The sequence below is a fragment of the Armigeres subalbatus genome, chromosome 2 (assembly GCF_024139115.2).
Source record: "Armigeres subalbatus isolate Guangzhou_Male chromosome 2, GZ_Asu_2, whole genome shotgun sequence".
Lineage (NCBI taxonomy): Eukaryota > Metazoa > Arthropoda > Insecta > Diptera > Culicidae > Armigeres > Armigeres subalbatus.
In genome coordinates, this window is record NC_085140.1 from 42,564,180 (window position 1) to 42,616,641 (window position 52,462).

The following is a 52,462-nucleotide window of genomic DNA, read 5'->3' on the forward strand; positions in this document are numbered from 1 at the left end:
ATACTTTTATGCCCATGGAAATCGAGACAATTTCCAATCCGGAAATTGCCTAGACCGGCACCGGAAATCGAACCCAGCCACCCTCAGCATGGTCTTGCTTTGTAGCCGCGCGTCTTACCGCACGGCTAAAGAGGGCCCCGCCATTGTATGAGTATGAATTTTGTGGGGCAAGTACAATGAATACACTATGCCCAGGGTGTCGTGAAAATTTCCAATCCGAAAACATCCTAGACCGGACCGATAATCGAACTCGCCATTTCTGATTGGCAATCCTACGCCTTTGTTTGCTTTGTTTCTGGAGTTGCGTAGCGTTGTAACGGAGTATTTCGTAGATTGCATACTGAAAGCTATATTTAATATCTAATATATATATATATATAGCTAATATTTTTTTACCTTTCTTACCCCAACTGCTTAAAGATCACTTTTTGGGGGTCCAAAATAATAAAACAAGAAAGTTACCATTGTCGGCCACGCCCATCTTCTTCGATACTAGGGAAAGGAAGGAAATGATTATATGACATCTACTTAACCTAAGCCAGCGACTCACCGACGCCCTCATGAGGGTTTGAATCCAAAGGAGAGAAAATCTCTCACTTGTCATGTTTGTATACACTCTTGATAGGTAGCATACCGTAGCATTTCGTTACGTTTTTCGGTAGCTGCTACGATAATGAACTGATTCGGGGGGCTACAACCCATGATAAATTTCTTTTAATGCGGGGGCACCGGTTCTGATGATGCATTTCAACTTGTTTTACATAGCTGTGCGAAAAAAATATGATCCCCAACATGAAATGAGCGAGAACAAAGCGTTTCATCAAAACCCATCGGTGGGGGCCGCCTATCCGAGTCAGTCAGGGACGAGTTATTAGACTTGCCCTGGCTAATGAGCCTAGGTTTAAGCGCCATTGCTCGCTCTCTGGAACAAGATAAGAAGAATAATAGTTAAATCCCACCCCACATGTGTTAATGTTAATATGTTTGGCACGGCAAATGCTGGGTAAAGCGTACCATTGGTACTTCACGTACCTGAAGGAATGAAATAGACCCCATCTTGCGGTCCTTAGCCTCTTACCCAGCAACTCCTATCCCTACCTCCCCGTGGTGCTGGCCGGGATACGAGCAACCTTAGGGAAGATCGGGTAACCAACCCCGGCGGGAACTATGGTCGTATGCTGACAGGGAAGGGGGGTTTGCTCCTCTCCGGAGGTGCTGAGCGTCTGTTCTCTATGTCAGGATCGGCTCACAACAGCGTCTGTTCTCCAAGTTAGGGACGGCTGATCATCGTCCGAGTTTCAGCGAGGGACTCTAAGTGAAACCACAGATAAACAGACGTCTCACTTAGAACAAAATGCAATCAAAATCATCGTCATGAAAACATTATCGCCCAATGCTAAATACCCTGTGTGTGGTCAAGCGGCAACCAGATGGCGGTAGTGAGCCAACGTCAAACACAAACAAAACCGATGGAAGCGCCATTGGTGGCCGATCGACCACCTACAGAAAATTGAATCCACCGTTAAAAAGCTGAACGATGGAACATGTGTTGAGTGAGACGTCTGTTTCTCTGTGGTGAAACTGTGCAGCATGGTCCACCGGAAATAAGGAGGAATGGTCCTCCGGAAATTTAGGGGGTTTAGTGTCAGGCCCTGCAAGCCAGTCTTTAAAAAAACATAAGCAACGAACAATCAACAAGATAGTACGGACCGGAACCATCGGCGAAGACCACTGCGACGAGAAGGGACTAGCGATTGGAAACTCGGTTCGTGGAGCTGCAAATCTCTCAACTTCTTCAAGCACACGCATACTCGCCGATGTGCCTCAAGAACCGTGGATTCGGCATCGTAGCGCTGCAGGAGGTTTGTTGGAAGGGATCAATGGTGCGAACGTTTAGAAGTAATCATACCATCTACCAGAGCTGCGGCAACACACTCGAGCTGGGAACAGCTTTCATAGTGATGGGCGATATGCAAAGGCGCGTGATCGGGTGGTGGCCGATCAATGAAAGAATGTGCAGGTTGAGGATCAAAGGCCGGTTCTTCAACTTCAGCATAATCAACGTCCATAGCCCACACTCCGGAAGCACTGATGATGATAAGGACGCATTCTACGCGCAGCTGGATCGTGAGTACGACAGCTGCCCAAGCCACGACGTCAAAATCATCATAGGAGATTTGAACGCTCAGGTTGGCCAAGAGGAGGAGTTTAGACCGACTATTGGGAAGTTCAGCGCTCACCGGCTGACGAACGAAAATGGCCTACGACTAATTGATTTCGCCGCCTCCAAGAATATGGCCATTCGCAGCACCTACTTCCAACACAGCCTTCCGTATCGGTACACTTGGAGATCACCACTGCAGACAGAATCACAAATCGACCACGTTCTGATTGATGGACGGCACTTCTCCGACATTATCGACGTCAGGACATATCGTGGCGCTAACATCGACTCTGACCACTATCTGGTGATGGTTAAACTGCGTTCAAAACTATCCATCATCAACAATGTTCGGTACCGACGACCGCCGCGGTACGACCTAGAGCGACTGAAGCAACCTGATGCCGGAAGAGGTTGAGCTCGATGGGGCCCCCCTTGAGGACTGCTGGAATACAGTCAAAGCAGCCATTAACGACGCAGCGGAGAACAACGTCGGGTAGATGGGTCGAAGTCGACGGAACGATTGGAACGACGAAGAGTGCAGGCAGATTATGGAGGAGAAGGACGCAGCGCGGGCGTTCGCGCTGCAGCAAGGTACCCGGCAGAACGTGGAACGTTATACACGGAAGCGGAGACAACAGACTTGCCTTTTCCAGGAGAAGAAACGCCGCCTGGAAGAAGCGGGGTGCGAAGTGCGAGGAGATGGAACAGCTGTGCCGTTCTCAAGAAACACGCAAGTTTTATCAGAAGCTCAACGCATCCCGCAAAGGCTTCGTTCCGCGAGCCGAAATGTGCCGGGATAAGGATGGGAGCATCTTGACGGACGAACGTGTGGTGATCGAAAGGTGGAAGCAGCACTACGAGGAACATTTGAATGGCGCTGAGAGTACAGGCAGTGAAAGTCAAGGCAGCGGAGGAGATGACTACGTCAGTTCAGCGGACGGTGGAAGCCAACCAGCCCCCACCTTGAGGGAAGTTAAGGATGCCATCCAACAGCTAAAGACCAATAAAGCAGCTGGTAAGGATGGTATCGGAGCTGAGCTCATCAAGATGGGTCCGGAAAATCTGGGAAACTGAACTGCTACCGGAGGAGTGGAAGGAAGGGTTTATTTGGCCCATTTACAAGAAAGGCGACAAGCTGGAGTGTGAGAACTTTCGAGCGGTCCCCATCTTTAATGCCGCCTACAAAGTGATTTCCCAGATAATCTTCCGTCGTCTGTCACCATTAGTGAATGAGTTCGTGGGAAGTTATCAAGCCGACTTTGTTGAAGGCCGCTCGACAACGGACCAGATCTTCAAATCCTTCAAAAATGCCGTGAATATCAGTTCCCAACGCACCATCTGTTCATTAATTTCAAGGCGGCATACGACAGTAGGTATAGACCGCGTAGAGCTATGGAAAATTATGGACGAGAACAGCTTCCCTGGGAAGCTGACCAGACTGATCAAAGCAACGGTGGATGGTGTGCAAAACTGTGTGAAGATTTCGGGCGAACACTCCAGTTTGTTCGAATCGCGCCGGGGACTGAAACAAGGTGATGGACTTTCGTGCCTGCTGGTAAACATTGCGCTAGAAGGTGTCATGCGGAGAGCCGGGTGTAACAGCCGGGGTACGGTTTTCAACAGATCCAGTCAATTTATTTGTTTCGCGGATGGCATGGACATTGTCGGCCGAACATTTGCAAAGGTGGCAGAACTGTACACCCCCCTGAAACGTGAAGCAACAAAAGTTGGACTGGTGGTGAATGCGTCAAAGACAAAGTACATGCTTGTGGGCGGAACCGAGCGCGACAGGGCCCACCTGGGAAGCAGTGTTACGATAGACGGGGGATACCTTCAAGGTGGTCAAGGAATTCGTCTACCTCGGATCCTTGCTAATGGCTGATAACAATGTTAGTAGTGAAATAAGAAAGTGTATCAACTGTGGAAGTCTGGCCTACTACGGACTCCAGAAGAAACTGCGGTCAAAAAAGATTCGCCACCGCACTAAATGTGTGAAGTACAAAACGCTGATAAGTCCGGTGGTCCTCTACGGGCATGAGACATGGGCAATGCTCGGGGAGGACTTGCAAGCACTCGGAGTATTCAAGAAACGGGTGCTTAGGACCATCTATGGCGGTGTCACTCCCGATCCGGCAGGTACGAGACGGCGGCGTGGAGCGTAGCGAGCGAGGTGGGCTGACCAGGTACAGAACGACTTGGCGAGCGTGGAGCGCATTCGAGGATGGACAGATGCGGTCTCGAACTGTGTATTGTTGATTCAGTGTTATCTGTAAATAAATTAAATGAATGAAGTGAGCAGAAGGCCTTTGGAGAACACAACACGAAATAGAAATGCTATTCCGCCTAATGTCTATTCAGGAGCGGCTAGGCTGATAGTAGTTGTGATCGTCCCGTGCATTAGCAATGCGCTGGTATGAAAATCAGCTATTTCACATGAAAGAACATTTTTTTTTCATTTTGCCATTATTTTTAAATTTTGTGTCATTGTAGGCTTCTAAAACAAATAAACTTTCTTTCTTCATCAACTCGACGGCTTAAAAAGTGGCCCACAGCTGGGTACAAAATTTTGTTAGGTCAAAATTGAACCCTTCATATAAAAGTAGCTGCAACATTTATGTTGGTAAAGCAATTTAGTTACTTCTGCGAAAAGTTAGCTAAGGTCTCGAACTTTCCATTGGTATTCATATCATTGCATAATACTAGCTAGAATATATAAAACAAAATTTATAAAAGAATGGTCCTATATAGAATTTGTTTTGTTTACAATCAAGTATTCGTAATTTTCAATCTCTGCCGCATATGGCTGAATCAATTTTTTTTTTAATTTTCAGCACACGTTACGTGTTTTGTATAACACTTTCATAAGTCCTTGCCAATACTTTTCCGAGAGCTTAAAATTACCGATTTACGTCGGATTTCAGTCATATTGTTCAACAAATCATCTCCAATTTTTTGTGGAACTTCCAAACATTCGTAAGCCCGTCAAGAGGATCGTTAGGATTTAAAGGATTTTTTTATAACCATCTTAACTGCTTTCATAATACTCTTACATAGGGGAACGGTTCGGAACTTCATCTCATAGCTCCCATTTCCATCCCATCAAAAACAAAGCAATGAAAAGGAATCTGATTGTTTTTTTTTTATTCTTGTGTTTTTTTCAGCAGTGAGCACGCATGTTGGCGAAAAGAAGCGACAAGATTTGTGCTACATTTCTCATTTTTGCGATGAGATGAATATATGTTCAGTGAGATGGAAAATGGAACAGTTCCCCTACATAAATTTCTCATATTCCCATATCAACAAAGAATTTTCAGCGATCAATGCACTTTCATATTTTCTCCCTACTATTTTGTACTTTTTGTACCGAGAAGCTATTAGGGCCCGTTCACAAATTACATAACGCTTTAGGGGGTGGGAGGGTACCTGCCAGAGCGTTACGGCTCATACAATTTTCAAAACCCTTTCATACAAAAAACGTTACGAGGGGGTGGGTGGGGGCTGAAAATGGCCAAATTTTGCGTTATGTAATTTGTGAATGAACCCTTAATGAGGATCAATGAATGTACTTCAGTCTGATTTATAGGGGAACTGCTCCTTGAATTCATACCATGTACCCAAATCAATACCTTCCTAAGTTGAAACTACGCGGTTTGAGTTTCCCTCCTTCGGCAGAGAATCTCGTTCCAGTATGAAGAGGGAGCTTGGCAGAAGAAAGGTCGTGAGATTTATACCATCACAAATATTGCGCTACGCTCGCTTTCAAATTCACTTCTACAGTAATATCCCGATTTTATCACCCCCCTGGTGAATTTTGGGGTGATAAAACAGGGTATGTGACAAAATTGGAAAAAAAATATTTTCATTTTTTTTAATTCATTCCACAAATATGAATCATTTTATGCATTGGAAAGGCCAAATGCGTGAACGGTACCCGTTATTTCTTGTCGAAATTGCTTACAGAATATTTCCCAGGTACTCAGAAGTCGTTCGTAATAAACTACAGGCGGTGAAAGTTATTTCATGAAAATCAATGTTGTTTTTGGTATTATTTACGAAAATAAAAAGAATGACAAATTTTTTTGGGGTGACAAAATCGGGTCAAAACGTGACAAAATCGGGACGTGATAAAATCGGGTCGAAAACGTGATAAAATCGGGGGTAGACAAAATCGGGGGTAGACAAAATCGGGGAGTGACAAAATCGGGTCAGTACTGTATAGAACATTCTTCATGCCTGCCGTATCCTAACGGAACAATCAAATCTATACTTTCGCCTCTAATTCTATCATGAACAGTTACGTCTAAGTTTGGAAGATAACATTAGAATTTCCATAACATTGTAAATAACGTTTAACTTCACGCAAAAGTATTACACTCATCTTATTAATCATAAATAAAATCAGTAAAAAAATAAAAAATGCGTGGTTATAAACCAAGACCATACGCAGGGTGGCTGAATTCGATTCGATTCCCGGCCAAGACTACGTGATTTTCGGTTTGGAAATTGTTTTGATTTCCCTGGTGATACAAGTGTCATCGTGTTAGTCTTATGATATAGGGACACGGCAGGTATTTCCGTCCATCGTCAAGGGGCTAAAACCAACGAAAGCAACGTACATTTGCTAGAACTCTACTATAGCAGAACGTTTCTCCTGAGCTTAAGATTTGGTACGTATGAGTTTTAAAAAAGCGTCTCTTTTATTGGTTTTCGAGACTATGACGAACATACGAAAATACCTGCCGTGTCCCTACGAATGCAAAAATGAGCTAAACGCGCTCATAAAATCTGACGCCTATCCACTGGCACATGTAGGGAAAATAGGGACATCTTTTATGTACGGCACTGACCATTACGGCCTCAGTTTGAAAATAAATAAACTTCTGAACAGCGTCATCCCCGCCAACACAAAATCGCATAGGTATATGCTAGCGCACAAGTGCACAAAAGTGGAGGCAATATAGAAGTATGCCTCCATTTGTCTGTATGCAAGGTGTACGTATATGCTTCCTTTTTGAATACGTTTTTGTTATGATATGCGATCTCATATATCGCAGGGTATCTGTTCCATTATTAATAACATGTTCCTATATCAAAAACATTCGCAAAACAGGCAATTTAGGCTCAATTTGCGTCGTGTTTTGTTGTTATCCGGCGTGCTCATAGCTGAAAAAAAATCACAAAAATGAGAAATTAATCAATTTGCGGCAGGCATTGCATACCATCCCAATCCCATCTGTCAATCTTCTGAGCAAAGATACTGATGAAATAATGGGATATTGATCTTCGTTATCTATCCGCTCAGTCAACAAAGTGCAATGTTCGCCATGGAGACACATTTTTTCACAGCTTTTGTTGTAGCAACACCTTCGCAACGTAAACAAACCTTGCTATCAAGATCATCATCAAACGCTCAAATGATATAATATCTTTCAAGAGTGCTCTTTGATTAGAGATAATATCTTTGCACAAGCAAAGATAATATCCTGTGCTCAGATGATATTGCCATGCCTGATTTGCGCACTTTGTTTGTTCTTTGTTTTCGAATGGCATTGATTTGGGTACATGGTACGAATTCATGGAGCAGTTCCCCTAGCATAAGTCAAAGCAGCAGTAAAATAACGAAATTATAAAAAAAAACAAAACCAATAGAAGTGACCAACATTAAGTTGTGGCCAATGCTCACTATGTCCCCAACGAGCTTAATATTTTTTGTAATAAAAAAATAGATGCGATAGTATATAACCAATTACAAATAACAAAAAAAAATAGAAAAATCCCCCTAATATTGACGAACTTCTACGTTTTCTACGTTAGACAGGTGGATAAACATTTTAGGGAAATAAGTCCAATTTTTCCATTAATTAACATTTGTTTCCTTTATTTATATTCCTACAATATATTTTACCGCTTCTTTCTGGAATGAAGAAAAATGGTTGTTTTACTTTATAAAAAATACTGTCAATATTTTTTTTTTCGTCGACAACAACTCGCCGTGTTGAAGCGATTGGCCATATTATGCTATGGGTCTTCGGGTCTCCTATCAAAAGTTTACTTTTGGGGTGATCCTACAGTCTTTACTTATACAGTAATATCCCGATTTTATCACCCCCCTGGTGAATTTTGGGGTGATAAAACAGGGTATGTGACAAAATTGGAAAAAAAATATTTTAATTTTTTTTAATTCATTCCACAAATATGAATCATTTTATGCCTTGGAAAGGCCAAATGCGTGAACGGTACCCGTTATTTCTTGTCGAAATTGCTTACAGAATATTTACCAGGTACTCAGAAGTCGTTCGTAATAAACTACAGGCAGTGAATGTTGTTTCATGAAAATCAATGTTGTTTTTGGTATTATTTACGATAATAAAAAGAATGACAAAATTTTTTGGGGTGACAAAATCGGGTCGAAAACGTGACAAAATCGGGACGTGATAAAATCGGGTCGAAAACGTGATAAAATCGGGGGTAGACAAAATCGGGGGTAGACAAAATCGGGGGTAGACAAAATCGGGGAGTGACAAAATCGGGTCAACACTGTACTTGTTAAACGACAAGACAACTGCAAAAATATCCAAATAGAAAGAAACCATGTGTAATCATTGAATGAATACGATTATTATCAAAACTCGAGTGGAAGGGAAAGCCTTATCGTTAATTAGCAGAACGATTATGAATGGGCAGTCTTAAAATAAAGAAAACAACCATTTTTGCGGTGTGTATCATTCGCAGTTTCTCAACTATAGTAAATCGATCATGCGACCTAGTAAGCTGATGATGGGTAGGGGCCGTTTTGCTATAAAATTGGATCCGACTGAGTCAGTATGGTCAGTTTCAATCGAGTATCCCATAAGGGAATTTAATCTGCTTTCTTAAAACATATACCCTGATTCCAAGCACCGTTACCGCGTAAACCGAGTATAATAGAATCCTTTGCAATTACGGTAAATTTGAAGTGCTACTTGAATATCACAATCATCGCAATGCATTTGAACATTTGACAAGTTTGACAGTTCGAACAGTGCACGATATAAAATGACAAGTGGATTACCAAAATTTAAAAGAAACGCAGTATGAGTCACAGAGTGCACCAATGTTTTATACATATTAGTAGTAGTAGTATTAAAAAAACCCTGATTAATCCACCTAGCGGTGATGATGCCTTTCTCGTGCATTATAAAAATATTATTTTGGCCATTTCTTCTGAGCCCATAGTCCGATCTGGCCAATTTTCAATAGGAAGCAATGGGAGAGTATTCTGCGTCGAATGCAACTTGTTGCGAGTAAATCGGTTAAGGATAAGTACCTGAAAAATGAGTGACATTTTTTTACTCATTTTTTCTATAAAAACCCTGATTAATCCACCTAGCGGTAATGGTGCCTTTCTCGTGCATTATAAAAATAGTATTTTGGTCATTACTCTTGAGCCCATAGTCCTATCTGGCCAATTTTCAATAGGAAACAATGGTCGAGTATCCTGCGTCGAATGCAACTTGTTGCGAGTAAATCGGTTAAGGATATGTGCCTGAAAAATGAGTGACATTTTTTTACTCAATTTTTCTATAAAAAAGTGGTGTTTTGGCACGTATAACTTCCGAGCCCATAGTCCGATCTGACCAATTTTCAATAGGAAACAATGGCAGAGTATCCTGCGTCGAATGCAAATTGTTGCGAGTAAATCGGTTAAGGATAAGTGCTTGAAAAATGAGTGACATTTTTTTACTCATTTTTTCTATAAAAAAGTGGTATTTTGACTATAACTTCCGAGCCCATAGTCCAATCTGACCAATTTTCAATAGGAAACAATGGTAGAGTATCCTGCGTCGAATGCAACTTGTTGCGAGTAAATCGGTTAAGGATAAGTACCTGAAAAATGAGTGACATTTTTTTTTGTGGGCGCACACACACACACACACACACACACACACACACACACACACACACACACACACACACACACACACACACACACACACACACATACACACAGACATCACCTCAATTCGTCGAGCTGAGTCGATCGGTATATAACACTATGGGTCTCCGGCCCTTCTATAAAAAGTTTGTTTTTGGAGCGATCATATAGCCTTTACCGTATACTTAGTATACGAGAAAGGCAAAAATGAAAAAAAAATAAATATTTTCAAAAACAAATTAAAGTTGTTGAATAATCTGAAAAGTATTTAATTTTTTATAGATAATTTTTTTTTGCTATAGAAATGATTTAATTTTTGATGGATTAGTTTTTATTAAAAATATATTTAATTTTTTATAGATAATTTTTTTTTGCTATAGAAATGATTTAATTTTTGATGGATTAGTTTTTATTTTGAACGATGGATTTGTGGTTTGCAATAAGTGCTATCGATTTCGAACTTTGTTCAGAATTCAAGACAAAATTTTCAAAACGACTTATCTGCTTTTGTAAACAAAGATTCAAACGACGATTTGACGAATCTGATAGCTCTCCTACGCAAACCAACACCATCAACAGGGTTGGTTCACTCTGAGGAGTATTCAAGTGAAGGTGTAAAAACTTCTCTTTCTCGATCTGTTATCCGAGTGTATCGTGCAGAAATACACTTTATCTTTGAATGACAGAGCTTGCGTCATACACACTCGTCATCACACAAGTGTAAAGAGTACAGGAAAATGCCAATTAGCTGTTTACCAAAATGCATATATTTAGGCTGTGTTCTACATCTTCCATATAAATAAGTTGTTGTAAACGCCTAAACATACAATGTCATTTATTTTATACAGGTCCGGTTGAGCGTGCCTTTTGTTCGTATTAGTAGCTCAAAAAGTGTAAACATTTCTGATCAGCTGATTGCTGACGTCAAACTCACACCAAATTTCATTCATGAGGTGTGAGTTTGACGTCACCGTTCTTTTGTTTCCGGCACCCGAGCCACCGCCGGCGTCGTGCGAAACGAACACTGTTACTGATTCCGACATTTTACGAACACGTTTGCGCTCTCTCGCCCGAACCTGTATAAAATCCATAACATTGCTAAACATAGACCTTTTCTATACACAACAGCAAACCACACACGTTCGAAAATATTCTCACTCTGTATCGATCATGTTTCTCTAGGCTTCAATCACTCGCACGTATAAACGCTCTCGAGTGTGAATCAATACACTTCTCTTTACTTGCACAATCTCTGCACATTTTCAAGACGAAGTGTGAGAAATGGCCAACCCTGCCATCAATAGGTAGTTGAAGGTTTCCGCTACCTGTTGATGGTGTTGGTTTGCGTGGAAGAGCTATCAGATTTGTCAAATCGTCGTTTGAATCTTTGTTTACAAAAGCAGATAAGTCGTTTTGAAAATATTGTCTTGAATTAATCTGCCACGGATAATTATTTTCAAAATGCATCATGCATATTACAAAACATGGAAATTAAATTAGATACCATCTTGGAAAACTTGACTATGAAATATAAATTTGATTCATCGTATCGATGTACGAGAATTAGAGTAAATTTGAGTATTAAAATTATTTAATATATTTAGTGTATTTAAAGCTTGTGATTAAAGCAGTTCAGTTTTTCAGTAAGCTACTTTCAATAAATTTAAAAGATAATAACTTCTATTTTTTACTTTTCGCATTATATTGCTTCTTAAATAAGATACATAAATTTACATGTTTTTATGCGTTGTTTTTAAACAAAAGCCTCGAAGAAGTTCAATTAATATTACAATGGAATTATTTCTCTTACAGATGAAACTTGCATTTTTATATCTGATATTGTGCATAGTTATTGCACCAGCAGCTTCAAACCCGATTTTGGATCTACATATGCCACTTCATCATCGTCAGGCGAGGGAAGTATTGTTCAGACCATTATTTGTATACCGCCAACAACAACTAGAACATCAACGTTATCTGCAGCGCTTAAAGTTACAACAACAACCTGAAAAATGAGTGACATTTTTTTACTCATTTTTTCTGTAAAAACCCTGATTAATCCACCTAGCGGTAATGGTGCCTTTCTCGTGCATTATAAAAATAGTAATTTGGTCATTACTCTTGAGCCCATAGTCCTATCTGGCCAATTTTCAATAGGAAACAATGGTCGAGTATCCTACGTCGAATGCAACTTGTTGGGAGTAAATCGGTTAAGGGTAAGTGCCTGAAAAATGAGTGACAGTTTTTTACTCATTTTTTCTATAAAAAAGTGGTGTTTTGGCACGTATAACTTCCGATCCCATAGTCCGATCTGACCAATTTTCAATAGGAAACAATGGTAGAGTATCCTACGTCGAATGCAATATGTTGCGAGTAAATCGGTTAAGGATAAGTGCCTGAAAAATGAGTGACATTTTTTTACTCATTTTTCTATAAAAAAGTGGTATTTTGACTATAACTTCCGAGCCCATAGTCCAATCTGACCAATTTTCAATAGGAAACAATAGTAGAGTATCCTGCGTCGAATGCAACTTGTTGCGAGTAAATCGGTTAAGGATAAGTACCTGAAAAATGAGTGACATTTTTTTGGGTGTGTGCACACACACACACACACACACACACACACACACACACACACACACACACACACACACACACACACACACACACACACACACACACACACACACAGACACAACCTCAATTCGTCGCGCTGAGTCGATCGGTATATAACACTATGGGTCTCCGGCCCCTCTATAAAAAGTTTGTTTTTGGAGCGATCATATAGCCTTTACCGTATACTTAGTATACGAGAAAGGCAAAAATGAAAAAAAAAATCAATATTTTCAAAAACAAATTAAAGTTGTTGAATAATCTGAAAAAATATATTTAATTTTTTATAGATAATTTTTTTTTGCTATAGAAATAATTTAATTTTTGTGTTGGTTTGCGTGGAAGAGCTATCAGATTTGTCAAATCGTCGTTTGAATCTTTGTTTACAAAAGCAGATAAGTCGTTTTGAAAATATTGTCTTGAATTAATCTGCCACGGATAATTATTTTCAAAATGCATCATGCATATTACAAAACATGGAAATTAAATTAGATACCATCTTGGAAAACTTGACTATGAAATATAAATTTGATTCATCGTATCGATGTACGAGAATTAGAGTAAATTTGAGTATTAAAATTATTTAATATATTTAGTGTATTTAAAGCTTGTGATTAAAGCAGTTCAGTTTTTCAGTAAGCTACTTTCAATAAATTTAAAAGATAATAACTTCTATTTTTTACTTTTCGCATTATATTGCTTCTTAAATAAGATACATAAATTTACATGTTTTTATGCGTTGTTTTTAAACAAAAGCCTCGAAGAAGTTCAATTAATATTACAATGGAATTATTTCTCTTACAGATGAAACTTGCATTTTTATATCTGATATTGTGCATAGTTATTGCACCAGCAGCTTCAAACCCGATTCTGGATCTACATATGCCACTTCATCATCGTCAGGCGAGGGAAGTATTGTTCAGACCATTATTTGTATACCGCCAACAACAACTAGAACATCAACGTTATCTGCAGCGCTTAAAGTTACAACAACAACAACAACAACAACCATCGAGTCAACCAGCTGCCGCAGTGGCGTAGCCACGGGGGTGGTTTTGGACATAAAACCCCCCCAGAGACAACATTTTTAGAAGAAGAAAAAAATTCGAACCTTTTCGAAATTAAAAAATGTTCAGAAAACCCCCCCAGACCAATTTTCTGGCTACGTCACTGAGCTGCCGTATACCAAAACGATCAATTCCATCCGTTTCAGCTTCGTTGATAATACAACTTTATTGAGGATCGATTCCTCTCCGTAGAGATATTTTAAATCAATGAATTTATCGTGATTCATCTACAGTTAGATGTGTATGTGTATATTTAAGTGAATGAGTGATTGTAAAAAGTAAAATAAATGATTATTTTTAACGATACTGTGCAGAATTTAACGCAATCGACATTCGTTACTGTTCTCATGAAAAAAAAATAAAAAAAATCAGAATCTCTGACATGCAATTTACCCAAGAAATGTTTAAGCTCTCCCCTTTCATGTCATGTTTCAATGGGGAGATTCTATGTATTATTTTTGTCGGTATTTTAGTGATTAATTATTTTTAGCAGCTTAGTGGTAACAAATCAACTAGTCAATAATAAAACAGTGATGGAATATCAGTTGATGAACAAAAACTTTATATAGTGGAAATAAATGGAAGAAGAATATTTGCAATCTTATAGAAAGTATTTTTAGTGCAAACTCTAAAAAGTATCTGAAATGATAACGGATTTGAATTCTCCCATTCCTCAGTCATCCAACCGATTGATGATTCCCCCACCAGTTTTGTTCTTGACGCATTGATGACTAGTGCGATCCGCTTAGCTGCCCTCTTCAGTCTGATGTAGCCATCCTTCATCTTCTCAAATTTACGTGCTATAATATAAATTGATATTATGTGATATTGCCCGATGTTGCACTAAAATAATCACAATTTTCCAAAGGACGGAAAGTGACGGTGGTGAATCATTCAGAAAGCTGTTTTCTTCGCCCAACTTTCTTTGAGCCTTAATAAGTGTTGGGGGCGGCGCGGCGGTGCACAGGTCTAACCTTAGTCTTCCTGTAGTTACGCCAATGTGCAATCGCCCGATTTACGTGCAGTAGAGCTGTTCAAATTTTGACTGACATTTGCTATTTTAATATTCATCCTAAATTATAGTTAATTTTGTTGTAATTTAAGTTAATACGCGCAGTTTGAAGTTTGTATGAAAATTACTGTGACAATAAAAAAATATTGGTAAACAGTTCCTATTAACCGCACCCACATAAAACAATGGATCACCGATGAGATTTAGGAAGATAGAGGGACGAAGATAAGCCAAATCCGCGATAGAGCGATCTTAGTTCTTTTAGCCAAAGTCTCTTAGCCAAAGTCTTAGTTCGTCAACGATACGCGGCTCTTGAGAAGGAAGTAAAACGCTCATGTCGACGGGACAAGCGAGCGTGGGCAGACTCTCTGGCCGACGAAGGAGAGAGAGCAGCAGCAACCGGGGACATTCGCCTCCTCTACGATATCTCACGACGCTTAAGCGGGGGAAAGATGAATGCCTGTGAAAGACGCAAACGATCAGTTATTGACCGACCCAACTGACCAGCTGAATCGCTGGTTCGAGCACTTCGAAAAACTTTTTCAAGTGCCAGTCAGGCAACCGACGTAAGTATAACACGCGTCAATTCCGAAGCTCCATCACTGCTAGAGATTCAAACAGCCATCCAAAGCATGAAATCGAATGAAGTCCCAGGGGTCGATCGCATATCAGCCGAGATGCTCAAAGTTGGCCCCATGATATCCGCTCAACTACTACATCGTCTAAGACGAGTTTCGAGACGAGACTCTCTATTTAATTCCACCAATCAGTTTGATATCTTTGCAGATACGTATTTCAACCACAACTGTGTGGTCGTCTTTAATGTCTCGTACTTGACTCGACTCAAGTCTACTTAGACGGTTGAATACATTCCACTAAAAGAGCTTTAAATATTTTTTCTACTACATCGTTTTTTTTTTCGTATTATCTGGGACACCGCAACTTTCCCGGTCGACTGGATGCAGACAGGCATGTCAATCTCCCCGGAGAATTCACCGCGGTGCTCATGTGCGCCTGCACCGCGGTGAATTCTCCGAATATCACCGCGGTGTTTCATGCTACACTCACCGAGCCGCACCGACACCGCGGTGTCACCGCGGTGTGCAGTAGAATAGCAGCAAATTACAGTATGATTCCCGAGTATGCGTATGGCCACCAAATATTTCCCAAATATTAAAGCGAATATGAAATTGAATCGAATATGCTTGATGAGTAGAACTCGAAAATCGATGTCCGACGCCATTTTGAAATCCAAGATGGTGGACCGAAATTCAAAATGGCGGCCATATGGACCAATTATTTGATGTAAAACCATGCAATATGGGTGTCTATCGATCGGGTTTGATGAGTAGAACTCGAAAATCGATCTCCGACGCCATTTTGAAATCCAATATGGCCGACCAAAATTCAAGATGGCGGCCATGTGGACCAATTATTTGATGTGAAACCATGCAATATGGGTGTCTATCGATCGGGTTTGATGAGGAGAACTCGAAAATCGATGTCCGACGCCATTTTGAAATCCAATATGGCCGACCAAAATTCAAGATGGCGGCCATGTAGACCAATTATTAGACGTGAAACCATACAATATGGGTGTCTATCGATCGGGTTTGATGAGTAGAACTCGAAAATTGATGTCCGACGCCATTTTGAAATCCAATATGGCGGACCAAAATTCAAGATGGCGGCCATGTGGACCAATTATTAGACGTGAAACCATGCAATATGGGTGTCTATCGATCGGGTTTGATGAGTAGAACTCGAAAATCGATGTCCGACGTCATTTTGAAATCCAATATGGCGGACCGAAATTCAAGATGGCGGCCATGTGGACCAATTATTAGAAGTGAAACCATGCAATATGGGTGTCTATCGATCAGGTTTGATGAGTAGAACTCGGAAATCGATGTCCGATGCCATTTTTTAAATCCAAGATGGCGCACCAAAATTCAAGATGGGGGCCATATGAACCAATTATTTAACGTGAAACCATGCAATATGGGTGTCTATCGATCGGGTTTGATGAGTAGAACTCGAAAATCGATGTCCGACGCCATTTTGAAATCCAATATGGCGGACCAAAATTCAAAATGGTGGCTATATGGATCGATTATTTGATTAAAACCATGCAAAATGGGTGCCTATCGATCGGGTTTGATGAGTAGAACTCGAAAATCGATGTTCGACACCATTTTAAAATTCAAGATGGTGGACTGAAATTCAAAATGGCGGCCATATGGACCAATTATTTGATGTAAAACCACGCAAAATGGGTGTCTATTGATCGGGTTTGATGAGCAGAACTCGAAAATTGATGTTCGACACCATTTTGAAATCCAAGATGACGGACCGAAATTCAAAATGGCGGCCATATGGACCAATTATTTATGTAAAACCATGTTAAATGGGTGTCTATCGAACGGGTTTGATGAGCAGAACTTGAACATCGATGTTCGACGCCTTATTGAAATCCAAGATGGCGGATCGAAATTCAAAATGGCGGCTATATGGACCAATTAATTGATGTAAAACCATGCAAAATGGGTGTTTTCAGAAAAATATATTAAGCTCTTTTAGTGGAATGTATTAAACCGTCTAAGACGAATTAAGTACTGTCCATTTAATTCCACTAGTTAATTTTCGTTATCTTTGCAGATACGTATTTCGACCACAACTGTGTGGTCGTCTTCAGTGTCTTGTACTCGACTCGACTCGACTAAGTCGAGTCGAGTACAAGACACTGAAGACGACCACACAGTTGTGGTCGAAATACGTATCTGCAAAGATAACGAAAATTAACTAGTGGAATTAAATGGACAGTACTTAATTCGTCTTAGACGGTTCAAAATGGGTGTCTATCGATCGGGTTTGATGAGCAGAACTCGAAAATCGATGTTCGACATCATATTGAAATCCAAGATGGCGAACCGAAATTCAAAATGGCGGCTATATGGACCAATTAATTGATGTAAAACCATGCAAAATGGGTGTCTATCGATCGGGTTTGATGAGCAGAACTCGAAAATCGGTTGTGTGTGCGACAATTCTAATAATTCATTCATTTTTGGAAATATCAAGAAAACAATAGGTTGGAATGTTATCAATTTGAATTCAGGTGCTGCGAGACACTAAGTTTATAATTTAAAAAATATAAATTGTTAAATTTGACATTTGAATTGGCCAATATAACAAAAATAAAAACTGCTATTTTTTTAACAATTTGACCTAGTGCGTAATTTTTGAACGCGTCATTCGAAAAAAAAATGATAAAACATGATACAAATAAATTTCATCATATTTGTAGTTCACTGCCAAAATTTCAGCTGAATCGGCCATCGGAGTACAAAGTTACAGCTTGTCAAAGTTGACCATTTTGTTTGAAAAACGGCTTCCGCTGCTATTATTCTGAACACAGGTGTACATACACCTACACAAAAAAAAAGACATCACCTCAGTTCGCCTAGCTGAATCAATTTATATATAGCAGAACGGGTTTCCGTGTCTTCTATGAAAAGCTTGTTTTGAAGTAATTTTGTGTAATATTCTGCATAAGGTAATTCTATAGCCTTCTCGTATACATAATATTGGTCAATATCCCGATTTTATCCCCCCTTTGGTGAATTTTGGGGTGACAAAATCGTTTTTTTATTTTCGATTTTTAAGTTCATTTCACAAATATGAATCAGGTTTTGCCTTGGAAAGACAAAATGCGTTCACGGTGCTCATTATTTCTGGTTGAAAATGCTTAAAGTCCTTAAAGTCCTTCACAGGTACTCAGAAGTCATTCATAACTAGTCGACCCGGCAGACGTTGTCCTGCATAGTAGGCGTGTGTATGTATGTGTGTATGTTTTTTTTTTCTTTCTAAGCAATGGAGGGGGAATCTGTTCAACAGACATCCTGGGTTGTCCAGGAAGTGCGGGGTTAGGGGCCACCTTCAACAGCAAACGAGGGAGGCAGGACTGCATCCCGACCCGCTAAACCGTTTCCATTGCCGCCAAGCGCATCGTCCCTTCGGTACAACCAGAAAGTAATGCTTCAAAGGGGGGCCAGTGCATAACGCACCCTCGAGGTTAGCTGCGTGTCCTTGCAGCATCGAACATCGTGACTCGCTTTTTTAGAAGAACACCATGGTATCGTGCCAGCGCATTGCCGGCTTTCCAGGTGGCCTTACCACGCCCTATGTCCTCGGAAGGAGGGAAGGGTCGACTTCGCGCCTGCTTCCCTCTGCACGACTGGTATCAAGAATGATGATGCCGCGTGCACCCCAAATTAGCCTCTCTGCGACAGGGTCTATTCGCCACCACACAGAGGGACTTGCCGACGCGGTGCCTACGCCTGCCCCAGCCTTGACGAGGACCCCTTTCTGTCCTCGGGCTCGGAACCCGCCCGGTTGAACGACGCCGCGAAAGCGACGATACCATGTTGTTCTTCACGCGGCCATTTGTTCGATAAAAGGATCGAGTTCTACCACAGGGCCACCTCTTATTTGCGCCTGAACTAATATGTGTGTATGTGTGTGCACAAAAGCTTGAAAAAACATTAGACAACTTTTCACAAAGTAATCCTTAACGGATTTCCTCGCAACAGGTTTTATTCGACAGGGGACAAAGCCTTGTTGATCACTATTGAATTTGACTATCGGTCATTGCGTTTGAAAGTTATGAAGAAAATGGTACATCGAACCATTTAAGCCCCATATAAGGTTGGTGTCTTAACTAAATGCGAGAAAGGCACCACCAACGCTTGGTGGATTAATCTGGGTTTTATTATATAGTTTTGCCGCAGGAGTGGATGGAAGGTGTCGTGTGTCCCATCTACAAAAAGGGCGATAAGCTGGATCGTAGAGACTACCGCGCAAACACATTGCTGAACGTCGCCTACAAGGTACTCTCCCAAATTTTATGCCGTCGACTAGCACCAACTGCAAGAGAGTTCGTGGGGCAGTACCAGGCGGGTTTTATGGACGAACGCTCCACCACGGACCAGGTGTTCGCCATTCGCCAAGTACTGCAGAAATGCCGCGAATACAACGTGCCCACACATCATCTATTCATCGACTTCAAAGCCGCATATGATACAATCGATCGGGACCAGCTGTGGTAGCTAATGCACGAACACGGTTTTCCGGATAAACTGACACGGTTGATCAAAGCGACGATGGATCGAGTGATGTGCGTAGTTCGAGTTTCAGGGGCATTCTCGAGTCCCTTCGAAACCCGCAGAGGGTTACGGCAAGGTGATGGTCTTTCGTGTCTGCTATTCAACATCGCTTTGGAAGGGGTAATACGAAGAGCAGGGATTAACACGAGTGGTACAATTTTCAATAAGTCCGTCCAGCTATATGGCTTCGCCGACGACATAGATATTATGGCACGTAACTTTGAGAAGATGGAGGAAGCCTACATCAGACTTAAGCGGGAAGCTAAGCGGATCGGACTAGTCATCAATACGTCGAAGACGAAGTACATGATAGGAAGAGGTTCAAGAGAAGACAATGTGAGCCACCCACCGCGAGTTTGCATCGGTGGTGACGAAATCGAGGTGGTAGAAGAATTTGTGTACTTTTGCTCACTGGTGACTGCCGAAAATGACACCAGCAGAGAAATTCGGAGACGCATAGTGGCTGGAAATCGTACGTACTTTGGACTCCGCAAGACGCTCCGATCGAATAGAGTTTGCCGCCGTACCAAACTGACCCTCTACAAAACGCTAATTAGACCGGTAGTCCTCTACGGACACGAGACCTGGACGATGCTCGTGGAGGACCAACGCGCACTTGGAGTTTTCGATCTTGGATTTCAGAATGGCATCGGACATCGATTTACGAGTTCTTCTCATCAAACCCGATCGATAGACACCCATATTGCATGGTTTCACGTCAAATAATTGGTCTCTATGGCCGCCATCTTGGATTTCAAAATGGCATCGGACATCGATTTACGAGTTCTACTCATCAAACCCGATCGATAGACACTCATATTGGATGGTTTCAGGACAAATAGTTGGTTCAAATGGCCACCATCTTGAATTTTGGTCCGCCATCTTGGATTTCAATATGGCGTCGGATATCGATTTTCGACTTCTGCTCATCAAACCCGATCGATGGACACCCATATTGCATGGTTTCACGTCAAATAATTGGTCCATATGGCCGCCATCTTGAATTTTAGTCCGCCATCTTGGATTTCAAAATGGAATCGGACATCGATTTTTGAGTTCTACTCATCAAACCCGATCGATGGACACCCATATTGCATGGTTTCACGTCAAATAATTGGTCCATATGGCCGCCTTCTTGAATTTTGGTGCACCATCTTGGGTTTCAAAATGGCATTGGACATCGATTTTCGAGTTCTTCTCATCAAACCCGATCGATAGACACCCATATTGGATGGTTTCAGGTCAAATAGTTGGTTCAAATGGCCACCATCTTGAATTTTGGTCCGCCATCTTGAATTTTGGTCGGCCATCTTGGATTTCAATATGGCGTCGGATATCGATTTTCGACTTCTGCTCATCAAACCCGGTCGATACACACCCATATTGCATAGTTTCACGTCTAATAATTGGTCCATATGGCCGCCATCTTGAATTTTAGTCCGCCATCTTGGATTTCAAAATGACATCGGACATCGATTTTCGAGTTCCACTCATCAAACCCGTTCGATGGACACCCATATTGCATGGTTTCACGTCAAATAGTTGGTCCATATGGCCGCCATATTGAATTTCGGTCCGCCATCTTGGATTCCAAAATGGCATCGGACATCGATTTTCGAGTTCTACTCATCAAACCCGATCGATGGATACCCATATTGCATGGTTTCACGTCAAATAATTGGTCCATATGGCCGCCATCTTGAATTTTGGTGCGCCATCTTGGGTTACAAAATGGCATCGGACATCGATTTTCGAGTTCTACTCATCAAACCCGATCGATAGACACCCATATTGCATGGTTTCACGTCTAATAATTGGTCCACATGGCCGCCATCTTGAATTTTGGTCCGCCATATTGGATTTCAAAATGGCGTCGGACATCAATTTTCGAGTTCTACTCATCAAACCCGATCGATAGACACCCATATTGTAAGGTTGCACGTCTAATAATTGGTCCACATGGCCACCATCTTGAATTTTGGTCGGCCATATTGGATTTCAAAATGGCGTCTGACATCGATTTTTACGGTCTATATAATAATATATGTAATTATATTTGGGTGGCTTTATTTTTATATGAACTTTTCATTCCGGGGAACTTATTATAGACTTAAAGCACGTTTGATAGGAGACTCAACTGTACTTACGAACTTACTGGCGCACCGCGGTGCACGGTGCGGCTCACCGCGGTGTATTCTACACCGAAACACCGCGGTGTTCAGCTCGATCTCCCCGGTGATTTTTTGACACCGCACGGTGCACGGTGCTGCATACACCGTACACCGAAAATCACCGGGGAGAATGACATCCCTGGATGCAGATATCTTAGTGAAGGTGCCTAAAAAGGGTGACCTGACAGTATGCGATAACTGGCGAGGCATTATGTTGCTGTTTACCGTTCTCAAAGTTATATGCAAAGTTATCCTAGCCCGGATCGATGTGACTCTCCAGCGGCAGCAGGCTGCATTCTGTGCCGGAAGATCCTGTGTGGATCATCAGGTCAACGAATTCCAAGAGTCCCTTTATTGGTATTCATTGACTACGAAAAAGCTTTCGACCGTCCTAATCAGAGAATATGTGGGGCGCCCTGAGACGCAAAGGTGTTCCTGAGAAAATCATCAGCCTCATCGAGGCAGAGGTCGAGGCCTCCTCATGTACACACTTGGCTTGATATAATGGTTCCCCAAACACACGCAGCGCGACTGTCTCCGCGAGTCTATCGCTGGGTAACTGTGTTTATTTTATAGTTCCAAAGGACAATTCTCACGAAATCCAAAACTAAATGCACTCGCGTTTTGAAGGACACGCCACTCATAATGAAAGCAACGCACAACTGTCATTTTTATTATTTCAGGTTTGCTCCGTCGCAGCATGCGTGAAATAATAAAAATGATAGGGTTAAGGCAGACATTTTCGTCTTATCGTCATAGTCTCAAATATCAATCAAATAGAAGCTTTTTTGCCAAATTCATCCGTACCCAATCGTAAGCTTAGGCGAAACGTTCTGCTATAGTGGAGTTCTAGCAAAATGACGTTGCTTTCATTGATTTTAGCCCCTATGACGATGGACGGAAATACCTGCCATGTCCTTAGTTGTGCGTTGCTTCCTTATTAAATGGTTTGACCTTGAACACGCGAGTGCGATTAGTTTTGGACTTCGCGAGGATTGTCCTTAAGGGCCGATGTCCACGTAGCGGTTTTTTAATTGAATGCTTTTCTATGTACCTTGTGGGGCAAGTACAATAGATACACTATGCCCAGGGTGTCGAGAAAGTTTCCAACCCGAAAACATCCTAGACCGGATCGATAATCCTACGCCTCTGCTCGCTTTGCTTCTGGAGACTCCAGAAAGCCATTATTTAACTGAAAAAAGCTTCTAGGAAGGACAAAATCATGGTGGAACTTTCCAAACTCTGCAATCCATTCAACATGAAGAGAGACTGGGTCCCGCAGGGGTCTGTTCTGACGGTGATCCTGTTTCTGGTTGCCATGAACGGGGACTACAATGACCTTGTCTACGCGGCCGATACCCTGCTTATGGTCGTCTGAGACACTCAGGTGCGAAAGCATCGGATCACAATTGGTACAAAGGTTAGCGTTTACGCCAGAAGACCGTAAGGAGTTGGATCCATCAGTATATGTTTTATCAAGTTTTTTTTTGTTGCGATTACATATTTAAATTTCTTATTGAATTTTATCTTTGAAGATATTAATGAGATCTTAGGCAAGTATAAAATGTGTGCTCTAGAATACGTTTTTTATTTGGCCATCTTGAAATTGTTTAAATTAGTCTTAAATATATTAATAAAAGCTCAAGAACATTTTGCTCGTGACCATCAAATTAACAACGGTCAGATCCACTGCAGGTCTCAGCTGCAGGTCAATGAGTGAAAACACCTGCTATGATCACCTGTGGTTTCTTGGTTGCGATTTGATGGCTTATGGGTAGAAGCATTGGTTGCTAATATAGCGATTAGTAACGACGATCGACAGGAGTAGAAGCTAAGCATACTAATGACTGTCATGACCAATGCCAAGCCTAGAGAGGGTCATTCTCTGGAAAACGTCGTTCTCTGTCATCCATGATAACGAGAGGGGCTCATTCATACACAGAAAAAAATAATGAAAACTAATCAGCGCGTAAAAAATACAAACGCGGAAAATTACACTATTCTGAGCACACATGAATCTTTTCCTACACTTTTGCCCTAAATGTATGCAATTTGTATAGCTCGAATAAATAGTGGCATAATGCTATACAAATAGCATACATTCTAGTCAAAATATCGTTTAAAATTACGCTCTTTTTGGCATTCCCTTTATGTGCATTACTTTCGTGTAAATTTCAACAACTTTTTCTATCTGTGTACCGTGAGGGACCGAAATCCGTACAGCACCGAAGTCCGTCCACCTTATGAGATATCATCAAATTAAAGAGGTTTTATGGTAATTAATTTATAAATAATTTATCTTATCCTGTTCATATGCTTGTCAGTGACAATTTCGGCCATTAAAATGGCAAGTACGACGAACGTTTCATTTGCATTTGATAAATATTTTCTAGAGACTTTACACATAATTAAGTGCTTAGGTGTACGGATTTCGATGTCCACGGTACCGCCCATGGCTTGGGACGTAACTAAACCAGAGACAAACAAATTATTTTCCCATCCTGACAAGGCGGATTTGTAATTAAATGAGCCTATTGCGATTGAATGATACTGCAAGTGAAACGTTGGTCTTTATTGTTTGATTATAATATAACCACAGAGAAACAGACGTCTCACTTAAAACATATTCCATCGTTCGCCTTTTTAACGGTGGATTCAATTTTTTGTAGGTGGAATAACATCAACCAATTCGAAATCGTTTAGGTGCTCCATGGTTATAGGCTGCCATAGCAGCCCGCGGTTTGGTTCACGGTCAATCGCACCTACCAAAATCTCGTCGATTACGATGAGGAACAGTAACGGTGATAGAATACATCTTTGCCTCACACCAGCTACGACCCGGATAGGGTCGGACAAGACCCCATTGCCCCATTATTGATATCATACTCTGTTATGAACTAGCCCTGCATGAGAGGTAAAATACCAAAGCAATAATACCAAAAACTAATATGCACAATACTTAAGCCATAACATACTCAGTTATTAATTAATTACCAATTATTATTCGTTAGGTATTGAAATACCTAAGCATGTTATGCCTCAAGTATTCTGCATATAAGTTTTTGGTATTATTTTTTGGTATTTTACTTCTTATGCAAGGCTAGTTCATACCAATTTGTGTTATCGAAGTCGTCACTCCTGCTCGGGTGTGCAGCACTCTATACGAGAAGGCCTCGTACTGTGCCTCGATAAGGCCGATGAGTTTCATATTCTCGTGGTTTTCGCTTTTCGTAGTCAATGAATACCAAATAAAGGGACTCTTGGCATTCGTTGACCTGCTCCAAAATGATACGGAGCGTGACAATATGGTCCACAAAGGATCGTCCAGCACGGAATCTGGCTTGCTGCCGCCGGAGAGTTGCATCGATCTTCTCCTGAATCCGGGCTAGGATAACTTTGTACAGAACTTTGAGAACGCTACACCGCAACACAATGCCTTGCCTGTTATCGCATACAGTCAGGTCACCCATTTTCGGATCATAGCCTAGGCAGATCATGCCGAGGTGGCGGGCACTTGAATAAGTTGTTCGAAGTGCTCAAACCAGCGTTTCAACTGGTCATTTGGGTCGGTCAATAACTGATCATTCGCGCTCTTCACAGGCCCCGCTTAAGCGACGTGAAATTGGCAGCATTAGAGCAAAATTAGTGTCAAATGACATTAATGTCATGACTTTCCACACAGAAACAAAAAAATAATGAAAAGTAATCAGCGCGTAAATAATAAGGACGTAGGAAATTACACTATTCTGGGCGTACATGGATCTTTTCCAACAAGTTCGTCCTAAATTAATGCAATTTACATAGCATTACGACACTTATTCATATAAAAAGTGACATAATGCAATACAAATTGCATATATTCAGGGATAATATCGTTTAAATTTATTCTCTTTTTTGGCATTCCCTTAATGTGCATTACTTTTGTGAAAATTTCAACAACTTTTTCTATCTGTGCGTGATATTTTTTAAATTTCGTTCTCATGCCTCACACTTTGAATTTAGATAAATGATCTGTTTGACAAAGTTCATAAGAGGCCGTAATGAACTTTTGGAATTAATCACATTTACGGATGTTCCGGATTTTACGGAAGGCCGTTTTGTAGTCATTGTATATCATGGAGAATTTTCACTGTTGTTTGCATATATAATTTATCTATGATGGTAAATGAATAAGAAAAAATCGCAAAGCTGTGGGATGGACTTTATAAATTGACAATTATTACTGATATTCCGGGTTTTCCGGATAACCGTTTCGTGGACATTCCGGCATCACAAGAAACTCGCACTATTGATTGCACAAATAATTCCCTGTTATAGATGGTTCGAAAAAAAAGTGGAGTTTTAAGTTCGCCTCTTGGTATTACCCAGTTTTACTGATGAACCAAATTTTACTGCAAGGTTTTGTGGTCATTGGAGGTCTCATAAAACTTTTACTTTTTTTAGCATACACAATTCGATGTTATGAATGGTTTCGAAAAAAACGCGAAGCTCTGGGATGAACTTTTGGTATTTTCTATTTTTACGGATGTTCCAGATCTTGCAAAGGAGCATTTGGGGGTTACTATTGATTTCACACATAATTCGAATGAATGGTTACGATGCAAAGGTCTGGCATGAACTTTTGGAATTGGTCACTTTTACGGATGTTCCGTTTCTTGCAGAGGGCTCAATAGATGAGTTCTTGAAGTGTTTGAGTGAAAAATACTGCGTTCGATAATAGGCATCGTAGTGGAAAATGGTGAAAAGCGTAGACGCATGAATCACGAGTTGTACCAAGTGTACACAAATGTAGACATCGGCAGGGTGATAAAATACGGTAGATTACAATGGGCTGGACATGTAGTTCGTATGCTGGGAGAGAAAATAAGCAAAAGTCATGTTTAACAGAGAACCTGGAGGAGAACGTTTTCTCCGGGGTAGACCTCGCACTCGCTGGCTGTGTACAATCGAGTAAGATAAGCTTGCGGTCGCTGTGCAGGGAAACTGGCGACTGACGGCCCAACACACGGAGTGTACGACCCTTATAGGTAGGGTAAGACGGTATAATATGCCCCCCTAAGGCAATACCTTGATAACTTTTTACTTTTCAACGCAATTTATGCAAACTTTGAGTTATTTGGTAGTCCAGGAAGACGCAAATGCATTGCCCGTGGGTAGTCATATAAAAATATTACAGATAACACGTAATAAACCTTTTTTGAAAAGTCGTGAAAAAAGGATTTTAGAAAGTGCCTGGGCAATACGCCCCACCTTAGCCAAAGACGTTTCATAGCCCTTTATTAGTATTTTATCAATCCCATAATAAAAAGGTTACGAATCCTTATGTGCTTGATATTAAAAAACCAAAAAAAAAAGGTTACGAATCCTTATGTGCTTGATATTAAAAAACCAACATAAGTCTATTTCATCAGGTTTGAATTACATTTCAATAGTTTCCATATAATTTGGAAGCAACTACTGCAAGCTCGCCGCGCTTGTGTCCAGTTGGTAAGGGCATATTGTCCTGCCTACACTAGGGCGTTTTGACTAGTGAAACATATTTTTGAAAAACGTTACATTGGAAGATGGAAGCAATTTTATATTATATTAACCACTGAGAAAAGTTATTTTGTTGCTCAACTGAGTGTTCCAGTGCAAGTTTTGGGGACAGTATGCTAGCGTCGCTCCAGAATGTTGAGCAAACAAACATTGAAAGTTACATCAAAACTGGAACTTTTTGTATTTTGCCATTACTTTCATTATGTAACACAAAAATACTTCCACATTCAAATAGTATGATGGTTTTACAAATATTTGAAGGTACCAACTAATTTTGACCCTTAGTTAGTTATGATTTTCTGGAAATCAAAGGGGGCGTTTTGGCCAGGTGGGGCGCATTATACCGTCTTACCCTATATGTAGGTAATCAGAGCAGAGTTTTATACGTCACAGCTCGACACTCGAAAATTAGGTGCCAAATTGAGAAGCTGTTATACAGGTTCTACGGCGACAAGAGAGGTCAATTTGGATGAATCACCACATGAAATTATTCTAAAAACCGATACTGCCTATGATCGCATAGCAGTCCCAATTTTACTGGACTTCCTATTCATATGGGACAAATATGCGTTTGTGGGGAGTAGAGGTTTGGTGCCAAAAGATCGAAAATAGGGTTAACATTAGAATTTTTGTGATCGTGATGAAATCTTGGGTCCTAATGGATAATGTGTATGTTTTTTATTATATTGGGAGGGTTAGAGGTTAGAAGGTGATCTAATTCGATACCTGTCTTATTTATAGATAGATCAGATTTACAAATTCTCCCATTTACTTTCACTACATAATATTGTTTCGAATCAATCTATCTTCTATCTTCTCTTCTTCTTCTTCTTCTTCTATATACATAAAAATGAATTTCTGTCTGTCTGACCCTTATGGACTCGGAAACTACTGAACCGATCGGCGTGAAAATTTGTATGCAAAGGTTTTTGGGGCCGGGGAAGGTTCTTAAGATGGTTCGAGACCTCACCCACGTTTGGAAAGGGGGGCTCCCAGAGATGCATCTGAACACGAGAAGCCGTGTTCGTGTTCAAAACGTTCTGAACACTGCACACTGTTCAAGAGCACTGACCTTACTTAGCAACTTGTATCCTAGGAAAACAAATTCAAGCGACGGCATGCTACACATTTTTCGACTAGTAATGGAACACGTGCGCATCTAACGGATGAAAATCAAGCATGCTCGAATGTTTTTGCATAGTTCCAAATCTAAGTAACATTTGTAACGATGATCGTTTTGCTTGCGTACCAACCCAGTGCACACTGAACTGTGTTCAAAGTTCAAAACTTGGAACACCAAGGCACGCTCTTGGCTCATGTTCTGTTCAGAATGCATCTCTGGGGGCTCCCATACAAAAGAAGCATAACGAAGAATGCATAACGCAAGAACAAATCAGAGAATAAATCAATTTTAGGCGGAACGAAGTTCGTCGGGTCTGCTAGTAATAATTAAAATCGAATAATATATGTGGGGAACGGTTCACCACTTCATCTCATAGCTCCTATTTCCATCCCATCAAAAACAAAGCAATGGAAAGAAATTTGGTATGTTTATTATTTTTGTGATTTTTTTCAGCAGTGAGCATGCGTGTTGACAAAAAGAAGCGACGAATTTAGTGCCGTAATTCTTTGTTTAGCGATGAGATGGATATAGGTACAGTGAGATGGAGATCGGAACAGTTCCCTCTGCATACTTTCACCTTGCTTTCAACTAAAATTTTATACTTTTCGCTCACTTGTGATATCTGACGGTTCTATACTACATTGCTTTAGATTGCTCCCTTCTTTTACAGAACTTGCCTGTCCGTCCACTTTAGTTTTGAAACGCTCTATTTTATTTAACGGGTTGGTTCAACTGATGTAAATAGCAGGTTTATTAGATTCTGTTCTATCTTCTGATGCCTCCCATGTGTAGAGACTGATTATTCCAAAATCATTGTCTGTGGTAACGGACGATGCTCTAAACTTGCTAAATTTTCCGAATGCCTTAATGCTAATCTACGCACAGAAAAATCGTGATTTTCAAATCGAGTTTTTGTATTTGTCTAGAAACATCTCCAGTATACCCACATATCTTAAGAAGGCTCCAATTAATTTATGCCGCGCAATATCCATCCATCATGAGTCGACTGGCAGAACGAATCTATATGAGTCAATCATGCGAAAAAAGAATTAGCTGGACTGTGAATTGGACAGCGATAGTTCACTGAGTGCACGTTTTCGTATAAAATATGACTCGATTGGTCTTGAACAGCCAGTATCAACTGTGTTCCCAACGAGTGAATTTATTCATATAAAATAATAATCTGGTCTAATGGATTTGTTTGCTATTATGGTAGGTTTAAAAAGTTACTCAAGTATTCTGAAATCAATCGCTTTGGAATCTTAAGTACTAGATCTATGACGTGGTGAATAAAAGCGTGAGAGTTATATGAAACCAAATGTATTCGGCGAAAGGATTTTTCTCATAAAATTTACAAAAGTAAATTATTTGCAATTGTATCCTACAGATGAAATTAGCAGCTGCATGTCTCTTGGTGTGTGCCGTTACCGCATTACCGACTACAAATACAGTGCAGGATCAACCCATAACGGAGAATGCAGTACATCAGCGCATAGCGAGGGAAGTGCCGTTCAGACCACTGTTTGTGTACCGCCAAGAAGAATTAGAACATCTTCATTATCTACGACACTTACAATTGCAACAACAACAACAACCGACCCACATCCAACATCATGTGATCGTGTATCCTAACGGTTATGTCCAACATCAATACGTCCAGCAATATTATCCTTGGTTGGTTGGTCGGTGAATGATCGTGAATTGGTAGCTTGAAAGCAGTTTTTATGCTAATTGTTGATTTGAATCAAAGATATTCTGTGATTCATTAGTAGATGCTTATGTATTTATGAACAGTGTTACTTTTAAGTAAATGATATGTTTTATTTTAAATAAAAATGATGAAGTAATATAAGAACATGATTTATTTGTTGCGGCGGATTTGAAGTGTGGCTTGGTTTTTAATGTTCCCTCTAGTTTCTTGTTTTTCCTATAGCCATTTGCATTGATTACAGTGGAAATTCATTTAATATGAATCGTCAAACTATTTTGATATAAAATAAATTTATTTTCTATTTAAATTTTCAGTTGCTTTACGGAACTTATAGTTAACCTTTGACCAGGATTTGGCTTAGTAATATCTCAGCATTTCTCAGCCAAATTCACATGTTTACAGGGTCCGGCAATTGAAGTGCTACATTAAAATTAAAAAAAAAAACGAAACAAAAATATTTAATTTCAATTTAACTAGAAATCATTTCACTTTCTTAAAGTTCATTGGTCAATATCATCTTTTTCGTTCTTGTGTTTAACCACTCGTCGCATATCGATGACCGCATCGTACTTGGCCCGCAGGTGCTCTTGTGGTATTTTACCAGATGCGACCAAATGTCGCTTCAGGACTTGCACAAAAAACATTATGTTGTAGAGCAGACGCGACACCTAACATACTCCAGACAGTAAAAATCATAGGATTCAAAATTCTGGCGACGTGCCCAGGTATCGATGACGTTTTGAAAAGCTAGATCCCAATACGTATTTTGTATTATATTATTTTTACTTACTAATGTAGCAGTTCAATTGCCAGATTCTGTATGTATATACCCAAAGAGACAATCAAGTAGTGGAATTAAGTGGGATAGTACGAATTCGTCTTATGACAAGTATAAACCCAAAATAATCGTCAGCTCACAAATTTTCCAAAACTTCCCTTGAGTGTTGATAGGTCACACCTACATTCTGTGATGACTAAAATAAAAAATTAAGAAATTGCCAATAACGAAATCAGGGTAGAAGCAATAAATGATTTTCATGAAGAATAAAAAAATTTCCACGAAAATTATATTAGCACTTTTAAAAGTAAAATTTCGATTACAAAAGAGGAATTTTCCATAAAGAAATCAAAATGTTCCATAGAAAAAAAAATACAAAATTTCCATAAATAAACTAATATAAGCAATAAAAAATAACTTTTAAAATTTTCCACAAAAAATTAAAAAATTTCACAAGAAATCATTTTATAGAAAATGTCCATGAAAAATATAAAAAAGCAATAAAATGAATATATATGACTACTTTGAAAGCGTTCATTGTTGATGGAAAATGCTGAAAGTCTCCTTAATAAAGACAATTAAAAAAAATATTCAACTTTATTGTTTCTTTCTATTTTTTATATATGTTCTTTATTGATGTTTTGTGGAAGTTTTAAATTTTTTGTGGAAAAAATATTAATTTTATGGAAAATTTTGTAATTGTTTATTGCTTATGTTGATTTATTTATGGAAATTTTGTATTTTTTTCGATGGAAAATTTTGATTCCTTTATGGAAAATTCTTTTTTATTTTTAAAAGTGCTAATATATTTTTGTTTCGTGGAAATTTTTAGATTGTTTATGGAAATTTTGTATCAGTTAGGGAACTTTTGTATTTATTTATTGCTTCTACCCAAAATTATTGATTGACAATTTGCTAATTATTTATGGAATATTTTTAACTTCTTTTGTAAATTTTCTGTGGTCGAAAATTGCTCAACACCAACACACAGAAATGATTTTAATACTTTTTTTTCCTAAAAAATGCCCCAATTCTATTCCAGAAATGAAGAATGACGAAATGCAGTCAATATTTCTAAAGATGTTGTAGGTTTTCTGAACCAGAACAGAGTCCAGAACTTCGTTTCTACCAGCTCAATTACGCTTGATACAAAACAAATAGAAAAGAAAATCATATTGTACACATTGGCACACTCCTCTGAAGCTGCAACTGCATTTTTAAGTTCAATTTCAACAAGCTGCATCATAAAATCTTGAGTGAGTACCCAGTTCAAAATAATTCTGCATAACAAGTTCCCTTTCGTAAAATTTACTAATTCACCCAATCAGCGGATGTATTTACTTTTAGGCTGAACAAAACAGAACTTTTAATACTAATACACTAATTACGTAAGCAATTTTTCTGGTTTTTTTTAACCTCTTTCACGGATTTTCCGGAGAACCATTTCAGAAGCGTTTGGAATTTTTTGTTTTCATCATTGATTGCACCCACAATTCGCCATTTTTTATGGATGTTCCAGATCTCCCGATGGACCGTTTCTAGGACATTTGGAGATCACACTAGAGAAGACTTTCACTATTGATTGCACCCACCCGCGATGCTCTGGAATGAACTTTTGGAATTGGCCACATTTACGGATGTTCCGGATCTTCCAGAGGGCTTTTCGATGACCGGTCGAGGGATAAAATTACCCAGAAATGGCGTACAATAAAATAGCAAATACAGTTGAGAACATCAGACCACATATTTTGTCACTTTTTTTTTGACGCCCCTCCTAGATGTCGCTGGAAGCTGATTTTCTCAGGGAATCTTAGTTTCCGAATGTTAGGAAAAGTCAGAAATTTTTAGATTTTCATCTCGTTGCGTTACAAAGTTACAGCGTTGTTTTGGGTATGCTTGAGTCGAAATGGAAGGTTAATCTTAGTAAGATGTTGCTGTCAGTTTGACCCAAAACGTAACGTTCAAGATAAATAACTTCAGGTTTCCAGCTAGTGTCTTGCAGAAAATAGCGTAGGACTGCCAATCCGGAGATGGCGAGTTTTTTGTCCGATCTACGATGTATTCGGTTAGGAGACATTATCGGCTCACTGGGCGCGGTGTATCCTATTATCTATTAGACACGCCACACAAGATACATATGCATACAATGACGGGTATAGAAAAACTTTCAATTAATAACTGTAGAAATGATTTTTTGCCTTTCTCGTACAACAAAGTTGTACCAGAAGGCTATAATTTCACTCCAAAAGTGTGTATGTGTGTAGCCCATAAATATTTTTTTTGTTAAACGCGTTTCATTTAGAAGGGCTTGACAGATTCGAGTGCAACTGGTTTCATTCGACGGAGCAAATTTCCTAGTTGGACACTATTGTTTTTGTTTTTTAATAAATCAAGCAGTTATGATTATATTTTTATTTTTTAATCAACAAAAACACAAATGCACATTGAATCATTAGTCATTTTAGCCGTGGCGCAACCCACGGTAAGTAATTTTTAAGCAACGTACTAGAATTGCACCAAATCTTTTTACCGCCGAAATGTAGGCAATAAGCACTGTATTTACAACATTTATTCGAATTCAACATATTGAATCGAGAAAGGCATCATCACCACCGGTGGATAAATTTGGGTTTTTTTTAACTAAGTTAAAAAGCAGGCCCAAGATCTAGTTGACATGTAGACTGTAGAGCCATATAAAAAGAAGAAGCATAATAAGAAAAAGAAGAAGCGCAGTAGGTAAAATAGACCCGAAGCATGAGAGTAATAAAATGGAGTTGTGAAACCATCCCGCTGAACAAATCTAGGATTAATTTTCTATTCAACATTACTTTGTTGCTTAGTACAGTTTTTTGCATCTAGGTCGATGTTAGTAAGGAAGTAGTACACTATGCACATAATCAGTACGTCATCGTTATTGAAACAATTGTTACAAATTTCATTTAATTATAAGTACCTTCCACCTGCATAAAATATGTTTTTTCAATAAACATGATGATGCTGATGTTTAGGGGTAGTATGATGTTGTTGCTGTTGCTGTTCACGCATCTCTTTGAGATGTTGCTTCTTGAGTTCTTGTTGCCGATAGACGAATAATGGCCGGAACATGATTTCTCGTTTAGATCGCTCCAATTCTGGATTGGACAGTGAACCCTGGATGTTTACAGTTTCTGGATTTAGATGGTTGACGCCGTTAAGCTGTGTTTGATCCGATAGGACTTTGTAAATAGATGTAGCTTCAATACACGCTGCCATTGAGACGAAGATAACGAAAATAATTTTCTACAAAAGAAAAGTAATATAGTTTACATTTTTATTTGCGTTTTGCTGCGATGTCGGTTTTAGTGCATCGTAATCGAGACGACCTTACATTAGCCGTGCTATGCAAAATATCAACATAAAAAAACTAAACTTCTTTGGCTGTATCAAAAAATGATTTTCAAAAACTATAACAATCAACATACCATTTTGATATGATGTACTCCTAACTCTCGCTGGTCACTGATTGTAGAAATTATATTCCACCACTTCCTAGTTGAAACAAATGCGAAATAACTCTGCTGTCCAAATCTGAACTGGCTAGTTGATTGAGTTTCAGCATTATTTAAGACAATCCGATTATTCAGAAGCAGATTGAAGTTCACGGAGAAACATTATCAAATAGTCAAAACAAGGTTGTTTTCGGTTTGATTCTGCTACAACTGATATTACAACAGATTAGTAGCTACCTACATATGGCGCATTTGGAGCCAAATCGTATTCGAAGTTGGCAGCACCCTCTCAGGTTTTAATGAAAATTTCTGGACATATGTTGACTTTGTCATAAAAAGTCAAAAAAGTCCATTTCTGGTCCCTACTAACCGTCCATGAAACAAGTTTTTTTTTTTCTAATTTTATAACGTTTTTTATTTTATAACGTTATAACGTCTAATTTATAACAAGTTTTAATAATTTGATAACGCGAGAATGGTATCACCACCCGAGTAGACGAAAATAGCTCAATAATATCAAATGTTGATCAGATAGCAAAATTAGATATGGATTTGATTGATATAAGAGATAAAAGATCAGACGACAATATCAATATTTTGCACTAAAATATCATGAGGAGATCAAGATATGCTATTTGTAAGAAGTAACCAATATCATGTGTCATTAATTTGTTCTTATCCATAGCATATCTTGATATTTGAATGATATTTCGGTGCAAATTTTTGATATTGTTGCCTGTTCTTTTATCTCTTATATCAATCAAGTCCATATCATGTTTTGTTATTCTGTTCAAGCCTTCTGCCCGGGCACCGCTAGGTAGTTAATCTGGGATTTCCATGTGCAAACTGGATAGATCCCATAATTTCCTTTTATTAACTTTTGTATGCATTCATTTATAAGCATTATATAGTTGTTCTTGATTATTTTTTCCAAACTATGTTTTATCAATATCTCAGAAACGCAATAAGCTGGCTCGAACGGCCAGATTAAAATTTTCAACTTTTTCAATAAAGGGAACGTCCACAAATTACGGGGAGAGCGGGGGGTAGGTTTAGTGAAGTGTGATAACCCATAAAAAAAAATTAGATGTCTCATACAAAAAGTGTGACACAGGTAGAGGGGGGTCGAAAATACTCTATTTTCGCGTTACGTAGTGATGGATCTTCCCAAAGAGGATAGCTATTGTGAACGCACAGCGAGTTTTGCCTATGCTCTGTGCGTTAACAGCGAAAAAATTAGCCGAATACCCCGAAACTTGTTGCAAACAAATCGGTACAAAGAAATGTGTCTCACATTTTTGTACACGTAGCTCCTTACATACTAGACTGAGACTTCCGTTACGTTGGGATATGGATGGGCCTTTTCACGAGACGTTTAAAATCAGCTGATTTTATCGTCAATTGACTGTTCTTCTATGAAAGTGACAGCTTCGGGTTTTCGGGCCTGTTCAGCGGTTGTAAACAAGTGCAGTCTCAGCAGTGTCACATGAAAAGGCCTATACTCTGTAGTACGGTAACGGTGTAAATCTGGTCATATTGTCAGACTCGGTTTAATATTGAAGTGGCCATGGACTTTGAGTTGGTTATTACTATATTTTGGATGCGGGGGCGGCAGACAAGACATTCTAATCCCATTCTAGGCCAGGTTACACCCACCTGAAACAGTGAGTGGGCTGGGCTAATGGCTAGGCTGTCCTCCGTCCCTTAAAACCGTGGCGGGCCTTGTAGCACGCCGTCCAACCCTGCCACCCAGCTTTGTTAATCTGGCGTGTTCGCAAGTGTCAACTCTCGCATGGCCTCCCTGCTACATCGGCAAGCATAGATGACCATGGGATTACAAAGGCGACTACTTTAGTGGGATCCGACGACAGCCGCAAGGGGGGTAAAAAAATCAAGTGAAGCAGGTGAAGCGTCCGACAACAAGATGGCTCGCCTTATAGGTCGCCACAGGTAGGCGACAGAGAGGAGCGGACCGCGACGTTAGGCATAATGTACGTTTGGCATAAGTCTGCCTTCTGTCTTCTGATAGATAAATCGAGATCACTCTAATACATAGTCCAGTAAACCGCACATAAACTGCATTGCGCAACATTTCATACAATCAATCCAGCAACAGCACTACATGACGGCGACGCGCAACACGGGGAATTGAAACTGTGAAGCGCACAGTGAGAGACAATTTACAGCGAGAGATTGAATGCATCACTCGTAGAGAATGAGTGTACCATGCGACGTTATCGATGCTATCGGCATTACGCATCATCATCATGATCATCATCGTCTTGTCAGTATCATCACAGACAAACAGACATAACACATTGAACATTTATTCATCAAATTCATCGTCGTTCAAACACTAACGACATCTGTGGATTTCAGTTAGTTGGGCAAATCACGAACCAGATGGCGACAGTGAGCAAACGTCAAACTCGAGCAAAAACGATGCGCGCGCCACGAGTGATCGATTGGCCAACTAATGATTATTTAAATTGACCAGCAAATCAGTGAACGATGGAAATTTTACGAGTGTTATGTCTGTTTGTCTGTGATATCATCATCACGCACGCCGCCTAGATTGATCCACGCTGTGCCAGAACTTTCCACGTGCTTCTAGGGCATGACGCGTGGAGTATAAAAATGCGCACGATGTGCGTGTAGTTTTCAGTTATACTTTTACTCCGCGTAACGTGAAGTGATGTTTAGTATGTTTGTAATGAGTAAAGTGTATCAACATCAAGTGATATGAAGTGTTAATAAAGTGTGCGTCTTTATGTCTAACGTACTTATGCCTAACGAGGTATACACGAGAGGAGCGTGGAGAGATAGAGAAAGCGCCCGTCGAGATAATGGCGTCACTCTGACCAAGGTCATTAACGAGGCTATGACCAGCCACCATGAGGGCGGAGGCCAGAAAATGGAGCTGATCACGACCATCTCGGACGTGATCATGTCCTTTCTGGATAACCGCGGGAAATACAGCAGGGATCTAAAGATGTCTGTGATGACCCTCTGCAACATCGTTGGAGGTCTCTGCTGCAAGCGGAGGCGGAACGAAAGATGCTCCTCACTGAGGAGAAGGACTTGGCAGTGAGCCAGGATACGGAGGCCAGAAAGGAGGCCGAATTGAAGATTCGGCTCTTTACTGAGGAAAAACAGCTGGCGGAACGCCAAACTGCAACTGGGAAGGATGTCAACTGTATTCGCAGAATGCAGAAGGGTGAGATGATTCTCGTCCTGAAGCGGGATGCTGAGCAGAAGAGTGCTGCGTATAAAAAGTTGACAGAAGAGATGCTGGGTAATGGGGTGCAAGTTAAGTTCTATGTCGGTGCCTAGATGAAATAACCGAAGCCGGAGATCTGGTGGCTGCACAGAAAGGTCAGTGTTGTTTCGAAATCCAGGATACCGTGATTCGATTAAAGATGGGTCAAGTGCAAACGCAGGTTGCCACATTCTAATTACCCTTGGTTGATGTCAAGAAGGTGCTGGATATGGGCAAGTTGAAAGTGGATTGGTCAGTTTGCCTGATGAGCATAAAGTCATATGACAGCAGGGGTTCGGATCGGAGTAGGCTATGCCGGAGGTGTGGAGCTGAAGGACACAAGCACAAAACAGATAGGCATCATAGTACAAACTGCAAATTTCAAAGTAGACTCTTTGCACAAAACAGATAGACAACATAGAACAAACTGCAAATCTCAAAGTAGGCTCTTTGTGTATCAACAATCGACGAACGGCACTCCCGTATATCCAGGACGACAGAAAGAGAAAGCAAAGCATGCGATGCTGCTTTGTCTAATGTGCGTTGTTCAGTAAAGCTTGACTTCCACCGCTAGGTTCGCTAGCATTCCAAAATCATCGAAGGACCACATTCCACGGCAAAGATGCCTATATGTTATGTGCTCTTTGTGTATCAACAATCGTCAAACGGCACTCCAGTATATGCGAGGCGAAAGAAAGAGACAGCAAATCATGCGATGCTGCTCTGTCATATGCGCGTTGTTCAGTAAAGCTTAACTTTCACAGCTAGGTTCGCTAGCGTTTCAAACTCATGAAAGGACCACACTGCCCATGATCGCATATTTCTAACAATCGACACAAGTAGGCATGGAAGAAATTGAACGTTTAAGTTTGTGATACCCTAGCAGCACACATATTCCACATAGGTTACTGCAACTCATATGGGACCAGATTTAGTCACAATCAAGTTGCTGCAACCAGTTTTGTCTGACTTGTGCTGCTCGGGTATGCATCAGTATGGAAATCTAATTAAAGTTCTAAAAATCATCAAAAATTAGAGAAACACTTTTTTCAGTTGAAATTTCCCAAAGCATCATTTACATTACTTGTTATTTGAGTACAAATTAATTGCGATTTTTTTTGTTCAAGGAATACGGCATACCGGCGATAGAATTTCCCAGTGTTACCGATATGCGGTCACTTCGCTCAATGTTACAAAACAACTTGATGGTTTTTCAAGGTTTTCTAGAACAAACTTTCTGATTTCACTTAGTCAGCTTAAACAACTAACAATTTGGGGACGATCCATAAGCTTAACTCAAAATCGCCGAAAATGCAAATGTTACAAATATGCGATCATGGGCAGCACATTCCACGGCAAAAATAATTATATCCCAAGTGACACATTTCTATCGAAGCAGCAATTCTATCTAACAAGTTACAGCAACTTGATTGCGACCAGATTCGATTGAATATCAGTTACGGCAACCGACCTGGAACGTGTTTGCTACTGCGGATGTTATGTGATACAAAGCTTACACCTGCCAGGCTGCACCGAGGTGTTGTATCTACGCTCCTGGCGTAGGCAACAAACACCCATTCTGTGGGCTGGCCTGTCAGGCTTCCAAACGAGTTCGGACATGCAGGAAACTCAGTTGGATCTCAACCACTGCAAGGCAGCGCAATCGTTGCTATGTCGGTAAATGAAAACAAGACTGATGTTGTCCTGTTATCGGACCCCAATTGCATTTCTCTTGGGAACGGCAGTTGGATTGCGGACAAGTTCAGAATAGTGTTTTATTGTGTGGCTCTCTCAGTCTAATTTAGTCAAAACGATTCGTTTTGGTTTGTCCGAAGTTTCGGCCTGTATTTTTTGCCTTTTTCAAGGGTGAACTAAAATAAGAACATGGACTTTAGGAGGTACACAACATAATACATAAAACATAGTAAAATATAACCTACACCGTTTTTCGTTATTAAGTTTGCCGTTTTTCACATAGGGAGGGCTTCTCGTAATCCTACAATTGTAACACATAAAAACATAATACGACCATAACATAATTCACATAAAAATTGTCTTACAGTTTAAACATTTAGTGTGAGCGTATGGACATTGGCAAACACCTCTATTGCACACGACTTGCACTACAATAATAGACAGGACTAGACAATGTTCAATGGTTGGTTTGAAGATGGCGGTGTCGGATGCTATAAAATTCTCATCAGACTCATTTAGACTCATTTACACTTTCTGATCTAGTGTGGTGGTGAGCAATTCCTCTGCTAGAGGATTTGGCTTCAACGGTGTGGAGTATACCTGCGTTATGACCCTCCACATCAGTACGGTAGTTTACTGTATTAGGTGTGTTTTGAATATGACACATTTCTAATATTGGTAATATTGGCCTAATATTGGGCCGCTCATCAATGGATACCTCCTAGATGGAATACAGAGCAGTACACTAGGGTATTAGATAGTCTTGTAGGCGCACTAACTGGTCTGAAACCATTAGTAGTAGCAGGTGACTTCAATGCGTGGGCAGTGGACTGGGGATCCCGGTTCACTAACGCCAGAGGTAATATCCTGCTAGAGTCGCTAGCGAGACTGAACGTGGTCCTGTTGAACGAGGGGCAGGTATCCACATTCAGAGGTCCGAGAGGTGAGTCATGTATCGATATGACCTTCTGCAGCGCGAGATGAACGGCGGACCCAGAATAGAAGGTTCATTAGGGGTATACATTGAGCGAAGTACGGTTTATGGTCAATTATCCTCCAATACAATCACACGCCGGGTCAATGCAGTTGGCCCAGGATGGCGTACATCGCAGATCAACCCGGAACTGTACGATGGGAAAATCGGACTTTTGGCCTGAGCGGCAACGAGTTATCCGGTGTCCCGCAACGAGCTTGTGACGTAACAATGCCAAGCAGGACTAAGCCAACCGGCAACCGCTATCCGGTTTATTACTGATCTTCGCAGCACCTGTCTTAGAATTTAAAGAAAATTGCGACGTGCTAGAACCGAGGTGGACAGAATCGAAAGACTTCAGGTGTTCAAGACAGCGAGCAGAGCTCTAAACTACGAGATCAAACGTAGTATATGGATTCCGTAAAGGTCGTTCTACCGTTGGAGCAATTTGATCGGTAAGGGGTACCCGGTAGCGCATGGTTTTAATAGAAGAGGTATTAGGTACAGTAGATGTAAAAAATGCTTTTAATAACGCAAGCTGGGCAGCTATTGTTGATTCACAACACCGGATTATCTGTCTAGGATTCTGAAAAGCTATTTTCAGAATAGGATCTTGTTGTATGATACCGATGCTGGTCAGCAGCCGATTGAGGTGTCAGCAAGTGCTCCACAGGGATCAATCCTCGGACCGGTAATGTGGAATATCATGTATGACGGAGTATTACGTTTAAATCTCCCAGCCGGAGTTAAAATGGACGGGTCCATGGATGATGTAATGCTTGAGGTTACTGACGACACTAGATGAAGTTGAACTTAAATCTTCATATGCGATTAGCAGAGTCGAGGAATGGCTCAACTCAAGGAGGTTGTTGTTAGCACATCACCGAACGAAACTCGTGGTGGAGCATAACCGCTATGGGTTGCCGGAAGCCAAGATAAAGGTAGGGACCTGCACAAAGTCAGTGAGTGCATTGAAGCATCTGGTCGTGATGGTCGAAGATAAGCTCAATTCTACGAGCCACGTCGATTATGCATGCCAACGGGCATCACTAGCGATGAAATCATTATCACGAATGATGTCCAACGGATCGGCGGTGCATAGTCAGGTGCATAGGCTTATATCGGTTGTCTATTATCCGATACGGCGTACCAGCATGGTCCAAGGAACTTGAGGCTGGGTACAATGTCAAGAAATTGACCAGAGAACACCGGCTTATGTGTCTACGGGTCGTAAGCGCATACCGCACCATATCGTGCCTAAATGTGCTTAAAACTTTGTCTAACAGGACATTGCTTTAAATATATGTAATCTGAGGCAAAATGTTATTCAAATTACATTATGTCAAATGATATTTTGGGGAAATTTTACTCTCTAGACTCTGATTTTATATTTAAAGCAATGTACATTTGGACAAAAGTATGTTTTTTTTGTTGTCTTTATTAAGGAGACTTTCAGCTGGCTCTTCTCCGGCGGCAATATGAAGTGGATTAGGCTTCTAGCGAAAGTTATAGACAAATTAACAGTAACTTGGTGAAAATGGTTCTCAATGACCAAAGTGAATCGATTAGGTAGAAGATGATTTATCGTCCATTCATAAACTACGTGGCTGGCGACGTGCATCCATGGCATGAGTCGAGTGGAATAAATAAATCTCCTGTGTATTGTACAGGCAACTCCGGCCTTAGTCTAAATAAGCTCCATGGGTTGCGCTTTGTCAGACACATAACTAACAGCTAATGACAGAATAACTTATAAGGCAGAAATTGCGAGATCATGCCTTATTTTTTTTTCGTAGCCCATTGTTTGGAAACCCATGTCCTAACAGATAGATCGAGAATGCGGAACAGCTGTACCATCATATCGTGTTAATAAAATACGGAAATTCAGCTACTTGTCGCACGTTGTTCATGGAACCATTTTACAACTGCGTGTGAGTTTGCTCCTCGGTTAACGCATTTTAAATCGACACCTTTTCGTCCAACTGGTAGCGGGATATCTGGTACATTCTGTTCAGCACAAATTCACGAGCACATGATCATACTCAATACCACTTACATACATATCACCTCTCCTAATGTATTTTGCAATAGTTTGTGAATTTTGCCAAATTCATTACAATAAATACCTAAATTAACATGCAGCAGATTGCAATCGAGGTCTCCGAAGAACTTTTCAGCAGGTATGGGAACCTTTCTCGGAATGTGAAAAATACCGCAAAAAATCCATATAAGGTATTGAGATGACTCGAACAAGATGTGTGACGGAGGGGAGAGTTGTGATCTAAAAACTGTGAATTCTAGCGGTGATTACGTGTGGAATGCGTCACCAATAAAAGTTTTCCAAAGATACTCTTACTTTTCAAAGCTAGCTTAGTCACCAATAGATTTGTTTTAATTATCATCATCAGATAATATCATATTATGTATTAGCACTCAAACCATACTCTAGTTTGTTTGTTTTTTTTTATGGTGCTAAATTTATTTCATTTATCGTAATCCCGTCTACGCATTAACCCGATATTAGTCACGAATAAAACAACATTGATCAGCTTCGTAAGTAAGAAATAATGTCATATTATGTATTAGCATTCAAACCATACTCTAATTCTTTTTTTGGAAGGTGGTGCTAAATTTCATTCGTTTATTGTAATCCTGTCTACGCATCAGCCCGATATGTATCAGTCACGATTAAAACGACATTGATTAGAGTGGCTTAGTCAGTTCCTCTCGAGTTACAGTAGAGTTGTACTCGGGCGGCCAGTAAGAATCATATGGCTGTAGCCTGTAGCTATGTTTAACCGCCCGATAATGGAATAACGATCACTGGTGAAAATGACATCTAATACTGCTATTTACGTATATGAGAAGCATGAAGCAGATCTGATCAAAGATAATAATAGAAACCGAGGGGCCCTCCTTAGCCGTGCGGTAAGACGCGCAGCTACAAAGCAAGACCATGCTGAGGGTGGCTGGGTTCGATTCCCGGTGCCGGTCTAGGCAATTTTCGGATTGGACATTGTCTAGACTTCCCTGGACATAAAAGTATCATCGTGCTAGCCTCATGATATACGAATGCAAAAATGGTAACCTGGCTTAGAAACCTCGCAGTTAATAACTGTGGAAGTGTTTAATGAACACTAAGCTGCGATGCGGCTCTGTCTCAGTGTGGGGATGTAATGCCAATAAGAAGAAGAAGAAGAAGAAACCAAGATATTGGACCATGTTTAGACTCCCCATTAATTTTAAATAGTTAATTAAATGTTCCTCATTTTTATGAATCATAAAAATATAAATTCATTGACAATTCTGTAAGTTTTTAGCATATTTGCTTTATTTTATGCTAGATTTCTGTAATCTGATCATGATAGCATATTACAAACAAAAATGTTTCATTTGTCGATTTTGGTTTAAGTTTGTGAATCATCTCCATGCAAATTTTCACATAGGTACATACTATGATTCCTTCTAGTGATGAATTTTTGGTTTCTTTCAAATCATCGGATTAAGATGAGCTCATTCAGCTAGAAGGTGCCAATTGTCGAAGACGAGAAACTCTAATTAGCGGTGCTGTATATGAGCTCTTTTTTACGTACATTGTAAAAAAGCAGAGCTGACAGCGATAGGGCTCGACTGCAAAGTAGTCAAACGAGCTTCCGGTTTTTATATTGATGTGCACTTGCTCCAGTTACAAATGTTGCACTCCCATGGTAAGGCCCATGCTCAGATAGCTAAAATATCTATAAATTACACGTGTCATGTACATCTGAACTTCCGTTCTTCCAATTTCTCAATCAATCACGTTACTTTCATGCAACTTTGAATACAAGTTCCATAGTATAACATTGACAAATAGATTGAAAATTACGATGAAGCATCTTCTTTATATTATATGTGGCGTTTAATTTCTTATGTGTAATGAATGGATGCATGAATGGGAATTCTGGTCATATATCTTTTTCTTCTTTAATCCATTTCTCTACATGCCTACTAAAACTTAGCTTGGATATCAATACCTGCAATTGGCAGCCCTACGTCATTGCTCGTAAAGCTAATTGCTGGAATTTGAAAATTTTCCATCCTTGGGGATTGATTGTAATCCCGATTTTAACTGTTGCTAGGACAAAATAATGTCGACTTCATTCATATCATAATTTAGGGCATTTCGCTTTGATTCGCTTATATGTGGTGTGGGACATGCTAATTCGGCAAAGTATCTAAACACAAATAGCTCAATCGCGAACTACGACCTTCTCGATCAAAGACTTTTGTAATCTTTTTTAAAAATAGAGGAGCTAATTTGATTGGTTTCGCTGGAATGAATCATCTTCATGGGCTGTAAACAACGAACCGGCAAGTTTTTTCGGCAGGCTAATGTGTTGCGAAACAGCTTCGCAAAAACGGTATTTTAACAACTGAATTCTTGATAAATTTAAATTTACGCATACGATATATAGGATTTTTTTATATATTTTGAACCAGTGCATGGAACACCTGTCACTACCCTTTACCAATGTAAATAAATACTAAGGTATGGAAATCCATATATTGTGTGCGTGCCTTTCGTGTATGGCGAAAAATCTTACCCTGTACATTATTTTTTATACAATGCTATGTCTGATAGTCTGACCAATCGCTTCGGTGGTTGCAAGTTGACACGATCAAACGTCGAGAGGAAAATTTGATGGCATAGATGATTCGTCACCCAACAGCGATATCTACGGACCTTGTCCTAATTTCTCAATTAGCTATTTGTTGCAGATCAATGACGCAGTTATCCAACAGAAGAATGCAGCCTCCCAAGATGTGTTATAGAAACACATACGCTCGCCTTTCGCTTTACTGATATCGCATCCCAATAACAAACTTCATTGTGAAACGAAAAATAATGTTCGTTTCTCTTTGATGGGTTGAGCATGAGCATGAGCATGAGCATTATGACCGCACAATTCGTAGTTGCTACTCCGTGATTGACTGAACTTGCGAAATTGTACAGAGAACACAATGAATGGGGCTTGGGAATAGCTACCCATTCTCAATGTACACGTTTCGGGAGCTCAAATATTTAAAGTCAATAACGGCGCCGGCCACGTCCTTACGGTCATATAGGAATGGAAGGATTGTTAGTCCGACTCTCGTTGCTACTAGAGACCGAGTATACCTCTGCATCTCCACGATTGTCTTGGGATAGGATATCGTTTTAGTTACAAAGGACAATTTATCTGGATTCACTTTGGTAAGCGATGCGATCTATGGGATGGGAAATAACATTAATACGAGTTAAAAGTTAAAACATGCACGCCCGGTGGCATATGAAAACTGAGGAGATTCGTGTTTTGGACGACCGCACGGAAGCGTGTTCGTTTCTCTTTGAGGGGTTGAACCGACAAACATAATGGGTAGATATTTTCTAAAACAAATTTCGATCGAAGGGTTGTCGTTGATAAGAGAGGAATAATCGATGTTACAAAAAACTGAGTTTAGTTTTTACTAAGTCCCAACACTTACTTGTACATGAGCCTAGATGTGTGTCCGAAAGCCGTCGTCAGCGGCGTTTGTCGTAAATATTGGTCGGTGGCGGCTTTTTCGGCGTCACGGCGAGTGCTGTTCTAGTCGGCGGCGTGAATCGGCGTGGCACTTTTTGATGCTTTTTTTAGAATTATCTCTGGGATTTTTTTACAGCAACGGGAGAATGCTTTGAATATTTCGGTAAACCGAAACATTCATCAGAATTTATGTGTAAAAGTATCCAAGATTTTTTTCTAGTTTCAGAAAAATATTTGGATTTTTACAAACTTCTAATTTTTTAGAAAAATTCTAAAAAAATACTTCAAAACTTTAAGAATTACAAAAAACATCTCTAAGTTATTCTAAATTTTCACGAAATTTGGACGAATGCCGCTTGGCAGAACGAAGAGATTGACCGAATGTAATTTAGTCAAATACCACACATATTTTAACGTAGAACAAAGAGAAGCAAGAAGTGGTAAATGAGAAGTGACAAGTGATAAAAAATGAACAACCTGAAAATGAATATCATCTTCATTCAAAAGGAGAAAGAAAAAAAATAATGAAAGAAAATGGCAGATCAATGTAAAAACAGAACATGGTAGAAAAATAAATTGGATAGAAAGTAGAAAAAAATAATAAGAAACAACTGGAAGGGGAAAAAAAAAAAAAGAGAGAAAGAAGATGGAAGAGATATAAGGAAAAAGGAAGAAATAGGAGAATGCAAAGAAAGAAAACGAAAGTATAATACTAAGAATAAACAAGAAAATCTTATCTACTTTACTTTATGCCATATTCTTTCGTCTATCTGCCTTCTTCTTTGTCTTTTGTGTTATATTCCTCCTTTCTTCTTTCATCTTCCTTTTTTCATTCTTCCGTCCTTTCTTCTTCTGGTTTCTATCCTTTTCTTTTTCATTTTTTTACTTTTCCCTTTTTCTTTCTTTATTCAATATTCTTCTACCCCCTGCTTACTTCTGACTCCTTGTTCCATGTTTCCCGTTCCTTCTTCCTTTTTAATTTTAACGTGTTCCTTCTCTCTAATTCATTATTTTTCATCCTTATTCTTTCTTCCTTCCGCTCTTTTTCTCTTGCTCTTCCTTTTTCTTTCTTCTGATTTTTTTACGATATTTCTGATTTTTATTCCTTATTTCATATCTTCTTTCTTCTTCTATCTTTCTGTTATCTTTCTTCTTCATTCCTCCCTTTTATGTTTGTTCTTTTTTTTTCATCTTCCTTCTCTTTTCTTTCTTTTCCTTACGCTCTTTTTTCTTCTTTCATCCTTTTTTTCTAAACCGAAAATTTCTCGATATTGTGCGTACATTTCTATTTTTTTTAAATTCCTTCGGAAAATTCTTCGGATTTTGAAAGGGCTCCGCAGAATTTTTTTTTTGTTTTTTTACGGAAGATTTTCGGAATAACTGACTAAATTTCATTGGAATTTCCGCCCAAAATTTTACGGAAACTACTTTGGAAATTTCGTAGAAAATTGTTCAACAACGTTTGAACGGATTTTTATCGAAGGTTCCGTTCCTTGGAATTTCAATAGGAAATTGTTTTAAACTTTTAAGGACATTCGTCGGAATTCTCACGGAAAATTGTTCGAATTTACCATGAATCATTCTTCTAAATGTTAGCGGTAAGTTCTTCGGAATTTTCACTTGAAATTCTCTGAAATTGGCAGTTAAGATTCTTCGGACTCTTGCCAATTTGAACCGGCGTGTAAAACTAAAGATCAGCAGCTTGACAGATTTCTAGCAGCACCACACAGATGGAAAAATGGTGGGACGAAGCACACCTCTATCTGAGCCACTAGGTGTCCAATAAGGAAATAGTAGGGTATCTGCAACAGGAAGGCCTTACTGGTCTACCGAACCAGAGGTGACTATAGAGATAGTGACCCACTATGGCACTTCACCCTTAGCTATGGGAAGTTCTACTTATCCGCGCCAGTGGGATACCAGTGGGGACACGCAATGGTGGCAATCCGGGCCCCACTCCTGACGATAACAACAACTTAAAACGGCTACCAATCAATTTGCTGCCTAAGTAGCCCACATACTTCTTGAGGGGATTATTGCTAATACTCGAATGCCCCTTTCGCTCCCCTGTCGAAGTAGGGACACTCTCCACTTTTTGTTCAATAATGTATAATACCCTTGTTGCGATGGTTTTTGTGTGGTGCGAATGAAACTCTTTTGACAGCAGTGTGCTTCATTTTACACAGCTTCAAAGCTAGAATTTATTCATTATTATTAATTTATAAACTTAACATATTCATGAAAAAAAACTTACAATCTAGTTTCAATTCAGTATTCACGCCACTGACTCCTCACAACTCTTTTCAATCTAAATTAATTGCTTCTGTATGCAAGCATATGGCATTGCCAGTGTTACCAGTTTCGCAAAACCTACCAGCTCTTCTCAACACTCCCACCCGTGAAACTAGTAACCAACTGGTCTATAATGCAATCCCAATCCTTTCATTTACCACTCCCAAAAAAAAACTAAGTCTATCACTTCCTCCTGGATCGAAAATAAGCTTTTCCGAAAAACGATCTTGCTCCAAATCTGATAATCCTGCTTGCTCTCTATTGCATGTCACACCTATTCCAAATTTTGAAACTAAGCCTTTTTCGTTTCTATCTTGTGCGCCTGCATCCAAACAGATGTAGTTAGGTGCGTTAGTTTGTCCTACTGCTGGCGCTTGGTCGCATTTGTTCGAAGATTGTTCCATAATTGCTACACACGACAGTTGAAATTCAATTCGTTTTTGTTTCGTTCCAGTGCGTGGATGGATAATACTGGCTGTATCGGTCGTTCTCTTACCACCACGATCATACGCACCGATATTGCTTGTGCTGGTCGATTCCAAATAACTTACTCTCGTCGTTCCTGCTTCAAACGTATCGCCAGATGTACATAACACACAACGGCTTCGACGAGGGCATTGTTGACGCGGATGCATTAACTTGAACAGAATTTTGTCTATTCGGGTAGGAGGCACTATCAAAATCATTATGTGATTTGATTTTCTCTTCGGTGGAATTTTGTGTTATTCCACAGACACTTCGCCCGCTATATTTCGTAATTATCGCCTCCTTTCGTGCACAAAATTCCAAATCAATTTTCCTTGCCGCTGCCTCGTAATCATCATCCAGTTTCTTAAGTTTTCGTTCATAATCCAGCTGGATTCTTTTTTCTCGTTCGTGCTGTTCAGACCGCCATGCCTTGTTTTGCTCTTCTAGCAACTCAAGCTTTCTCTTAAGCTCATCCATGGCGAATCCTTTCCACTAGAATCTTAGATTCTTTGAAGAATGTTGCGATGGTTTTTGTGTGGTGCGAATGAAACTCTTTTGACAGCAGTGTGCTTCATTTTACACAGCTTCAAAGCTAGAATTTATTCATTATTATTAATTTATAAACTTAACATATTCATGAAAAAACTTACAATCTAGTTTCAATTCAGCATTCACGCCACTGACTCCTCACAACTCTTTTCAATCTAAATTAATTGCTTCTGTATGCAAGCATATGGCATTGCCAGTGTTACCAGTTTCGCAAAACCTACCAGCTCTTCTCAACACCCTGATAGTATGCAATTATTTATTATTGAACTTGTCTCAATTCAATCATGGGTAATACCCCGAAAAGATGATTTTGACGTTACGTAATTTGTGTACTGTTCCCGAAAACATGCTTCCGTATTATTTATCTAATAATGCATATGGAATACCAACAAACAATGAATGAAACGCTCTCCGATATTCCGTCAGATTTGTGGGGAACCTCCTCCATAGCGAAAACGTGTGTGAAATTATTGGAAAAAACATAGATATTATTGTGCAATTAACACCTTTCAGAGTATTCCACAACCAAGCTAGGATGGGTGTCCGTATAGTGCTTCTTTGATAAACATTCTAATGGTTTAGCTAACAAATTTTTTAGCGACATAATGAATCGAGTAGAATAATTTAGTAATTTGGGATGATTCAAGAATTTGCGTGGAAAACTTCTCAATTAAGGTTAATAACTGAATGAATCATATTACAAATTCCTACGTACTTTAGTCACAGGGATGAATCAATCAGCGTCGTATTACTGATGTCTCTTAAACAGCTCATTGTTTTCTCAATCCGATTTGGTCGTGTTCGATGGATAATGCCGCATATGTAGGTAAAAGTGCGAATTACAAATATTCTCCTTATTTGATATATAGTCAATGCGATATGCGAGTATACGCCAGTCAACAACAAACTATGAAGGTGGTAACTTAGCGAAAAAAGTGAAATCTAGCACAAATAACAAACACGACCGTTACTTCCAAATTGTATACATTTGATAGAATTTTTTCTTTATATACTAGCGGTGCCTGGCAATCAAAAAAAGAAGCTGAAACTATGAAATTTTTCAGAAAGGTGAAATGATTAAAATCGAGGCTTGTGAAATGAAGTTTGTTCAACATCAATATTTGTAGCATAGTGCGCAGTGTTTTGAGCAGCAGAGTTTTTAAATCTTCCATTTCATTCGAACAATTTTAATTTGGCATTGAATATCAATGAGCAGTTTATAAAGAAATTAAGTGAATTCTTTGGATCAATACGAAACATAAGAATAGTGATGAAACGTGTAAAGGAATGCGTCGATTGAAGGACAATCACAACAGAATCCAAAAATGTCTGCCACAATGGCCGTTCAAGCCACCTCACGTTTCTAACGCCACAACTATCAATTAATAGGTGATCATGGCATCTTAAAATTATTTTTTATTATTTGGTGCATCAGAATAAAGCTGAAAAGGTGGTTCTCGCTGTTATCTAGCATTTGCTTTTGCAGATTTGTCCCGCTAAAAGCTTGATGGAATTTTGAGTTTGGATTCTAACGCGATTTACTCTAAGTTCTCCATGCTCGCCATCAAGATAAAACGCGTCAACACAGCAAAAAGTGAAAAATCAGTCATATGTTAAACGGAAGCTGAGAACACAAAATGATAAGCATTGAAACAAAAACTTTGATTGGTTACAGAATTTATTAATTTGTTTGAAAACCATGCCGTGGCCAATTATGGAAATCTGTGAATAGCCTAATCGAAAATACTTGTGAATAGTTGGAAAATACTCAAATCCTCGAATCTCCTGCGCGAGTCAGACTCATTTCCTAGAGAATCGTTCATGATTCAACTCGCGATTTGCAGCATTTAACGATTTTTACGTGTTCTTCTTTGATGAATGCATTGAATTAACCGATACGATTCTGCCCGAAAAACTCAAGCGTGATGCTCTTCCTGCTGAGGCCTGTGCATGAGGCTTTAAATATTAATATCTGAGTACGATTCTACCGAGACTGCTCGGTACAGGCACGGTATTACCAAGTTGGGTTTGAATTCCGATCTGGATTAAAGAATTTTACGGGTAGGACATTATAAATAAAAAAACATTTTACATGGAGAGAGGGGCGCAAATTAAAAAAAAAAACTCTCGTAATTAGTGTATCGCCTGTTGCGAACAACTTAATGCAAATATTATTCGTGAGTTCGTGAACCATCACGAGTTACTCGTGTTGTTTGCAAAATTACATTTAGCGTCTATAAAAGCAGCCATGTACTAATTACGTAATGGACTGAAGAAGTGAGAAGGGAATGACATCAGTGTCAGACTGCATCGTGAGTGTATCTCCCCAAATATTTCCCAGTGCAAAATTTTCACAAATATTCGAGCAAAGATTCGCTTGTTCATCGTTGTGTCTATAAGGAATAAAGTAAAATCTATTTGATAGAAACAATTACGAAATCTCGCAACCGTGATTGTTGTTTGAAAATAAAATTCCATAATACTGAAATTTTGCACATGATTCTTCATGATTAAGAAAGAGAATTTGCAAAATATGGTTGCCTTTTTGAGGTCCTTATTTTCCTGTAAATTAATTAAGAGTATTTTTCAATATTTTTAAATATATTATATTGTGTAGCGATACTATTGATCAAGATGTAGAAATTGAGGACAACAAATTTATCATTTTAGAAAAATGGAATTTCGAAAATTGTTGTAATATTCATTTTACCGTTTTTTCATCACGATTCAATGAAAGTACACAAGATTTCTTTGGTTAGGTTTGTGCCATATACTTAGTTGAAACAAAACAAACATTGCATTTCAAAAGCTTTAGGTTTATATTTTTATCCCAGAATTTTCCGTTTTAACCAATTTTATTTTTTTCAGGTCACACTTGTCGTGCTTATATCGATCGTTGCGTCGATTGAAGCTGCTGCTATTTATGGAGAAAAACGTG

At 39.6% G+C, this 52,462-nt stretch overlaps 1 protein-coding gene across 1 annotated transcript; it reads left to right on the plus strand.

Annotated features, from left to right (window-relative positions):
* The first annotated feature begins 29,848 nt into the window (after positions 1-29,848).
* Positions 29,849-30,617, plus strand: LOC134214314 (uncharacterized). The gene is made up of 2 exons (XM_062693719.1): positions 29,849-29,980; positions 30,156-30,617. Exons 1-2 carry the CDS (start codon positions 29,960-29,962, stop codon positions 30,456-30,458), a joined length of 324 nt encoding a protein of 107 aa, XP_062549703.1. The 5' UTR covers positions 29,849-29,959; the 3' UTR covers positions 30,459-30,617.
* The last annotated feature ends 21,845 nt before the right edge of the window (positions 30,618-52,462 follow it).

Excerpts from the sequence above, each read along its gene's own strand:
- LOC134214314 (XM_062693719.1), top strand. The coding sequence starts at position 29,960 with ATGGATTTGTTTGCTATTATG. Across the intron at positions 29,981-30,155 it reads TGGATTTGTTTGCTATTATG|ATGAAATTAGCAGCTGCATG; the intron begins GTAGGTTTAAAA and ends TGTATCCTACAG.